This window comes from Silene latifolia, chromosome 6 (assembly GCF_048544455.1).
Source record: "Silene latifolia isolate original U9 population chromosome 6, ASM4854445v1, whole genome shotgun sequence".
Lineage (NCBI taxonomy): Eukaryota > Viridiplantae > Streptophyta > Magnoliopsida > Caryophyllales > Caryophyllaceae > Silene > Silene latifolia.
Genome location: NC_133531.1, coordinates 31,259,345 through 31,331,433, shown reverse-complemented (window position 1 = coordinate 31,331,433; position 72,089 = coordinate 31,259,345). Strand labels below are relative to the sequence as shown.

General features: G+C 41.2%; 3 protein-coding genes and 1 long non-coding RNA gene across 4 annotated transcripts in view; 1 reads left to right on the top strand and 3 right to left on the bottom strand.

The window, feature by feature from the left end:
- The window catches only part of LOC141586658 (DUF21 domain-containing protein At1g47330-like), a 16,924-nt gene extending 15,251 nt beyond the window's left edge, over positions 1–1,673 (bottom strand). The window contains exon 1 of the mRNA XM_074407955.1: positions 1,296–1,673. Coding sequence (XP_074264056.1) covers positions 1,296–1,470 — 175 coding nt within the window. The 5' untranslated portion in view covers positions 1,471–1,673. The remainder of the gene's footprint in view (positions 1–1,295) is intronic.
- A 23,821-nt stretch (positions 1,674–25,494) lies between these two features.
- LOC141658689 (uncharacterized) lies at positions 25,495–28,765 on the bottom strand. The gene is made up of 4 exons (XR_012549351.1): positions 28,542–28,765; positions 27,219–27,306; positions 26,088–26,671; positions 25,495–25,565 (listed from the first exon to the last, which is right to left on the bottom strand). It is a non-coding gene; the product is annotated as an uncharacterized LOC141658689 (long non-coding RNA).
- An 8,133-nt stretch (positions 28,766–36,898) lies between these two features.
- Positions 36,899–42,323, top strand: LOC141586657 (F-box protein At3g12350-like). Its single transcript, XM_074407954.1, has 2 exons — positions 36,899–38,021; positions 41,589–42,323. The coding sequence occupies exons 1-2, from the start codon at positions 37,032–37,034 to the stop codon at positions 42,042–42,044; spliced, it is 1,446 nt and encodes a 481-aa protein (XP_074264055.1). The 5' UTR covers positions 36,899–37,031; the 3' UTR covers positions 42,045–42,323.
- Positions 42,324–43,400: 1,077 nt separating this feature from the next.
- LOC141586656 (LIM domain-containing protein WLIM1-like) lies at positions 43,401–46,504 on the bottom strand. Its single transcript, XM_074407953.1, has 5 exons — positions 46,150–46,504; positions 44,738–44,834; positions 44,596–44,636; positions 44,402–44,488; positions 43,401–43,848 (listed from the first exon to the last, which is right to left on the bottom strand). Exons 1-5 carry the CDS (start codon positions 46,285–46,287, stop codon positions 43,636–43,638), a joined length of 576 nt encoding a protein of 191 aa, XP_074264054.1. The 5' UTR covers positions 46,288–46,504; the 3' UTR covers positions 43,401–43,635.
- Positions 46,505–72,089: the final 25,585 nt, after the last annotated feature.

Below are 72,089 nucleotides of genomic sequence, written 5' to 3'. Positions count from 1 at the left end.
TCGTTTGACTAAAGACAGATTGCTAAAGACGAGAGAAGAAGGTCGGGAACATTTTTTGGAAGGTGTGACTTCTTTTTGTGCCAAGAATAATGTTGAGGTTCCTCAAATGGATGATAGTTATGTTCCTCCGGGAGATCAAGCGTTACTTTGAAAAAGTTACAAATATTCACCGATTTGATGCGATATATTTGTCAGCATCATTGATAAACAACTCCAAGAATTAAATGATCGATTTGATAAGGTAAACATGGAGTTACTTATTTGTATGTCTTCTTTTAACCCCATCAATTCTTTTGCGGCTTTTGATAAGAAAAAGTTACTTAGACTTGCCGAGTTTTATCCGGACAATTTCTCTTCTCCGATAGAAAGAGACTTGGATTTCAACTTGATCATTTTATTGATGATATGCGGAGTGATGCAAGATTTGCAAGTTTACAAGACATTGGTCAACTTTCTATAACGCTTGTTTCAACAAATAAGCATTCTTATTATCAACTAGTTTATCTACTTCTACGACTAGTATTGATTCTTCCGGTGGCTACTGCGAGCGTAGAACGAGTTTTCTCTGCTATGACTTACGTGAAGAACAAGCTCAGAAATAGCATGGGCGATCAACTATTGAATGATAGCTTGGTGACATTCATTGAAAGAGATTTTTTTTCTCGAGTTGATAATGATGACATAATAGATCGTTTTCAAGGCAAGAAAACTCGCAGCGGTTTATTACCTCCCCGCCCCTTAGAGTAAAGGTGTAATTTGAAGTATTTGTATTTTGGATACTTATTTTATAATTATGAAGTAATCATGGAATTTTAATTTTTTGCACCCCCTTTTCCGCAATCCAAGAACCGCCACTGGCTCCATACTATTTTATTATATGCTATTATATCCACACTTCCACAGTAACAAGAATTATCAGCATGCCGAAGTCCCTAACACACTCTAATCTCTCAACAACTACTTATAATAGTTTTATATATTAAAAATCAACTAATCCATACTATTATATGCAAATTATACCCACAACAGCTAGAATTATCAAGTAACACGCTGACATCCCTAGCTGACGCATCAAACTACTCGCTCCGTCCTAACCATTTCTATCTATATTTTAATCAAAAGTAAACAAATGATTGAGTCGGAGGGAGTAATCACTAAACAAATCAAAAAGCAGCAATTCATGTCGCAATCAAACCCTAATTTAATCAAAATCGAACAACACATGAGATAGAATAAACAATACAAAATCAATTAAACAACGAAATTGGAAGCATATATATACAAGATATGATTACCGGCGTAACGACGATCTTGAGGACGACCAGATGTGATGAGAACTTCAAGGTCAACAAGGCCAAGAGACATGAGACCGAGAGTAAGTCCGGCCATTAAACCAGCGAAGGATACTAATCCTATAATTATGACTATGTAAAGTGAGAAAGTTAAGTCGCCTTCTCTCTTTTCCGCCATTGTTGCAGCTTGATTTTCTGCGTAAGCTTTTTAGGTAGAAATTGGGGAATGATTTTAATATTAATTTTGATAATAATTGTAATTCCGGCAGTGGAGTATGTGAGTGTTTTGCTGCTTCGTCTTCATAATTGATTATTTTAGGGGTGTTCAGTGGAACACTTTAGCTACTTCTTCTACTCTAGAAAGTAAAACCTGTGTTTTCCGGACACCTGTTTTTTACTGCTAGATTAACTACCGATATTGGATTTTGTCATCGTACTTTTGGTTAGTGTTTTGTGATTCCTTCATTCATTTTTAGTCTTAGGTTAATTTAATGAAAAATTGTTACTTACCACCAACCTTGGGATTAGTAGATAGACTTACCATCAACTTAAATTACGACCTCGGCAAAAGGAGTAATTAACCCTATAAATTTGCACAATTTTTTGTTTGTGACGGCACATATTCGTCACTCTTGAGTGACGGATATCATTCTACCTCACAAAGTACCTACTTTTTCTCTCTCTGCAGCACTATTCATGTGGTCCCCTTTCTCCACTAACCCATTTTGTTACCATTTTAACTCACAAATATCCGCCACAAATGGTAACCCGTCACAAGGGAGACCAATTGATAAATTTGTTGAATTGTGAAATTATGCCTCCTAGGGTGTTTGGTTCACGCGTGGGTAAGGGTTTGGAATCGGGAATCATACCTGGGTGGTATCGGGTTGGAACTTGATACCTCATACCTTGTGTTTGGTTCAATTTTGGGGGTATGGGGTTAGAAACTAATCAAAGCTAAAAACTCTTCAAAATACAATATTTTTAATAATAATTTTTATACTATTAAATCATGTAGAGAAAATTTAATCAAATAAATATATAAAATGATTTTTTTACAATTGTTTTTATCACTTTTTAATATTTGTAATTTGATACCATGGGTATCAATCTCATACCCACCCCCCTCCCTGGGTATAAGAAACCCATACCTCATGGGTTTGCGGTATGGGTATCAAACCTTCAATTTTGTCAACCAAACACATAGTATGGGTTTGGTTTATTCCAAACCCATACCTTATACCTATATTGGGTGAACCAAACACCCCCTAAATTCTAAACATAGAGATTGATCCCCCTTTTATTACTTTTTCAACATAAATATGATAATTAAATCATTTTATTCATAAATTTATCATATATATAAAATAATTCCTACAATTTTACAATTTATTTTGACAATCCAACAACTTTACGAATTTTTTTTGTTCAATTTACCAATTATAATACTGATGGGGCATATTCTGCACCGCTGACCAAGTCAACATATTGAGCAAGGTCAAAGATATCCACAGCAAGTCAACAACTTAGCTGACCCTAGCCGTCGGCCCATCTACCTGTCACTGGTCTCGGCATGGCAACTTGCCAGGCAGGGGCACATACCGCGCGTACTCACATCCAAGACCCCTCGGCGGTGAGTCAACGAGGGGCCTGACTGCCTGCCATAGAAACCTCGGCCGAGGGTAGATCGGATCTTTCCACTGCTAGCCACTTGGCCACTTGGCACCACGTGACAAAGGTGAAAGCCTATAAATACTCTCTCAACCTTCATTAAGGAAAGGATCCCAACAAATACACAACTAAACCTAAATACACTATTCATCTGGTAATATCTTCCTTATCTCTCTACATCATACATTCAGCCAAGTAACAACTTATCCTTTAAGTTTACTGACTTGAGCGTCGGAGTGAGTACGCTTGGCACAAAGTCAAGCCCTCGGTTCATTCATTGTTGCAGGAGAGGCCGAGAGGAACGATTAAGACCAAAGGAGAATCCAACTCAAGACATCATTCAACCGACCACGGGTGGTAACTATACTTGCTGCGGAATTACACCGAAACAATTGGCGCGTCCGTGGGGAAAGACACTAGAAGCTAGTCACATTCATTCCCAAACAACAAAAAAAAAACAACAAAAACCCACCCAAAAAGCTAAGATGTCAAAACAACAAGACGCGATCGTGTGGACCAAAACCGCGTTCTACCACGACGATACTTTCAACAGTGCGAGTCGTGCGGCCCTCCACCGGCGGAGTAATCCAACCGGAGTTCGGGATGCCAATAATGCCGGACACGTCGCGCCGCGATCAACCAGGTCACCATCATGGGACACGTGGTTGACATAGCAAAACCGAAAATGGTCTGGACCTAATTAGTAATACGCTTTTGCTCACACCGTCACGCCGACAAGAGCGGTGGAAAACGCCAGAGACCGGGGCCCAAAACGTAACTCCGAGAAATTTGAACGGAGCACGGGAGAAGTCGACCCGGCCAAGTCGCCGGGGGAGCCCAAAGTGGGCGTGGTAGACCTAAGTCCTTCCCGCACTCATGGGAGGACAGCGTCCCCGCAACACGAACGAGGCTTACCCCAAAGGAACCGGAGGAGTCCGGCTCGGCGAGTTGGAGAAGGAGTCCGAGTCGAAGAAGAAGTCCTTCCCGCTACGAGAAGAGGAGCCGGATTAGGAATGCAAGGAGCCGATCGCCGCGTGTCGTTCGACACATGGTCGACACCCCTCAACGCCTACGTCCTAGAAGTCCGGTGCCAACTAAGCTCAAGTTGCCACCCCTATCATACAAAGGAGATAGCGATCCGGCCCGATCACGCCTGAGGCTTTCGAGTCTTACATGTCGGTATGGGAGCAGCCCGATGAGGTGCAGTGCCGAGTCTTCCCAACAACTTTGCATGGGATGGCTCAAAGTTGGTACAAAGGGCTTCCCGACGGCTCGATATACTACTACGCCGACCTAAGGGACGCCTTTCTAGCCCAGTACTCTTGCAACAAGAGAAGGGCCGTGGAGACATCGGACCTCCTAACTATCAAACAGGAGGGGGGCGAGTCTCTACGAAGCTATGTGAAGAGGTTCGACGGAAAGGTCCAGCAGATTCGAGAAATTAATCCCGAATTGGCGGCCTTCGCGCTGATGAAAGGCCTCCCAAGGGGAGACTTGAAAAAATGAGCTCATCAAGTGCGGAGGCCTGAACTTGGATGCCGCCAGGAGGATGGCCGACCAGGCCATCAAGGTAGAGGACTACCACAAGACCTGGGTAGGCCCCAACGAGGCCGAGCACTCAGAAAAGAAGAGCCACCGGGAGGACAACCCGGATGAGAGACGCCGTGACAACAACGGGTCACGGTCCGATGAAAGACGCCGTGAGAATAATAGGTCACGGTCGGACAAAACTGCCGCCAGAGACAGGACTCGACGGGCGCGGGTGGAGTTCGGGAACGTACCACCGAGGCGGTATAGTGATAAAACCCCTCTCGTCGTATCGGTAGCCGAGGTCTTTGCCTTGAGCAAAAGCGAGGGCGAAGTGGGAGAGACCCCCAAGCCAAAAAGTGAGCGGTGACACGAGCCGATCTTGTGAGTACCACGGCCACACCGGCCATTTAACAACGACCGCCTAGGCATCTCGAAGAATGCCATTGAAGAGCGATCCGGAAGGGGAGCCTCGGCAAATACGTTGCCAAAGGCCAAAAGACCGACGCCGGCTCGGGTAATAAATCCGTCTTGACGGATAGGAGTGATCCATGTTGTCATCGGGGCAACGAGAACGGAGGGTCCGCTCATGGGCACAAACGGCACCCGAACGAGCTATATCAGGCCATCAACTTTGTGCCCAACACAGCGATCCCCGCTTCCAACATCCCGATATAACCATCGGAAGGAAGGACTACGAAGGAGTCATCGCTCCTCAAACGACCCACTTGTAGTCAATTTGGACATATCCAACCACCTGGTCAAGAGGTGCCGATTGACACGGGCGCGTACACGAACATCATGTTCGGGGAGTGCTTCCTCGGCCTCGGCCGAAAGTCAAGGACTTGAGCCCCGCACCAACCCACTATACTGACTTCTCCGGGGGGCCTACTGGTACCACTGGGATCAATCGGACTCCGGTGACGATCGGCGAAAAGAATGCGGCTAAAAACGTCCTAGCCGAGTTCGTGGTCATCGACGGCTCGTCCGCCTACAACGTTCTCATAGGCCGAGTCACCCTGAGCGAGGCGACGCAAGTGATGTCCATCCAGGGCCCTAACAACGATGTATGTCTCGGACCGGGGAAGCGCATAAACTCGTCTCCAAAGACGAGAATGACGAGGTGGTCAACGTCCAGATAGCCGCCAGAGGATGCAACATGCAATCCCTCAAAGTGGCAAAGAAATCAGAGAAAGGGAAAGGTCTATCCTTACAACAGGAGGGCGACCTCATGGATGTAACTAGCGGCTGACTAGGACGTTGTGCCTTTGACAGGCCATTAGGACGCTGGTAATCTCGGGAATACTCTATGTAGCGGCGGAGGTGTCCAAAACAGCTGTGGGCACCCCGACGCATGTTTTTACCTAAATGAAAAATCATCCAAGTCTTCCATCAAAATGTTCGCTCTTCCCATAGTCACTAGGAAGCAGCAGACGCCGACTCACACTTTGTCATACCGACAAGAGCGGCGTCTTTATCGATAGCGAGATGTCGGCTCACACTTTGTCATACCGACAAGAGCGGCGATCTCCTTGAAGAAGCGGCGCCGTCGCAGTCACCCCAAGTAGTAGACGCCACTAGCCACCCCAAGAGGTTGGACGCCGTCGCAGTCACTCCAAGTGGTAGACGCACGGCGATCTCTCTTGAAGAAGCGAGCGCCGTCGCAGTCACCCCAAGTAGTAGACGCCACGACAGTCACCCCAAGAGGTTGGACGCCGTCGCGATCCTCCAAGTGGTAGACGCCACGCAGCCTCATGAAGAAATAGCGCGCCGTCGCAGTCACCCCAAGTAGTAGACGCCACGGCAGTCACCCCAAGAGGTTGGACGCCGTCGCAGTCACTCCAAGTGGTAGACGCCACGGCAGTCTCATGAAGAAATAGGCGCCGTCGCAGTCACCCCAAGTAGTAGACGCCACGGCAGTCACCCCAAGAGGTTGGACGCCGTCGCAGATCCTCCAAGTGGTAGACGCCACAGCAGACTCATGAAGAAGCGAATCTTTGGCTCACACTGGTGTCACCAACAAGAGCGGCAATCACGACCATCGCGATTGATACTCGCAAAGCAATCAAAATGCCTTAGAAGCGTTAACACGATTGAGATACGCGCTCTAGACCGCCTCGCCAAGCCGAGGCGGAAACAAAAGAGACACTCGATTAATAACGTAAGGAGACAACCCAGAACGAAGACAGAGACGCTAAAAGTACAGTTGAGGCTCAAATACTAGCGCAAGAAAAAGAGGTAAGGTAAAAACCTCGGCGGGCCGAGAGCGAAGAAACGAGCTCTTATTAAAAAATGTTCAACGAATTACAAGAAATTACAAGGACAAACCAAAAGACAAAAGGCTACGGATATCATCTCCCTATGTCTGCCGTTGCTCGCCATCAGCAGCGGTAGCAGCACCTTCTTCAAGGGGCAACCCAGTAGCTCCCTTAGCAGCCTCAGCTTCAGCAGCCCCAGCCTTAGCCTCGGCAGCCTCAACTGCCCTTGCCCAATCGGCTTCCGCCTTGGCCGCTTTAGCCTTCTCAGCGATAGGCGCCGCCTCCTCGGCCGCTTTTGCTCTATCTTCACTCTCGCCGCCTCCTTGACCCTCTCCTCCACGGCTTTCTCCTTAGCTTCGAGCTTATCGTCAAACGACTCGTCATATCATCCCACGGAAAGGAACCTTCAAGAGGAAAAAGCTCCTCAATTACTTCCCTGGGTACTTGCCGGCGGATCCGGGTCGGAACACGAGTCGGGGAGCATTTTGGTTTGGAGCATCTCAATGTCGTCCTCCTTTTGCCTGATGATGGCCTCCTTGCTCCAGGATCACCTTCCCTGGATCCGAAATTTGCCCCTAAATTCATTCCTTTCTTTGGAGATAAAGGTCGGCATGCCTCGAACAAGGTCACACTTCTCCAAAGAACTTTGCAACTTCGGCCGCAGCAGCCTCGGCCTTGGCTCTCTCGGCAAGGACCTCCTTTTCAGCGTCCTCCCTAAGCTTTCTCTCGGCCCAAGAGCGCTTTCTCGACATCTCCCTAAGCCTTTGCTCATTAAGGAGATCCACCTCGCCTTCGCGGCCACCTTCTTAGTGGCATCAAGCTCAAGAGCGGGTGAGCCACGACCTTCTCTTGCTCTATAATGCGAGCACCGGCCAGCTCGTTCCACCTCGCCAGCTCCTCGACCAGCCTCGCATCTCCCGCCACGAGCCGGGAGGGGAAACCTTCGGGATGAGGAGTCGGCGAGTGACGTTTCGATCGCTAGTCTGCGGTCGGAAAGGGAAACCTTCGAGATGAGGAAACAGTGGTGACATTTTGATCACCTACTGTAGTTGGGAGAGGAAGCCTTCGGGACAAAGGGTTCACGGTGACCTCTTGATCACCGGCACTGCTGACAGAATTCCCCACCACTTACGCCCAACAAGAGCGGCGGACGATGCGGGTGATCTACAAAATTTAAAGAAAGCATCGGTATCAACATACATCGACATGCCGAAGAGCTCCTGTCATCGGCAGCGCTGATGAACCAAGCTAAATCGAGCCACCGGATAGATCGTACCGTGCTTGGCCTTCTTGGCCGAAGGGCGCATCTCCTCGTCGGCCAGCGAAGCGGCGGCAGCGGTAAAAGCTGTCTGCTTTCTCTTACGGACAAGGGGAGACCCCTCCTCCTCGTCAGAGTCATCTCCATTAGAGATATAAACGATCTCCACCGTCTACTTCTGAACAGGGGGGATGGATGGTGGAGCCGATGTCGACGCCATCATCGCCGGAGGCTTCGTTTTCAGTATGGCGCGGCATGTTACTAACAACCTTCGCACAGGCCTCCACCGCATTCAAGCTTTTCAGCCGCTGGTCCATAAGATCATTCGGCGACGTCCTACGGTCATGGGCCAGAGCCTTGGGGTGCAGGTTGGCAACGGTTTTGTCTTTGTGCGGCCCATTCTCCGGAGGATATCCTCGGACAAGTCCCGTCCAAAGTGGTCGAGAAAAATAAAAGCAAGAATTAAGTAGAAGAAATAAATCGAAGTTCGAAAAACAGGAACATTAAGAGCGGTGATGGGCCTCACACCGACCCCACTCACCCTGTGCTAGGGCGGTATGAGGCGACATGGCAGAGCGGCTCATCATGAAGAATGATCTGCGTTGGGGGAATCCATTTCTTCGACACCCCACCCTTGTCCGCCTCAAAAAACCTCATCGCCAGCTTCTCATCCTCTGAAAGAAGGACCTTGCTGGCATCCATCTTAAGCTTCTTCCGGCTGACCCACCTGTCATGCTCCGCCTTAGTCTCACACCGCAAATTCACTTGGTCTTTGAAAGGAGAGGGGCAGCGGATAGTCATCCGGCACCTTAACATACACCCACCGGTTTCTCCAGTCTTTGCAAGAAGTAAGTTTGTCAACAGAGACATAACCTTTCTCCGTGTGCACACTGCACCAACCGACGCGGCCAGAGATTGACGGCTGGAGATAATGAAGCCGGCGGAATAAATTTACCGTCGGGGCCTCCCCCTTGAAGAGACAAAGCCACACAAAGCCGACTATCGTCCTCATGGCCAACGGATGCAGTTGGGCCACAGCGACATTCATAGCTTTAATGATGGCAACGACGTACTCATTCAGCGGAAACCGGAGCCCGTACTCCAAATGTCGCATGTATACGCCGGTATGGCCCGGCGGAGGGCAACAGACGGCCTGGCCCTCCTCAGGGATAACAATCTTGCATCCCCTGCCAAAGAAGAAGTGACCCTCGAAAAATTTCTCACCAGAACAACTGGCAAACTTATGTGTCCAAGCTCGGTCAACGCGTAACTTGCAGACCTCGCCGTGATCCATAACGTACCGCCTCACCTCTTTGGGACGAGCCTCTTGACATCATCGCCAAAATCGTCTGCGTCATCATCGACATCGAGTCATCCTCCCATTCCTCCAAAATTCGAGGATCGACTTCGGGAGAAGGAGACACAGGGCCCCAGGCCTTATCGGAGGGCGTCCAACTTCTCCCCCTCATCGAGACGCGACGGGAACCCCCGGCGCAAGCCTACTAGGACCAAGCATCAGAGAAGACATGTTTACCATAAAGACTTACAAAATTAAGAAGTGGGAAAGTTTGTTTGTTTACCTTAAAGAAAACACTCGCCGGAGTAACAACTCTGAGAAAAATCGAAGACAAAGAAAACCCTTGAAAATTTAGAGGAAAATTTTGGAGAATGAAATTGGTGGCCAATTTCACGGGATAACTGCCCTATTTATAGGGAAAAGCCCATGAAGAAGGACCAATCGAGAATGACCCATGAAGCGTCAACCAATCGAGCGTATAGACACGTGTCGGACATGCAACCACGGGATGTCAATCGTTTGCAGCGATTAGACGTCAATCAATGCAACAGTGACCAAGCGTCTTCAACACGCCTATTCACATCTCTCCGCCTATTCACCTTCCTCAACAAATTCCCAAGCATCTGTTCTCCGCCGGCCACATGGTCAACCAAGCTAAGTAGTGCCGGCCGGGGGCAATCAAAAACAACCGGCACACTCAATCCTGGTCTTGGCCAGCGTCACTTTCTTTTCCACATCGGATGCCCTTTAGACATCCATGTGGAGGGGGGATATGGTACGGCCTAAGAAAGACCAGGCCGAGGTAAAAGAAGCCGCCGCAGAAGAAGCCGATGCGAAATTTTCAAAGAAATTACTTACGCGAGAATATACGCTCAAACGTACGCCGGAGCCATACCACGGCATAGACTACGGCTGGGGGCAAATTGATGGGGCATATTCTGCACCGCTGACCAAATCAACATATTGAGCAAGGTCAAAGATATCCACAGCAAGTCAACAACTTAGGCAGCCTAGCCGATGCAGCCCATCGGCCTGTCAGCCTGGGTCTCGGCATGGCAACTTGCGAGCCGGGGCACATACCCGCGTACTCACATCCAAGACCCCTCGGCGGTGAGTCAACAGGGCCCGCCGGCCTGCCATAGAAACCTCGGCCGAGGGGTAGATCAGTCTTTCCACCTGCTAGCCACTTGGCCACTTGGCCACTACGTGACAAAAGGTGAAAGCCTATAAATACTCCTCAACCTTCATTAAGGAAAGAACCCCCAACAAATACACAACTAAACCTAAATACACTATTCATCTGGTAACATCTTCCTTATCTCTCTACATCATACATTCAGCCAAGTAACAACTTATCTTTTAAGTTTACTGACTTGAGCGTCGGAGTGAGTACGCTTGGCACAAAGCCAAGCCCTCAGTTCGCTCATTGTTGCAGAAGAGGCCGAGAGGAACGATTAAGACCAAAGGAGAATCCAACTCAAGACATCATTCAACCAGCCACGGGTGGTAACTATACTTGCTCTGGAATTACACCCGGAACAAATACAACTCCTATACATTTGATTCTTTATTAAGTAAAACTTTGTCGGATTTTGTGTATAATATTTTTTTATAAAAATTAGTGAAGTTATAATTAAAGTTTATTTGGGTGGTTAACAAATTGTATAAATGAATGTTCAACAATGGTGAAATTTTGGTTAAAAACATAAGAAGGGATTAATTTCACTTTTGAGTAAGGTTAATGTAATACCCCGTATTTTTATATAATAAATTAAATGGATATTATTAAATATTATTTATTATACATTTTATGTTACTAATTAAGTCGGGTTAATGGTGAGTCGATAATTACGCTAAACTATCGTAAGTTAATTAAGACGGGTTTATATTGAATTCGAAAGGTGAGCTAAACAATTAAACATCGACCCATTTGTGCTGGCCCAATAACATGTCCAGCCCAATAACCCTAACCCTATTCAACCCTAAACCCTAAACCTAATATACCCTAACCTCCCTCAACCCGCCTCCCTCAACCCGCCTCCCTTTTCTTCAGTTCAAACATCAACCCTCACGGTTAGAGAGAGAGAGAGAGTGGCCATGTGTGTTGTCAGCGCAGCAAGGAAAATCTAGGGGTGGTTGTCGACGTCCGGTGGTAACCCTGGTGGCGGCAGAAATGGTGACGGATTCGTGAAGGATCGATAATCAAACTCATTGCTTTACTTTACGGGATTTAATCGCTTAATTGGAATTGCTTTGGCACTTTGAGGTAAGGAAATACACTTGTGATTATCGTTGTTGTTGAATTGTGTTGACTTGTTTCATGGTTGTTGATTTACGTTATCATTTATATTCGGAAAGGTGATTGAGTGATTTGATCGTATTGAGTATGATATCACAACATCGGGTAAGCGGCATGACTTTATGATTCATCGGTTCGATGATTTATATACATATTGCATTGCATTAATTTTTGTTGAGCATTTCATATGCATTGGAGTTGGAGGATGATGTGGTAGTGACGATGTTGAGATACGATGTGATGTTGTGATAAGGCCCAGGCGGGTTCTGCAGGACTTGCCCTGGTGTCCTGTTGCTTGGTGGCAGATCGGCTTGGTCGATATATAGTCTGGGGATCGGTATGGTGGGCGTTCGGGGTATGAGATGTGTGTGATGAGTTGAGATGGAGATGGAGGTGGCGGAGTATCATGCATATCATATTTTATTGTTTATTGTTTTCCCTACTCAACCTCGTGGTTGACCCTGTGTATTCGTGAACACTGTGATGAACCTTTTAATGGGAGCGGACTTGACGGGGTTAAGAGATAGGACGGGAGCTTGATGGGCGTGAGACACTGGATCAGACGACTTAGTAGCTAGATCATCATGTAGAAGACTTTCACTTTTATTTAAATTAATTCTTGTAATTTGACGTAAAAGAGGTTTTGTAATAATTAAGTTAAAATAATTACATAAATTGCCTTGGAGTTTAATTTGTTATTCACTACCTCGGGAAACCGAGATGGTAACAGTCCGTTTTATTAGGGAATGTCTTGACGAAGACTTCTTTTATAAACCGGGGTGTTACAAAGTGGTATCAGAGAGAACGATCCTCAGGCCTAAACCAATGAGCCCAATGAACATAGGATGTGTCTAAATAAAATGACCCCGGAATAGAACTGTTAGGAGCACACTAAGGTAAGGTATGAGTTAGGGGCCCCTCACACCGAACAGTGGTCCTCTCGATTGACCGGAAACCATGAGTGTATACGAGAGAATGGGTAGAATAGTTGCTTGAGGATGAACAGGAAATTCATATATCGTTGCCTAAGTGTTAATTGATTGATACATTGATTATTGCATAAAAGAGTTGATGTATACTTTGAGACCGATATATTCTAACCATTCTGCAGGACAACGCTACGGTAAGTAATTTGTATGAATGATGTGTTGATAGTACTACTATGACTAAGTAATATGCGGTTATGTGATCCCGAAGCCATGTTAGTATAGTATTGTGATAGTAATTAGAAACACTATCGAATTGCATGTTTATAGTCATAACAATCGTGAGTTAGATATACGGAGTAAGATCGAGATGCGAAGGGATTCTATGGGGTAGATGTTACGAATTGTACAGTGTGAGATTTAAGTTAGGATGAATTAGTATCGATAGTATAATTGTAAGAATTGGGACATAGAAAATGAATGACATAGTCTTTGAAACTCGTTTAGTTGATGTTACTCTTTAATTGACCTTACTGCCATTTCTCTTATGTTCATTGCCTAAGGATAAAAATTTTATGAGAGGTAGCCTCGTGAGTTAGTGTTCATTTGGCGTCGGTTTCATGCTTATATGATATACGGATTAGGAGTAATAAATATTTTAGTAAGATGTGGTTAGGAAGTTTCTGTGCAGTGATGTTTGACCAACGATTTTGTAAAAATCCTCATTTAAATGGTATTAATAATTTTTGCATAATTACAACTCCATCGATCAAAAGAGTCGCATATGTTTTCAAATTAATAAGCCACGAAAATTCTTGATGTCTTTATATTAAACGGTAAATTTTGCAAACTGACCCAAGTTTTGAACCAATTGTTGCCACATGTTTGTTTGGACCAACTGAGTTGTAAAATTCTTTAAAAATGGAATTCTTGTGCTTTAAACCTAATTCTTTTTCCCTGTGTTTTGAACTCACCGTGTTTTATAAAAGTAATATGAATCAAGTTTTAATCAACTAGTTATTTATTCGTGATTTTTGGAAGTTACAACGTAAATCAAAACATTTAAAATGTGCGTTCTATATTGAATTTTCATACAATTGTTTGGTTAATTCATGAGTTTAATAACGTGAATTTGTAATGTTTTATATGACGATAGTAGCACGCATGTTCAGTAGTTATGTATCTAACCAGTGATAAAATTTAAGGTTTAGTTGATAACATTGTTGGCATGATAGTATGAGTAAAATTGAATAGCTTAAATTGATCTTTAAATCAAGGGTGAAATATTTTATACGAGTCCGATTTGTTGCATATTCTATATATGTTTGGCATGTTGTGATATTTCTAGTGTGTTCATCATATTTGCATAGTGGTCGGATATATATAAATATAAAACTATATTGTCATATCTTGGTAAAGTTGATGGCGTTAAAAATTTAATTTGATTGCTCTAAAATACACGCTTGAATAATTATAATAATTATGTTTAAATATTTACACACGGATGGTAGTAATGAGTATGTCTAAATGTTCATACACATAGAATGTCATCTGAGTTCTAATGTCTTTTATGTGAGTCGGTGTGCCTATAGTTATACTTGTAACTTTCATTTCATTAAATTATTTGATTAAACCTAAACCTATAAAACGATAATAAAGTGTTGTTGTTTCTTATTGGATATATTCGTTATTACATTGTCATAAAATGCTAAAATGATTTTTGCTATTGTAGCACGACATTCGACATATCTATATTCTCGAGTCGTTACTATCAATTACATTTTAATAAAGATTGTTATGATAATTATACTGGCAATTATAATGGGATAACCCTTTAATGATTCACATGATATGCATTTGTTCCAATAATAGTCGTTATAGTTACGTTTAATTGAGCCGTGAATATAACTTCAGGTAAGAAAGAAGTGCAATTAAAATCCTCGATGATTGAGGTAATAGTCGTTCATTAGTAAAGATAGATTTGAAATGAGTAAGAGGAACCGTAAATTACGATATATGAGTCGACACCTAAGCTTGTTTTGTTTGAAGGAATTGAATTAAGTTTACACGATTTTGAGTCTCGTAGTAAGTCGTAAATGAATTCTATGGATGACTGTTATAAGATTAGGTTAAGAAAATTATTCACCATCCGTATGAAAGTAAAAGTTTTGAAAAATGAAGTTAAATTTTGTCGTATGAGTATAAATTCGGAATGAGATTTCGGCCGATTAATGTCCGGTGGTATGGTTCCATGATATTTGCTATGCGGAGGAATGAAACTAGAACGAGTCATAAGTAGCGGGATAATTTAGTCATGTTGTTCGTTCATATAGCGAATTGGTGGGTGTGGTTAGTTACGAATGTCGAAACGGGAAATGTGATGTGGTGATTTAAGTGAATTATGTGTTAGCACGGTATGTTGATATTAGCATGATATGTAAGGGATATTGGTAAAATTGGTGTAGTTAAATACATTTAATCTGTTATGTCATGGTGTTAGTGCAGTCAAAATATATTTAAAACCAAGAACGAAAATTTTATGTATGATAGTCTTGTATGTTACCTTTCCAATATCGTTGTTTAATCACTTGTGTGACTCGACCAATAAGTTATAAAATTTGCCAATCAATGTGCATTCGTCATTCATGAATAAATACCAAACCTTTGCTATGAGGATTAAAAATATTTCGGGGACGATAAATCTTTTTGGAAACCGGTTGTCTTCATTCTTATCGGTGATTACGTGTCTTGACCTAAATGCATACAATTAAGAAAAGGAAAGTCGACTGGACCTATTAGGTTATAAATTTTCATAAATCGATTTATTAGGTTTTGAGCCTAATTCCTTTCTTAGGATGATTAATCCCCTATGTTTCTAAGGTATGAGATTACAATGATTGGTAAAATGAATAATTACTAATGATTTTTTTGTAACGGTAGCTTCCTTGAGAGAGTTGGTATATTGGTTGTCTTTGGTAAGGATTAGTTAACTTGAACGTGAGTTGTGAATCTTTTATTCTCTTTGATCGATAGCGATAGTTTGAGAACTTTTGTTATAATAATGAAAGTGCGAGGACGTAACCATGTTTCTAGTCGGGTAGGATTGTAAAATCTTGATGCTTAATTTGCACTTGTTTGTAGGTTATAGTTGACCAAGTTGATGTTTAGTTGTGGGGTACCTATACAAATGAGTCCTATATATTTTATTCCTATACATTAGTTGGTTGAGATGTAAAAGGGAGTATAGTTAAACTACGGTATTGAGTTTTGAGTTGTGGGGCCTTTGTGCCGAGTTACGTTTGCGGTCCGGTGCGACCATGGTTATTGAGTTGATTGAGTTTGAGATCGGAATTTAGATGGAAGATGACGGTGTTCTCAGGTGATTATTTAGTTGTTATACATTTGTGTTCTCGGTAGTTATTAGTTATAGTTAATTGGTTAAGTAATGAGCTAAACTTCGGGACGAAGTTTATTTTTAGGAGGAAGAATGTAACATTTCGTGTTTGTATGTTTAATTGATGTGTCAAGTGTGTGTTAACCGTGTTAGGAATGCGTGACGTCCGTATGTACGATAGGCAATACCCTTTTGAGGTTTGAGTATGGGAGCGAACTTCGGGACGAAGTTCATTTAAGGGGGAAGACATGTAATACCGTATTTTTATATAATAAATTAAATGGATATTATTAAATATTATTTATTATACATTTTATGTTACTAATTAAGTCGGGTTAATGGTGAGTCGATAATTACGCTAAACTATCGTAAGTTAATTAAGACGGGTTTATATTGAATTCGAAAGGTGAGCTAAACAATTAAACATCGACCCATTTGTCTTTGGCCCAATAACATGTCCAGCCCAATAACCCTAACCCTATTCAACCCTAAACCCTAAACCTAATATACCCTAACCTCCCTCAACCCGCCTCCCTCAACCCGCCTCCCTTTTCTTGATTCAAACATCAACCCTCACGGTTAGAGAGAGAGAGAGAGGAGTGTGTGTGTTGTCGGTATGCAGCAAGGAAGATCTAGGGGTGGTTGTCGACGTCCGGTGGTAACCCTGGTGGCGGCTGTGGCGGCAGAAATGGTGACGGATTCGTGAAGGATCGATAATCAAATTCATTGCTTTACTTTACTGGATCGCTAACCGCTAATTGGAATTCTTTGGCCCTTTGAGGTAGGGAAATACACTTGACTGATTATCGTTGTTGTTGAATTGTGTTGACTTGTTTCATGGTTGTTGATTTACGTTATCATTTATATTCGGAAAGGTGATTGACCGATTTGATCGTATTGAGTATGATATCACAACATCGGGTAAGCGGCATGACTTTATGATTCATCGATTGATGATTTATATACATATTGCATTGCATTAATTCTGTTGAGCATTTCATATGCATTGGAGTTGGAGGATGATGTGGTAGTGACGATGTTGAGATACGATGTGATGTTGTGATAAGGCCCAGGCGGGTTCTGCTGGACTTGCCCTGGTGTCCTCAGTGAGTGGTGCGGATCGGCTTCGGTCGATATATAGTCTACCAAGGGGATCGGTATGGTGGGCGTTCGGGGTATGAGATGTGTGTGATGAGTTGAGATGGAGATGGAGGTGGCGGAGTATCATGCATATCATATTTTATTGTTTATTGTTTTCCCTACTCAACCTCGTGGTTGACCCTGTGTATTCGTGAACACCTGTGATGAACCTTTTAATGGGGAGCAGACTTGACAGGTTAAGAGATAGGACGGGAGCTTGATGGGCGTGAGACACTGGATCAGACGACTTAGTAGCTAGATCATCATGTAGAAGACTTTCACTTTTATTTAAATTAATTCTTGTAATTTGACGTAAAAGAGGTTTTGTAATAATTAAGTTAAAATAATTACATAAATTGCCTTGGAGTTTAATTTGTTATTCACTACCTCGGGAAACCGAGATGGTAACAGTCCGTTTTATTAGGGAATGTCTTGACGAAGACTTCTTTTATAAACCGGGGTGTTACAGTTAAGGGGGTCAATCACTACATATCAAACTTAAGGTTCGCAATTGAACAAACTTAAGATGTTTAATTATTACTTTCGCGGATTGTCTAGCAATCCAATTTTCATTTTAATACTGTTTAAATCGATTGTGAATACATCTTAACTTAGAGACCGTCTGAAACAAGTACATGTGAGGTTGGATAGAGTACTAGTTAGAGTTTGAAAATGAAAGTGAAATAGTGGAATGGTGATGCGCTTCCAGCGGGCGGCTTTTAATATTTTTGTTTTATTTTAATAATAATATCGTAGAGGAGGTAAACAATCAACATTATTAGGGATATTTTTATGTAGGAATATTAAAAGTATTTTTATTAGTGGTACCATACTTCTTCTAAATTAGATGATGTACACCTCGAATATATTAATGGCTAGACACTATAATCAAAGATAATGCTCCCTCATTTTAATCTCTTAATAAATGATGATGTCAAATAAGTATCCTTTAATCAACACTTATTAGTCCTAATCTTCCACCTTCATTTTTCAACCTCCGCCATAAAAACACCTCTCCATCTACTATCGTACTTTATTATGCGATATTAGAAAAAAGTAAGAAAATCTTTGTATTATAATTGCTTCAAGACAACATTGTCAAACTACGCATATGATGGTTGACATATTGGCGGACTTGACGTTGCGTGCTCAAAAATAAGGATTACTCCGTATAATTTTTGAGCAAAATCATTGACTAAGCTGAATTTTGTAGGATAAGAGAAGCGGGGGTTGTCTGTTATCTTATCATTTTCCCTTAGATCATCTCCAACAATGAATTTTTCTCTTCCTCATTCGGCTCTCTCTCGTCCTTTCTTACTAATCCACCTCATTATTCCTCAACTTTTCAATTTACAACCAAAACACTCCTTCAACAATAATTTACACTTATTCATCATCTCACTCTCTTTTACTTTTTTTTCCTTCTTTAAAAATTAATCTTAAATATTATCAATCAGTAGGTCTCGTGAGAGACCGTCTTCCACTAAATTAATGAGAGACTACATAACATGGAAAATAGATCTTAAGTAACTCATCTCCTCATCATGTGAGAGGTCTCTCAATAACGCTATTGAGAGACGGTCTCTTTAAGGTTTTTGTGATTATCAATAATGATCATCTCCATTTGTAGAGAAAAATAAAATAAATAAGAATATAAACTTTTTATATTCTTTTATTTATGTTTAGAAGTTAGAAATGTTAAAAAAAGAAACAAATATATCATTTCTCTCTTTCCCCGGTTAACTTTGCTTTACTCTCTTTCTTGTAGCCTATTTCCACTCATATTACTTTTTCACATACGAAATTTACTCATTCACATACATTTTTTCATTAGCTCTCCATATCATAGTCTTTCCTAAACCAAGACAAATTAGTGCCTTTTTCCCTAAAATTATTCTAAAACTTGAATGATTGATTATAACTCTCAAATTAGTGGAGTAATTTTGTTGTTTAGCAACTAGTATAGATCTCGCGCGAATGCGCGGTATTTTAGATAGAAACATTAAAGAAAATAATTATAAAACCTGATATTTAACTCAATTTGAAATTTAATTGTAAATTTATTATAATTAATATTTTGTATTAATCGGTGGAAAAGGGAAAGTTCAATATAACCCAGATGTAAATATGATATAATGAAAGCCCAATAATAGATATGATATAATAAAAGCTCAATTACAGATATGATATAATAAAAGCCCAATTATAACCAAATTCATTTAGGCGGGAAAATTTTGGAGAACTCTTATTCTTTTAGTATAAGGGGGATTATTAATATATTTTGTTCATATTAGGGTTTGTTAATTATTGAAATTAATTGTTTATTTATTTATTTATCAATTGTTACTAATGAAGGCGTGGTGAACGGTGGTTTCGGGAGGTGCGCGGTGGTTAGGAAATGGTGCGTGAGGGTGGTTCACGTGGTTACCGGCAACATATATTTTATATATGAAGCAATGTTGGTGGATCTCCACAAACAAATTAATTGATTCCTAACTTTTGTCAAAAAAATTGGTTACGTGCGCAGTACTTATGAATGTTTAGCATATATCCCTTAATTGATTGACGTAGATGAGAGAAGGGATAATTATCAGTTTTGATAATTACGGCGCACTTTCTCATAATTATCAATCTATGTTTCTCTAATTAAAGAGGTGGTTTCGGTAGTGAAGGGAGATGAGAAAAGGGAGAAAAAAACAATTGGGTAAAGAATTGTAAAAATAACAAGGATAAAATTGTAAAAGACGTATGTAAAAGAGTAAAATTCATATGTAAAAAACCGCCACCTATTTTCACTCACTCACAAAGTCATTATTTTAATTAAATTATGTTGTGCGTTGTGTTCCTCAATTTGTTGTTCAATGTAGCATTCCTCTCAAAAATGTAGATAGTTCCTCATGATTGGAAAACTATGCGCATGCTTTCTCAAAAAAATTGATGAGCCTTATATGCGCCGTTGGAGATGCTCTTTACTATCTCTTAGTTATTTTACCGATCATCAATATGGAAAAAAAATCAAAATCAAGGTGTAGGAGACGTGACAATGACATTGACTTGGTATAATATAATACTACTAGCTCACAAACACGTCTTAAAATGAGCATGTAAGAACTTTTTTACAGCTGCAATTAAAAAAAAAAGGTAAAACATTACTTCGCATTTTAAGCTTTTGAGATATACATTTAGGTGGTGAAAATATTATATTATCCCCGTAAAATGGAAATCAAACATCTATTGTTACAGTAAAGTAGAGATGGAAGTGAGCACGCGTACTGTTGGGCTGGAACACCCTAGGACGACCCATGACCCAACAAGGCGCGCCATGGGTCGTGTCTGGCATGGCACACTTGGACACGACACGCTTTGCCATGCTTGAGCACACTCAAAATATAAACAAATCGGACTAAAGAAGAGGAATTGCTACGACACGCCCATACTCCTTTCGAAATGATCGTTTTGACCCCACATATCAAAAAGACACTGAAATGACCTTTTACCCGATCCACCCTTCACCAACACAATTTGGGATACGGATTTCGGATTGGATGTCCAACTTTTCAGATTGAAAAGCGAATCAAATCGGATTTTTTTTTGGTACAAATGAGGGGCAAGCCCCGAAAGTACGTGCTATTACACGGGGAATAACTACCCCAAATATGTCCTCCCAAAGGATATGGCGCAACTCATTAAAATGAAAATCTAAATGCGTAGGAATGGTGCTAGAATTAACTTCGTGATTTGCCAATAAATCAGCAGCTTTGTTAATGTAATACCACGGTTTTCCTAGGTTGGTACTCGGCCGAGTATGGCCTACTCGGCCGAGTAAAGTGTGTCGTGTATCCTGTTTGGCTACTGCCCAGGAACACTCGGCCGAGTATGTGGAATACTCGACCGAGTAGAGAGTACTCGGCCGAGTATACTTTATACTCGACCGAGTATCCGGTCCGTCGAGTGTTATTTCCGCGGTTTGATTTGGAAATGATTAGAGTTATATAAAAACGTAAATCAGTTTCTAATTACACTTTTACAAAACCTAATCACTCAACGACGCTCTAATCCTCTCCAAATCTATCCCTAGTGTGTGTGATCGTTAGCAAGTGCATTCATCCTTTGTTTCATCGTCGGTAAGTCCTCGTTCCTATAATTCGTTGGTTAATCTTTTAGGGTTTGACTTTAATTATGATTTGGGTAAATGGGGTTTTGCATAAAGTGATTGTTGTTAGGTGAAGACTTCGTAGAGGAGTCGTTCTAGATCGCTTGCTTGTATTTCTTGCAGTTGTGCTAAGGTAGGGTTTCCCTACTCAGTTCCTGTTTAATTGATTTAAGTTTGTGTTGCGATTGTGGTAATTGTTGATGTGATTATCTGTTGATCTCGGAGTTGGAGTTGGGTGTTGGAGTTGTGATGGTTGTTGATGATAACGGTTCGCGAGGTGCGTCCTCGGCTGAGTGGAGTCACTTGCGAGAGTGGCTTCAAGCCCTAGTTTCGCCCTCTGTGGAACCCGCCACGGGAGGGGATGTGCACATTAATGGACAGGGTTATCGCTCGTTGATGAGCGGGGTTTAGGTGGGGATTGGCTGCGGTCCCCCACTGGCGCGAGGATTACATTGCGATGGGTAATGGCGGGGCTACACACCTCGGTGTGTAGTCAGTGACTGTGTGTGATTGGGAGACGGAGGTGGATGTTGATCAGCTGATTACCTTAATGTATTTGTCTTACTTTAATTATTCAGTAACTGACCCCGTTGTTGTTTTGTAAAATCTGTGGTGATCCATTCGGGGATGGTGAGCAGATTGTGACAGGTGATGTAGTCGTTTAGCTTTGGGGCAGTCTTGGGGAGTCACCACACAAGCTTAGCTTCCGCTGTCAAGAGTTTTAGTTGTCTTTGGTAGTTGGCGGATTTATGATAGTACTTTGGTGTCGGATTTTGAGATTATGTAAACTTTACTCCTTCGTACTTTAATAAATGTGCTTTGGATTGTTCTCTGTGATATTCCAACCTCGAGCAACCGAGATGGTAACAGCCCTTCCTGCTAGGGTAGTCCTTGGTAAAGTACCTTGGTATGAGGGGGTGTTACAGTTAGCTTCCCTGTAGGCGTGCTCTAACTTGATCGTCCAGTGAGTTTCTCTTAGTAAATCTTGACACCGTGTGACGATAAATTTCAAGTTCTTGCTAACTAGTTGGTCCTTTAAACTAAGCTTGACGTAAGGAGAGTTATCCATATGAATCAGCAGTTTTGTTAGACGAAGTGTCTTAGCCCTTTCTAAACCAACGAGTAAGGCCAGTAGTTCAGCCTTCATAGACAAAAAATGACACGGGAGAAATAATAAGCAGTAATGATATTACCCGTTTCATCTCGTCACCATCTCCCGCTGGGCTTGGGTTACCCTTCGATGCTCTATCAGTAATTAATTGGATCCACCCATGCGGAAGAGAGAGCCACTGTATACATATCTCAACATTGTCAGGCCTTGGTTGCGGGATAAATATGTCGAACTTGTTGAAGACTTTATTTGTAGCTTCGAATTGTAGGTAGAGAAAAGCTTGTAGTTATGTCGGGTTTTCACTGTCACGCCCAAATATTATGGTTCAAGCCGATCAAATAGGATAATGAGACAAGTTGAATTTATGAAAAGGGAGTCTCTCTCTCACAATTTTAGAGGGAGAAAATTCTCTAAAATAGTACCAAATGTATAGAAATAAGAAATGGGTTTTGATTATCTTCTTGATCTTCTTACTCTCATTTCTTCATCTCTTTCCATAGAACATTTTTTCTTGTATCCTTTTTTTTTTCCAGAAATTTTATACCCCAACTAAGATCCGACTTTATTTACTCTCCATTTTAGCCCAGGAGAGCTATATTTAGTCATTTATCTTAAGATTAAAGGTATAAATCAAGAAGTCATGCAATTTTTTAGAACATTTTTTGAGTTTTAATTTCATGTTTTGATTATTTTAGCCCAAGTGATTAACTGGAAGCGAAACTGCTTCGAAAGGGCTTGAATAGCCTAAGTCATTAACCATCAGTGAATGTGACGAAAGCAATCTATTTGCTTTGCTTGATACTTTCTACTTTAGCTTTCTTGTTCTTTTGAGTATTTTATAGGTATTTTTTTTTTGATAAGGAAAGGAAACTAGGTCAATCGAAATTGACCTATAACATCCTCACGGATGTGAGCGGTAATCGAAAATAAAAAACTTTCAAATTACCCATATCATAAAAATAAGGGAAACAAAGAGTACAAATAAAAACTTTCAAAAAAGTCTCTTGAAACTTTGCAATCCCACAGGAAACATGACATAAAAAAGAAAAAAGAAAAACAAATAATAAAAAACTAAAGATATGCAGTAAATGAAACTGAGGAGAGTGGAGACAAATAAAGGAAAGCATATCTCCTCCTCCGAATGATGCAACTGTAAAAGAAAAAATTCACACCAATACTCCAAACATCAAGAAAGAGTTTTGATGGTGTTCATGCTAATTTGTTTGGCGATTTGGGAGAGAAGAAATGCTGCTATCTTTGATGGGAGCCCTCGGCATTGCGAGGTGGTGGGACGGAGAGTGCAGGAGCTTCTTAGGGAGTTAGATAAGGCGCAAGGGAGGAAAAAGGGTGAGGAGGTTGCTGTGGATAACATGGGGGCTGGGAGGGGTAGGGATGTCAATATCACCCGAAACCGATTTATATCCGACCCACCCGACATAATTAAATGGATGAAAACCCGAAATTAGCGGGTGAAACTCGGGTGACGGATGAGTTGGGTTCGGATTCGGGTCGGGTTCGGGTGGACCTCCATCCACCCGCCACCCGATCCATCACCCGACTAAATTAAAAAAAAAATCATTTATCACACATATATATACTCCTAATTCCCTATTTTTTTCTATCAAACCCTAAACAAATCCCTCATTTCTCCTGCCGCCTCTTCTACTCTCTCTCTCTCTCTCTCTCTCTCTCTCTCTCTCTCTTAATTTTCCAATCACCTTAAAACAACACGATTCACATATGACGTATCTCCTTCGACCTCCGCCAACACCACCTCTCACTCCATCCATAACGACTACCAGCGCCGAGACTGCTCTATTGCCGGCGTCCTACTCACCGCACTCCATAAACACAACCCCATTTTCGTACTCCACACAACCGCAGTACCACACCCCTAAACACACAAAATGAAAATAAATCGACTTTTTGAAATTTCTCTCTGATTAATAATGGTTATGCCCATGATTGAAGATGAAGATCGGTTTGCTTACAGTGCAAAGGTAACACCGGAGTTATATTAATTCAAAAAGAAGATTAAGGAGTATAGCGAAGATCGGGATGGTAGACTGGTATAGTACGGTCGCCGGCGATAGTGTATTGGTGATGTCGCCGACGATGTTGTACTAGTTATGTCGTCGGTGATACACTTGTAGTAAGTGACGGCTACGGGGAGTAATTCATATCGTCGGTGTTGGTGGTAGTAACGGTTTCCTAGTGTATTTATAAAAAACAATTCATTTTAAGAATATGTATTTGTAATGACATTTTAATAGAGGTGAAATGGATTGGTTTGATTGAACTTTATGCATTTTATTAGTTTGTGGAGGTGAAGTGGCAGTTTTTTTAAATATATTTCTCATCCGTTAATCATCCGATCCACCCGATTCACCCGCGGGTGACGGATGGGTCGGGTTCGGGTGGAGAGGTAATCGGGTGATGGGTGGGTCGGGTGGACTAAATGGATTCGGGTGAGGTTCCATCCGATCCGAACCCGACCCGTTGACATCCCTAGCGAGGGGTAGGAGGACAGGGGTGGGTTTGGTCAAAAGGGAGGAACGGTGTGCTGATGGTGGAGGATGGCTGGGGCCCGAGGAGGGGTGGTGAAGATTAATACGGATGCAGGGGTGGTCGAAGGTGTGGGGACGGGGTTGGGAGCGGTGGCTAGAAGTTCTGGTGGTGAGCTGGTGTGGGTAGTGGTGGTCCAGGAGCACGGGGCTCGAGAGGTGAAGAGGGCGGAAGCGGAGGCTATAGTGCTTGGCATGAAGGAGGCTAGGAGCATGGGACATACGAGGATTATTGTGGAGAGTGACTGTTTATCAGTTGTCAACGACCTCCGGGACAAGAAGAAGGGAAGAGCGGACATTTTCCGCATCTATGATGATATTTTCCACTTATGTAATAGTTTTAGTTCGGTTGTTTTCTCTTTTGTTAGACGGGAGTCGAATTGTGTAACACCCCCTCATACCAAGGTGCCTTACCAAGGACTACCCTAGCATGGGAGGTTGTTACCATCTCGGTTGCCCGAGGTTAGTATATCAAAAGCAACAATCCAAACAACTTTATTAAAGTATGAAGAGTTTAACGATTACATAATCTCAGCCCAACTCAAAATAAAAGTGTAAGAAACTCAATACAACTGAAATCAAAGATGACTAAACTCATGTAAATGGAAGCTAGACTCGAAGTGATGACTCCCCATGACTGTCCCAAAGCTACACATCTGCATTACCTGTCATAATCTGCTCACCATCCCCGAATGGATCACCGTAGGTTTTACAAAACAACAACAACGGGTTCAGTACCGTTCAATCAATATAAGACAACAAACAATACAACCAGCTGATCATCCTCCATCCCCGGTCTCCCGATCTCACACGAAGAACCGACTACACACCGAAGTGTGTAGCCCGCCATTACCCATCGCAACAGGTAATTCTCGCCGCCGAGTGGGTGACGCATGACCCATCCCCACCTAGTCCGGCTCATCAACGAGCGACTAACAATCCCTGTCCCTTAATGTGCACATCCCCTCCGTGACGGGTTCCACGGAGGGCGAACTAGGGTGTGAAGCCACTCCCGCAAGTGACTCCACCACAATCACACACACAGCATCACAGCTGTCACAACACCACAACCGTCACAGCATAACCACACCAATACCGTCACCACAACACCCAACCTCCGATGATCAGAAGATAACAACAATTATAAAACATATGCAATCTCAATTAATTAACAGTACTGAGTAGGAGAAACCCTACCTTTTCGCAATCCAAGCACACACAAGCAATCAATTATGATCCTTCACATATCCATCACCTACATAACATAATTATGTATAATTACCACCTACTCAATCAATTAATCATGCACATAACCTAGACTCATCATAACTTAATAGGAATATCAACTTAAAGAACAAACACGACTTTTCCTGATTTTCCAGCACATGGCAGACTCGGTATAAAATACATAACTAATTCCAGAAAATTCGAATTGATGCAAGGCCAATTGAATTGGAACCCCATGAGTCTTAGCTACAAATTATATCTAAACGTGTTTTTGTAACACCCCGGTTTATAAAAGAAGTCCTCGTCAAGACATTCCCTCATAAAACGGACTGTTACCATCTCGGTTTCCCGAGGTAGTGAATAACAAATTAAACTCCAAGGCAATTTATATAAAATTTTAACTTAATTATTACAATTACTCTTTTCAACTCAAATTACAAGAACTGACATAATTAAAAGTGAAAGTCTTCTAGATGATGATCTAGCTACTAAGTCGTCTGATCCAGTGTCTCACGCCCATCAAGCTCCTGTCTTATCTCTTAAACCTGTCAAGTCTGCTCCCCATAAAACGGTTCATCACGGTGTTCACGAATACGGGGTCAACCGCGAGGTTGAGTAGGGAAAACAATAAAACAATAAAATATGATATGCATGATACTCCGCCACCTCCATCTCCATCTCAACTCATCACACACATCTCATAACCCGAAACGCCCAGCCATACCGATCCCCGGTAGACTATAAATATCGTAGAAGTCGATCTGCCGCGACTCAACGGTGAGGACACCGGTCAAGTCTGCAGAACCCGCTTTGGGCCTTATCACAACATCACATCGTATCTCAATATCGTCATCACCACATCATCCTCCAACTCCAATGCATATGAAATGCTCATGATAATTAATGCAATGCAATATGTATATAAATCATCGAATGATAAATCATAAGGTCATGCCGATTTCCGATGTTGTGATATCATACTCAACACGATCAAATCAATCAATCACCTTCCGAATATAAATGATAACGTAATTCAACCGCAATGAAACAAGTCAACACAATTCGATCAATAACGATAATAGGACAAGTGTATTTCCCTACCTCAAAGTGCCAGCAATCCAATTAAGCAGTTAAGCAGTCCATAAATAAAGCAAGGAATTTGATTATCGATCCTTCACGAATTCGTCACCTAAAACAATTATAATATTTATAATTACTAACTACTAAATATAGCAATCTCCCAAAATAGAAGTTTCCCGAAATACAATCCCGACACCAACTTATGCCCAATTGATAGCTAAAATAACCCGATTAGTATTTGACCCAACTTCCCAAAATAGACAGTTATTAAAGTATAATTCCTTTATGGAATTTTCCCGATATAGTAACTTTTCTCTTTTAACAAACCCGACTCAGAATAATTAATTATGATTAATTATTATTTTATTTTAAATAACTCGGAACTTAGATCACAACGATAATTGGAGATTTAAACGAATTATACGATTAAGTACCCGAATCAACCATTTGAACAATTCAACAATCCCGACTCAAACCCGTTTTAATTATTTTAATACACTCGGGAATTAATTAAATAAATTATTTAAATGACTCGGGGATTAAATTAATTAAATTATTTAATCGACTCGGGAATAATTTATTTAAAAGGCTCGGGAATTAAATTAAATAACCAATATGATAATTAAAAGATTAAACGAATCATTTGATTAAGAAAAACCCGAATCAAATATTGAACAATTCACAACTCGTCTTAAATTATTAAATGACTCGAAATTAATTAATTAAGCATGCGATGATTTAAATAATAAAGAAACGAATTAAACCCGGCTAAACACACTCACGCATTCACTCTCGCTCACGCACCACCTCCGGCCACCACAGGGCCGTGACAACCACCAGGCGTGACACCCACTTTGTCCCCACCACCAGCAACCAGGACCCACCTGGTCGACAGCCGCCGGCGGTTCGAACCAGAGCCGTCACCAGGCCTGGTTCACCGACTTGCCTCACCAAACACCCTCTTTTCTCTCCTTACAACCACCGCAGCAATCACTATTCACTACCCATACCACCACCATTCAACTCGTCACTCACCCACGCACGCAGACACCACGGCACCACCTTGTCGACCTCCCCCTAGTCGACGGTGGTGCCACCCAGAACCTACCCCTCCAAAAACCCGCCTGAAACCATCTAAAACCGCTGCTACCCTCCCATGTCGATGCCGCCTTTAACTGCCACCACTACCACTTAAAACCACCCTAACCACCACCCTTACACTCCTCACTTAACACCCAATTCCCTCACCCAATCAACCACCACCTTAAACGTCTCTATCAGACACGCAACCACCCCCAAAAACCCGACATAAACAATGAAAAACAGAGGGGGTTGAACTCTTACCATTCCGCCACCAGCACAGCCACCTAAAGCCACCTACGACCGTCGACAATAGCCTCTAGTTCCTCCCTGCAGCACCGTCAACAACCCAGGCACTCTCTCTCTCTCTCTCGTTTTGCGTGAAGTTGGCGTTTGGTGTAGGTGAAAAGGAAGGGACACTACTTTATTTAAAGAAAGAAAAAGAAAGCAAAAAGGAGGAGTATGGGTGTTTTTGTGCTGGAAAACGGTTAAAGGAAGAAAAGAAGGTAGGTATGGTATATAATAATAATCTAATAATAATATTAGAATAATAATAATATATAATAATAAGGATATTTTACTTTTATAAAGATATTTTATTAAAAGTCGAATGTAGGATAACCCGTCACGATTAACTTATATCGATACAACGCGGGTAATTAAAATAACTTAATGAAATTATCGACTCAATAATTTACCTGACTTAATTAGTAATATAAAATGTATAATAATTAATATATAATAATATCCGTTTAATAATATCCGTTTAATTCAATAATATCCGATTAATTTATTATATAAAAATACGGGGTATTACAGTCTTCCCCCCTTAAAATGAACTTCGTCCCGAAGTTCGCTCCCATACCCAACAACAGAAAGGTATTGTATATTGTACTTTTGGACGTCACGAAATTCTAACACAGTTAACACACATTTTTGACACTTCAATTAAACATAATAAATACGGAATGTTACATTCTGCCCTCCTAAAAATAAACTTCGTCCCGAAGTTTAACTCATCGTTTTCTTAATCCAATTAACTACGACTAATAACTACCTGTGATCACAAATGTATAACACTATATAATCATATGAGAACTCCGTCATCTTCCATCTAAATTCCGATCTCAAACTCAAGTAACTCAATAATCATGGTCGCACTGGACCGCAAACGTAACTCGGTCAACTATAACTTACAAACAAGTGCAAATTAAGCATCAAGATTTTACAATCCTCCCCAACTAAAAACATGGTTACGTCCTCGTAACCTTTATTATTATAACTACAGTTCTCAAACTACTACTAACAACTAAAAAAAAATTACCGTTACTAGTAAAAATCATTAGTAATTATTCATTTGACCAATCATTGTAATTTCATACTTTAGAATATAGGAAATCAATCATCATGAGAAAAGAATTAGGGTCCTAAAACTTACTACGAACTCAAAATCAGATAAACTTAATTTAATTCCTTTAACAAAACCAGCTTAGGTGTCGACTCACATATTGTAATTTACCGGTTCATCTTATTCAATTCAGTCCTATCTTTATTAATGAACGACTATTACTTCAACATCAGGATTTTAGTTGCACTTCTTTACTCAATTATATTCACGGCTCAATTAAACGTAACTATAACGACTATTATTTAAAACAATGCATATCCTGTGAATCCTAAAAAGGGTTATCCCATTATAATTGCCAATATAATTATCATAAACAATCTTTATTAAAATATAATTGATAGTAACGACTCGAGAATATAGATATGTCAAATGTCGTGCTACAATGGCAAAAATCACTTTAGAATTTTATGGCAATATAATAATGAACATATTCAATAAAGAAATACGACACGGTTTATTATCATGTCATAGGTGTAGGTTTAATGGAAATAATTTAATGCGTTGAAGGTAATAAATATAACTTTAGGCACACAACTCACATGAAAGTCGTTAAAACTCAGATGACATCCTACACGTGGGAACATTTAGACAACATTATTATAATTATTCATGCGATTATTTTGGAACTATTAAATTAACTTTTAACACCCTCAACTTTACCAAGATATGACAATGTAGTTTCATGTTTCTATATACCCGACCACTATGCGAATATGTGGAACACACCAGAGATTTTACAATATGCCAATGTATATAAATATGCAACAACTGGACTTGAATAAAGTATTTCACTCTTGATTAAGAATCAATTTAAGTCATTCAATTTTACTCATACTATCATGCCAACAATGTTATCTACTAAACTTTAATTTTATTTCTTGTTAAGATACATAACTACTGACATGCATGCTACTATTGTCGTATAAGGACATTATAATTTTCACATTACTGGGGTTCTTAATTTAATCGAACAATCGTATGAAAATTCAACATAGACGCGCATTTTAAATGTTGTAATTTCCAAAGACCACGAACAAATAACCGTTCGATTAAAACTTGTTTCATATTACTTTTATAAAACACGGTGAGTTCAAATCATAAGGAAATAGAGTTAGGTTTAAAGCACAAGAATTCCATTTTTAAAGAATTTTACAACTTAGTTGGTCCAAACAAACATGTGACAGCAATTGGTCTGAAATTTGGGTCAGTTTGCAAAACTTATTGTTTAATATAGAGACATCATGAATTTTTCGTGGTTTATCAATTTGAAAATATATATATGAATTTTATGATCGGTGGAGTTGGAATTATGAAAACCAAAACGTGTTTTATCACCATGTCATTCTTTTTCTATGTTCCAAACTCTTACAACTATACTATTGATACTAACCCATCCTAATTTAAATCTCCCACTGTACTTACGTAAGCATATATCCCATAGAATCCCTTCGCATCTCGATCTACTCATTATATCTAAATCACGATTGCGATGACTAAAGATATGAAATTCTATCGTGTTTCTTATTATTAACACAATACTATACCAGCATGGCTTTGGGATCACATAACCACATATTACTTAACCTAATAGTACTATCAGCACATCATTCATACCAAATACTTACCGTAGCGTTGTCCTGCATAATGGTTAGAATATATAGGTCTCAAAGTATACATCAACTCGATTATGCAATAATCAATGTATCAATCACTCAATACTTAGGCAATGATAAATGAATTTTCATGTTCAACCTCAGGCACTATTCTACCCTTTCTCTCGTATACACTCATGGTTTCCGGTTCAACTGAGAGGACCACAGGTTCGGTGTGAGGGGGCCCCTAACTCATACCTTACCGTAGTGTGCTCCTAACAGTTCTATCCCGGTGTTCATTTTATTTAGACTCTTCCTATGTTCATTGGGCTCATTGGTTTAGGCCTGAGGATCGTTCGCTCGATACCACTTTGTAACACCCCGGTTTATAAAAGAAGTCCTCGTCAAGACATTCCCTCATAAAACGAATTTGTTACCATCTCGGTTTTCGAGGTAGTGAATAACAAATTAAACTCCAAGGCAATTTATATAAAATTTTAACTTAATTATTACAATTACTCTTTTCAACTCAAATTACAAGAACTGACATAATTAAAAGTGAAAGTCTTCTAGATGATGATCTAGCTACTAAGTCGTCTGATCCAGTGTCTCACGCCCATCAAGCTCTGTCTTATCTCTTAAACTGTCAAGTCTGCTCCCCATAAAACGGTTCATCACGGTGTTCACGAATACACGGGGGTCAACCGCGAGGTTGAGTAGGGAAAACAATAAAACAATAAAATATGATATGCATGATACTCCGCCACCTCCATCTCCATCTCAACTCATCACACACATCTCATAACCACGAAACGCTTGACCATACCGATCCCCGGTAGACTATAAATATCGACCAGAAGTCGATCGCGACTCACATACGGTGAGGACACCGGTCAAGTCTGCGAGAACCCGCTGGGCCTTATCACAACATCACATCGTATCTCAATATCGTCATCACCACATCATCCTCCAACTCCAATGCATATGAAATGCTCAACAGTAATTAATGCAATGCAATATGTATATAAATCACTGAACTGATAAATCATAAGGTCATGCCGATTACCGATGTTGTGATATCATACTCAACACGATCAAATCAATCAATCACCTTAGAATATAAATGATAACGTAATTCAACCGCAATGAAACAAGTCAACACAATTCGATCAATAACGATAATAGGACAAGTGTATTTCCCTACCTCAAAGTGCCAACAAATCCAATTAAGCGATTAAGCGGTCCATAAATAAAGCAAGGAATTTGATTATCGATCCTTCACGAATTCGTCACCTAAAACAATTATAATATTTATAATTACTAACTACTAAATATAGCAATCTCCCAAAATAGAAGTTTCCCGAAATACAATCCCGACACCAACTTATGCCCAATTGATAGCTAAAATAACCCGATTAGTATTTGACCCAACTTCCCAAAATAGACGATTATTAAAGTATAATTCCTTTATGGAATTTTCCGATATAGTAACTTTTCTCTTTTAACAAACCCGACTCGAGAATAATTAATTATGATTAATTATTATTTTATTTTAAATAACTCGGAACTTAGATCACAACGATAATTGGAGATTTAAACGAATTATACGATTAAGTACCCGAATCAACCATTTGAACAATTCAACAATCCCGACTCAAACCCGTTTTAATTATTTTAATACACTCGGGAATTAATTAAATAAATTATTTAAATGACTCGGGGATTAAATTAATTAAATTATTTAATCGACTCGGGAATAATTTATTTAAAAGGCTCGGGAATTAAATTAAATAACCAATATGATAATTAAAAGATTAAACGAATCATTTGATTAAGAAAAACCCGAATCAAATATTGAACAATTCACAACTCGTCTTAAATTATTAAATGACTCGAAATTAATTAATTAAGCATGCGATGATTTAAATAATAAAGAAACGAATTAAACCCGGCTAAACACACTCACGCATTCACTCTCGCTCACGCACCACCTCCGGCCACCACAGGGCCGTGACAACCACCAGGCGTGACACCCACTTTGTCCCCACCACCAGCAACCAGGACCCACCTGGTCGACAGCCGCCGGCGGTTCGAACCAGAGCCGTCACCAGGCCTGGTTCACCGACTTGCCTCACCAAACACCCTCTTTTCTCTCCTTACAACCACCGCAGCAATCACTATTCACTACCCATACCACCACCATTCAACTCGTCACTCACCCACGCACGCAGACACCACGGCACCACCTTGTCGACCTCCCCCTAGTCGACGGTGGTGCCACCCAGAACCTACCCCTCCAAAAACCCGCCTGAAACCATCTAAAACCGCTGCTACCCTCCCATGTCGATGCCGCCTTTAACTGCCACCACTACCACTTAAAACCACCCTAACCACCACCCTTACACTCCTCACTTAACACCCAATTCCCTCACCCAATCAACCACCACCTTAAACGTCTCTATCAGACACGCAACCACCCCCAAAAACCCGACATAAACAATGAAAAACAGAGGGGGTTGAACTCTTACCATTCCGCCACCAGCACAGCCACCTAAAGCCACCTACGACCGTCGACAATAGCCTCTAGTTCCTCCCTGCAGCACCGTCAACAACCCAGGCACTCTCTCTCTCTCTCTCGTTTTGCGTGAAGTTGGCGTTTGGTGTAGGTGAAAAGGAAGGGACACTACTTTATTTAAAGAAAGAAAAAGAAAGCAAAAAGGAGGAGTATGGGTGTTTTTGTGCTGGAAAACGGTTAAAGGAAGAAAAGAAGGTAGGTATGGTATATAATAATAATCTAATAATAATATTAGAATAATAATAATATATAATAATAAGGATATTTTACTTTTATAAAGATATTTTATTAAAAGTCGAATGTAGGATAACCCGTCACGATTAACTTATATCGATACAACGCGGGTAATTAAAATAACTTAATGAAATTATCGACTCAATAATTTACCTGACTTAATTAGTAATATAAAATGTATAATAATTAATATATAATAATATCCGTTTAATAATATCCGTTTAATTCAATAATATCCGATTAATTTATTATATAAAAATACGGGGTATTACAGTTTTTCTCAAATTCCAAACTTATCAAGGGTTTTGAGACTGATTTCCAAAAACTGACAGAAACCGTCGTATAAAAAGTATTGATTCATAAAACGAGTTTAAAACATTATTTTTCAGTAATTCCAAATCCTATTGTCATCTAGACTCTACAAAGATGATGTATGAAAAAGCCCCATAACTGAATCGACATATAAATTAGGGTTTCAAATCATTTTCCACAACCAAATCAGATTCGCGGACTTTTCAGCGACATGTTCATAAATAAATCACCTAGGACAAACCATAAAAAATTTGACTACGAGATTTTATATGCATAAACTAGACATCAAATAAATAGGACTCTCTTTTAAAACTTTTCGAAGATGAAGACTTTAAAACAGTATAAACAATGGAATAAAATCGACTTACAAACAGGGAAATCGAATTAGGTTGAAATCGGTGAGAAATCTTCAATCAAATGAAAGGCTCGACAATTCTTCTTCCTCTCCCTCTCTCTAGGTTTACAAATGGTTTTATAAATGATAAAATGAAATTAGAAATGACTCAACTGTTAAAAAAAAAACCTTGGCCAAAACATAAATTAAACCGTCTAACTCGCTGAACCGGTTTACTCGGTCAAGTGCACTCGGCCGAGTAACACACACTCGGCCGAGTACCAACTAAGTACTCGACCGAGTACTCCCACTACGAGTCCGTGGTTGGTGGGGAGGCGTTTTTGGTCTGAGGATGCCCCTCAACACATTGTTGATGCTATTTTCCATGATTCTAATGATATGATATAACCCCTTCGGGGGTTTTTCCCGCAAAAAAAAAAAAAAAAATGAGTTTTAAAGATTCAGATCTCCATTTCAAATCAAAAAATGAAAATGGAGAAAACAACCAAAAAACCAAAGACAATTTCTAATATAGAATTTTGCTGAAATCTATTCATGAGATTAAGCCTCATAAGGTATTCTGTTTAAATTCCGGCCTATTTTAAACCTTGAAGCTAAAGATGTATGATTGTAAATAACCCTCCGGTGCTAAATATGGAGAGTACAAACCATCAAATTTTAAAAAAGGTAAAAAATAAAACCGGAAAATTAACTGAAAAATCTGCTCTAAGAGAAGAAAGGAAGAGATAGCTAGAAAAGAGAAAAACTTGTGTTTACCATTTTCAAGGAAAAGGCTAGAAAAAAAGAGAGAAATCTCAATTTTATTTTTCATTCTCACTCTCTCTCTAAAAATTTAGAGAGAAGAAGGAGCTTTTTTTTTTTTTTTTTCTAGAGAGAGGAGCTCTATTTTTATAGGTATTCTACTCTTGCTTTTGGGTTTGTTTGGATCTAGATCTAATTTTTCTCTTACGTCTCTGGATTAATTTTTGTTTTTCTTCTTTTATCGGGCTTTTAAAGGTTCCAACTTTCGTTTGAGAATTTTATTTTTGCCCTGGCTATGTTGGTTCTACTATGGTAATTTGAGAGTCTTTGTCTTTCTTTTACCGCTCTCATCCGCGAGGATGTCATAGGTTAATTTCGATTAACCTAATTTCTTTACCTTATCAAAAATAAAATAAAAAATAATAGGATAAAGGATAATGAGATAATTTTGATATGCATGAACAGTACACAATAATTTAGGGCTGAGAATCGGTCCAAGACCGGACCGAACCGGACCAAACCGGACCGGACCGAAGACCGAAAATAAAAATTTAGTGGATCGAAGACCGGACCTAAAACTTTCGGTCTTGGATCGGACCAAACCCGAAATATTTGGTCCGATCCGGTCTTGGACCGAAATGAACCTAAAATTACTTTTTTTTACTATTTCATATATGATAATTATATTTTAATTTCGCTAAATAAAAGTCATTTAAATAATTAGACGACTCGTTTTATGAAAATCTTTGTCAATACTAATTTATAATGTCTTTTGAAGATAAAATATTAATTTAATTCATAATATCTTAATGTTGCGTTATTAAAAACATGAAATTTGGTCCATTCGATCCAGACCTAAATAAACCGGTCTTGGACCGGATCGGACCGAAGACCAAATCTTGCAAAAGATGAGGACTGAGGACCGGACCACAATAATTCGATTCGGGTTTGGTCCGGACCAAATGCTCCGGTCCGGTCCATTTTTCCGGTCCGGACCTAAATTTGCTCACCTTAGTACACATCACTAAAATGACCTTGTTACCCTTCCTCTGTTTTTTTACCCTACTCTGTAAGAGTAGATCTCCTGAGAGACGGTATCTTAATAAGCTTTATTGAGAGACCATTATACAATTTTAAGAAAAAGTGGTACAAAAGGTAATAAAATAGGTACAAATCATGATTAATGATAAAATGGGTACATTTATTATGTAAATAGGTACAAAATTACGATGTCACGATCAACAATAGAAAAAGTACGAAATATAAATAAAAGGGTATGAAAGACTGGTCTCTCAATAACTAAGTGAGAGACCGTCTCCCCCAAGTTTTAGTGACTATGTAAACACCACCATCCACCCATGTCCCATCCACCCATCCACATAACATATTCCGCAGAATCTTCCCAAAGCATCAGCATCTCTCTCCCTCTTAATTACAAAATCCAAATCCAATAAAAACAAAAAAATCCCCAAATCACAAACCCTAATTTCTAAAAATCAAATCACCCCAACTCAAAATCAAAATCAAACAATCAAAAATGTCGGTTGATTCAATTCCAAACATAACATTTTCCGATTTCCCAGAAGACGTACAACTATGCATCCTCTCATTTCTCACACCTTCCGACATCTCCGCCTTCGCATGCACTTCCAAGCGCTACGCCTCCTTGTGCCACGTGGCCAGCCATATATGGTACGCCCTTTGCGACCGTAAATGGGGCCCACACACCCACATCACAAAATGGTGCGATGGACACGTCACCTCCTTTAAGCTCCTCTTCTCCACCCTCTCCGAACTCGATCGCCTCATCGGCTTTTGGCGTCGAAGCGGCTCCGCTACCGCTAACGTTAATGGTAGCGCTAGCGGAATTATAGGAGACGCCCCGCTCGTGTTTTTCGAGTGGGGCGTCTCTTGTGTGACCGGATCGCGGGTTTCTCCTGCGACCGACGGGTCTTATAGCATTATTAAGTCACCGTTTATTTGGTTGAGCTTGTCTGCTGACGGGCACCCCTTGAATTACGTTAAAACCAACCCCACCACCGAGCCGACTTCCACCGAATCAAGTCCGGGTTCGAGCTCAAGCTCGAATCCGGAGTTGGTTCGGGTGAATGTGAATTTCATGGGGAATCGACATTTGGTGTTGGAGGAATCCGGGATTTGGAATGGTAATGGAAATGGAAATGGGGGCTCGCCGATTAGTATAATTAATGGAAATGGAAATGGGTATGGGAGAAATGGGAGTTTCGGGCATTTAAGTGAGAATAATGGGGTGGACTTGGAGAATTTGGTGGGGGTGGGGGTGGGGGTGGGGGTGGAGGTGGGGTCACCACCAGATCGAGTGACGTCGGAAATGTATCAGTATTTTGCTAATAGGACGAGTCCAGGGGCGGGTGGGGAGAGGGCGTGGCGGAGACAGAGGAGGAGGGAGAAGGAGAGACAAGGGAGGAGGAAATGGGATCCTGAACATCTTGTTAAGATTGTTCATTGGTCGCCGACGCCTTGTCGTCCTTTGCAGGGCCTTTGGAAGGTATACCTGCATTGCTATTACTTGTTTAGTTGTGAATTTTATGATTTTTTTTTTTTTTTGGGAATTATGATTGTTTAGTGTGTAATTGCATTGTTTGGTGCTATGTAATTGTCTAACTTGTCTTTTTGTTGATTGCAACATGGAGTTGTTACTCCATCAGTGGCTTTTGTTCGTGTCAAGATTAGTTGATTCGCCAAAATTTAGCTAGAGTTCTTGAGTATTGTCGGTTATCTGCTTTGGTGAAGAACTTATAATCACGTTGTTTAAATTTACATGGTAAAATACTACTAAAGTTTTGAACTTTACTACTTCAGGTAGCCGGATTTTGTAGATATTTAGGGAGTGTGGTTACTTAAAAGGTCAAATATGCTTTCCATTGTAATACTCACCCATTTTATGCTTTCCCTCTTTCTTGCCTATGGGATACTTCCCTTGCCCCGGTAAGATTTCTGGTAATTATCTTTTGCCTGAATGATTCATTAAATAATGTCAATTATTAGATGCCACATGCCAGTGATCTGTCATTAAGGATATTAATTTCTGTATACGATATTTACGTTTTCTGTGATCACATTTACCTTACCAATACACTTGAGGAAGAACCCAAAACTTTCTACGATCACACTCTCACAAGGACATCCATTTTTGACCTGGTTCACAACTCTCGCGTTCTCGCCTATTTGGCTATATAAGAGTATATGACATCCAGTTAGGTGTTTTGGTAAATAATATAATAATTGCAATTATGGTTATTTCTGTTTGGTTCCCAAGCTCATCTTGATGCACATTCCCATAATAGTGCATAACCGAAGAGGCCAAGACTGGGACTAGTTTGTGTGATACTCTGATTTTGATTTGTTCAAATCTAATCATCTGATTTTCAGTAAAATTCCGTATTCCCTTTATGAAAAACTGATATTATTCCGAACTTTTGTACTCCTTACTCTTTTAATTATACTTTAATTTATTACACTCCTTAACAGCTGCTAGGTCTTTAATTCATTAAGAACAGCTGTTAAATTTTAGAATCTTTTGTGTGATGTCTCCATCCCCTAAAATTATTTTCAACTGGCAGCATGACCAGAGCTTTACGTTTACGTATATCATTCTCGGTATGGTTTTGGTTGTGCACCTTATTTTGGCATCAGGTCCTAATCATGCATGAGTATGTTGTTTTTCCTAACTTTCTTTAGCCCTTAGAAATGTGGTGAAGGACTATGTATTCCTGTTTTATTATTGTGAGCTGTACACATAAAAGCCAAAGTAGCATGTGCTGTGATGGATTAAAGACCGCTTTATTAATGTCGATTATTATTTGGGCATCCATACTGTACCTTGAACTCATCAAGTCATGCCCATAGTTCTGCACGTAGTCTCAACTTTTGTGCATGTTGTACTACAATGAATTGAGGCTCACAAATCACGATTGCTGCTTCTGTCTCAGTGGCACGCCTTTTGCACACGAGGCGCACTGATTTTTCAAATGAACATCCATATTTTTTAATCAAATTTTGTGCAAGAATAGTCCCTTTTTTTGTTTTAAAGAGGGCTAACATGTTTTTAAAAGTGAAAATTAAGGATAAGGGGGAGAAAAGAAAAGAAATTTGAAAAAAAAAATGGAATTGCACACTAATGTGCCTCGTGTGCGCCTTGGGTGCGCCTTGTGCGCCTTGGGTGCGCCTTTTGCACTCCATGCGCCTCAGAGTGTCTAATGCGATCCTGCGATCTGGTTGGCGCCTCACTGCGGGCGCGCTTTTTTAAACTAAGGGATGATTCATGCCAGCCGACCCCAAATCATTTTGGGATTAAGGCTCTGATGTTGTTGTTGTTGGACTTGGATGAGATTATGTCAGAATTGCTTCTAGTCAAATCATGTTAGTTTCAGATTTTGTGTGCACGCTTATGAAATGAGGATGGGGGCCGAGCCTTACAAATAACATGGTTTGGCGGTACACTCAAAATGGTAATGCCAAATAGCCAAAATGGTTACTTCTTTTGAACGATCAATCAGTTGTATTCCCTCCGATTTTCTACTTCTTTCCCACGTTCGGTTTTTTTCAAATTCTTTCGTCACAAATTCTCATTTGTGACGGACAAAATCCGTCACTTTGAAGAGACGTGAGACAAAGGGGCAAGTGGGGAGGGGCTGTGAGAGGTCTCTTTGAAGAGACCGTCACAAGTAAGACTATTTGTTCTTCACAAATTCTCATCCCTCTTCTCCTTCTTTCCTTTCTTAGAGAGTTTCTTTTTGATCTTCTAACAAATTGTCCTCATCATCGATTAAAATTTATTACCTAACCCAGCGCATCCTCTTTCCTTTTCTGCCCTTGTTAATCACCTTGCCACCACCAACCAACATCTCCAACCACAACCAACCACCTTTTGTGATCACTGCCAAGTGCCAACCACGCTTTCTGTCCAAGATGCCGAACCACCAACCACTGTCCTCCTTGCATCCTCCCTCTCCATGTCCGACTACCAACAACCACTGTCTTCATCTCTCCACCACTTACGTCACTGTCCGACGGTCCAACCCACGCCACTGGCTACATCTATTCCTCCATTTCAGATCTCTGATTTGGCAGATATACTAGTGGGTGATGATGGGCTCATTGTTGGTAATTGCCTCGTGGGCTGGTGGGATAATGAATGGTGGTTGGTTGGTGGGTGTTGGGCTCATGGCTGGTGGTGAGTTTGTGGGTGGTGAGTTCATAGCTGGTTGAGGGCTAGTGAGTGGTGGCTTTGTGGGGTGATGGGCTCTTTGGTGGTGCTGTTGGTGGCTGGAGGGTGGAGGGTGGACTTGTCAGGTGGTGGGCTTTTGGGTTGGTTTCATAGGCGATGACGGGCTTGTGGTGGTAGTGGTTGGTGTTGAGGTGGTGGTGTCTGGTTTCGGTTTGGTGAGGAAGGAGTGTGAAATAAGCGTATCACTGTCACTTCGACTAAAACACGGGGGTAATGAAATGAGAACATTAAATAAAATTGGAGGCAGAGCAATGTTTGTTCTAGGCTCTGATGTTTCTTTTGGAGTTGCTTGTTATTTGGTGTGATATATTATGGATTCAGTGATTCACCATTCCAGACTGATTTTCCAGAATATTACAAGTGGTTTTTATTTTTTTGTAAAGAGAGTATAACCTTGAAAAGGAGTACATAACTTTCTGATCCAATATGAGATCTCTATTTGATTTATGGCTGCTCAACTTTACTGTGCTGTGGTTCAATTTCGTAAAAAGGGATATTCAAGCTAGTTTACTCTGACCAAGCTTTGACCAAACAGCTATCGAGGGATTGCGGAGTGTCTTAATTCACTTTCATTCTTTCACCGCTTGTCTGGCCTTTAGGGATTGCAGATGCCAGAGAACTACTTGGTTCTCATTGTCCTTGATTCAAGTTTAAGCGATGTCATGGATTCTTGGATGTTTCTGTCATCTGCTGATCAAAAGTTCAAAACCCACATATCAACTAGTCTCTTACTCTCTTTGATGTCGCCGTTGAACGTCTTGCCTAATATTGCCATCTAGATCGCCCAAAAGAGCTGCTTTGTTGACATTTTCCGTGTGACTGCAGGGTATATGCGATGACATGACCCTCGATTTTTTCCTCGTGGCATATGACGACATTGGAGGTGTTTCATGTCGGAGAATTGGGGATTCTTTGAAACCCTTCTCTGGTTTTGCTCCCGTATTTTGGACTTCAAATGCAACTTTCATCAATTCTCCGTTGTCACATGAAGAGGACTATCTGTACAACACTCGCACGCATCTTCGACCTTTATCTGAATCGGAAGAAGATATTTATGAGCACTCCCCGTCACGTTTGATGTACATTAACTCCAGCTATGAGCTAGTACTTCCAAATTTGGCAGGGACCGTTGTTAATCCTCGACATGTGGAGGGAAGAATTTGGCAATATGTCGATGGGACTTTCGGGTTTGGGTTCCTCCGGAACAATGTTATTGTCGACCTTAAGCATATTGCCCAAAATGGCAACCTCTTGGATGCCGCTCAACAATATAATGCCTGATCCAATCTCTGGATCAGCTTATGTACAGAAGTTATAGTTCAGTTCAATTAGGTTTACAGCTTGTACCTTAGGCATGATGAACATGTAATTTAGATCGGACCTAGTCCATTGCGACCGGGTCCACTGTGACCGTTCAATTCGGCCTAGACTAGTTGTTTCTGATTTTCAATTATGGATCACATTGTAAAATGATCCTCATACAAGAATTTGTATTTGTACTTGTACTTGCTCCAATAATGTTTTACTCCGTAATAAGTTAAATAATAAAGCCTCGTTCTTTATAAGGTGACTTGAATGCTAAACGGAGCCCCTAGCTGAACTTATGTGCTCTGGTAGTGTTAATGGCGTAAATAGAGAGAAAAGTATTGTCTTCAGAGACCGCGTAAAGTTAAATGGAAATGTTTCTGTAAAGTAGGATTGAAAAATTTGTATGGGTGACATTGTCGCTCACTTTTTCCTCGTAACATTTATGACCTGGTTTAGCGTACATGTTCTGGTCATCATGCCGGTATTAAATTCCGAACACTACAGCAAATCACGACTAATTTACCAAGGATTTGAAAGCTAGTTAGGCTACTCCGACCATGTTCGCATCACAACTGTTTTATTTTTGCCAGAGATACACGCCGGCAAGGCTATTGAAATCAAGGTTTTACCAGTGATTTTGGGACCGAGTCCTCAACCCAGTATTCTGTAGTATTATTTGCACAGCATAACGTGGAGACATGGACCAAAATGTCAGAAATTTATAAATGTAGTGCTCACTGCTCAGAGAATATTCAAATAAAAACGTTATGGGTTGTCACTTGTCAGTGATTTCAAAAGTTGTCATCACATTCTATTTATTGTATTCAACATTTCAACAGCTTTGCTGGTGACAGACTGACATCGTCTCACATTTTGAATTTAAGGACACTCATACTACTCATCATACAAATCATAGCACCCACTTCAATATTGGAATCCTAAGAAAACACGTATTTTTGTTTAAGACGGACATATTCGTCTTAAATTTAAGACGGGTTAAATAAGATATAAAAGACAAAAGCAAAATGCCTGAATAATATCAAACTACTTTGTATTTGTCTGATCTTTGTAAAATGTGTGTATGATTTTTGTATAAGATGCATGCTAATCAGATTGGTTTAGCTCGCGTCTGAAGGTAGAGATTGAACTTCAGTCTTTGCTGATATCCGAACTATGTAGGCAACATTTTTAGACGGCTTTAAACTTTTGAATATAATAAAACTTCCGATGGAAAAGAAGTAGATTCCGAGTATTGACTTGAGCGTTTTGCCAAGTCTGAAAGCTTAACAGAAGAATGTAGAGTTTTGCTGTTGGGGTAACAAATAACAATTTACATGTAACTCGTTCCGAGAATGGATTGATATTGATCTACTGCATTTGACCATTTGATTACACCCTAGAACATTAGAACATAACCTCAACAAAGCCACAATTAATTTGAGAGCCTAAAAGTACAACAAGAAGGTTTTACTCTTATTATTGGAGCAAAAGCCGATACAACAAGAAGGAGAAACACACTCTAAAAAGTTTCGACTCAGGCACAAACAGTACAGAAAAGAGATTGTTATAACTCTGAGACTACTTCTTTTGCTTTGGATGAGTTGTCATGGTCACCTTCAAGTTGGCTAAGATTTCCTTTTTCCTTGATGAGTTGGGCATGGTGATGTTTGCAGTAAAGACGTCCCTCGTGCCCAATGTAGTTAGACGGGCTAATTGTGCAGCCTCCTTGACTGCATTTGAAGCATGCCTTGTGGTATGCACTTCCATTCACCGACACCTTTAAACACAGCACTACATGCTTTCAGTATTTATTCTATGTTATGATTTCACAGTTCAAACCAAATCTGTTTTATTTGCACATGAGCTGTGTTTATTCAGACATTTCTATATATCCTGCAATTGCTTGGTTTTCGTCATGTATTACATCCATCCCATTTTAAATGCTCGCATTTGACTTTTGTGGTCGAAATTTGAATTTAACAATTAATTTCTCCGTATTTTTTTTTCCTGCAAAGAAAGTTTAAAATGGACAATGCCAATGTCCTCCAAACATGAAAGACAATTACCGGCAGTCCAGCACTGGAGGCGGTACCATGTCCGAAGTTGGGTAAACAGTCTATTTTCATCATCATCATCATATGAAAAAAAATGGTTGAAACTAGCACTTTCGGGTAAGAAATTAATGTCCGAAGTTGACATCGTTTGACCAACATGCTTATGTGAGGGTTATATAATGCATCCCCTCTTGTTTGTGACGGTCACAAGCTTGTGACCTCTCAAATGATAAAACTCTTTGAGCTACCAGAGCATTAGATTGTGAAAGACATTACCTTCTCAGTTGGGTAAACAGTCTTGGAACATCCGACACATTTATCTCTGGTTCCACCAAACATGGACGAGGCTTTACTAGGCAGTTTCTGCGCAAAACAAGTCATAATTCACATGAGAAATTGCATTAAACTAAGCCCGAGAATCCCTTCACATATACATACATACACCTGCATACAACTTTATTTGTGCATACCTGACTGTCAACTGTCCTTTCCGGCTTCGTTTTGGGTGTACCTGAAATCAAGTTTTGTACAGAAATTTAAACCCAAGATGGTGTTATATTATCGCTTCTCAGACTGTATTTTAGGACAGTTATTATAAGAAGTATATATTACCGTCAAAGCTTTTGTCTAAGCTGCCTGTTTGCTTGAAGAGCTGGTCAAAATGTGGCCTGCAATACAAGACCCCTTCAAAAGAGTTGTAATTGCTAAGCTGCAGAAGACAAGTTTCAGAGTTAGTTTCCTTTTAGTGCCGAGAAGAGTATCCTCTACCGATAGCTGGTATAATCTCATTGCAAAAGTTAGAAATCAAACTCTTATCAATGGGTTAAGAGACGAAAGCTCTAACACCACCAACATCTTTGATAGCTTCATGCAATAGTTAGATTTGCCATTACGGCTTCTTATTATAGAAATCGATTCTTAGTTCCATCTTTTGGAATTCGCAAAACAAAAATCTTACTCAAATTTGATCAGATTCTCTAATAGGAATAATTATAATAGTTGGGCCTCAACCAAAACCTTAAGGTGATGGTTGAGGCCCAACTATTATAATTATTCCTATTATTCTCCGTTTCACAATTGAACCAGGAGATCAAATACATATGAGAGACGAATGAGCGAATAATGTATTCTATGAAGTGAGTATCACCAAATGACGTTTTATCATTTTTGTTCGACATAAATACCTCCTATATAAGCTGGTCAGCTGGAGAACATAGAACCAGAAACCATGTAAGCATGACTTGCTCACCAATCTATACCGTTCACTAGCTATCATTGTTATGTTTTTAACGCACATAACATTGCATACATCCGACCCTCTTATCCCACCATAGGCGGGAGCATTTGACACGTTAATATTATTAGTTAATTACCATTATCATATACTCCCTCCGTCTCAATTCTTTGTTGTCCTTTAGTTTTGGCATAAAGACCAAGAAAATAGGAGGTCCAATTATTAAATAACATGTGGACCAAATTGATCGTGAATGACCAACTCGTTCATTAAATGCATTTCTAAAATAGAAAAGGACAATAAATGCACGGGACAGAGGGAGTAGCAGCAAAATCAAGACCATGGAATGATTTTGTGTATCAAATAATTATCCATCCTCATGTAATTATGTAAGGCCTCGTTACACAAACTGTGTAAAATAATAAACGGATCCACTAAATCAATCAAATATAATAACCCATTTAAAAGAAAAGATAATTACTTAATAAATCCGTTCTACAAACTTTTAATGCAAGACTGTCCTGCAGCTATTCTTGCTTATGACGAAAATTGACTTGTAACATCTCCCAAACACCTCCCTTCTTTTAACATTATTTTAGCCCGTCGTCGTGAAACATCACACATCACAAGCTTGTGACGTGTCACAAATCAGAATTTGCTAACATTATAAGCGAACAACAAATATAGCATGAAAACAACAAAAAACATAGGCTTTATCCAAAACAATCCGGTGTCGGCGAACATGAATCATCATATAAAACCGCTTGAAACCGAAAAACAAAAAAAATACCTTAAGAGTACCATTACAATGATGACAACGAAAACAAGCCTTATGGTAGGTCTTATTATCAGCGGTAAGCTTATCAACAAGGTAAACAGTTTTGTCACAGGCCTTACATTTTGGGTTGGTGCTTGTAATTGTAGCCATTTTTATTTGTTTTTTTTTTTTAAAGGGGTGGGGATGTTGAGGTTATTATTATTATTATTATTGTAAGGTTGTGTATGAAGATAAAATGGTAAGGAAGAAAGGATGAGGATGGAAATGAAGGAAATAAAGAAAGAAAGGAAGGGGAGAGTGGGGACGAGAGGGCGTTGCGGAAAGTAGAATTGAAGGAGGAGCTGGAGTAATTTAAAAGGAGTGGCCTCACGATCATCATTTTGTCTCTTTTTTATGCACCCAACCCCAACTCCCTTTGCTGTCATTTCTGCTTTTTTTAAACAATTGGTCTCCCTTGTGACGGGTTACCATTTGTGGCGGATATTTTGTGAGATAAAATGGTAACAAAATGGGTTAGTGGAGAAAGGGGACCACATGAATAGTGTTGCAGAGAGAGAAAAAGTGGAGTGCGTTGTGAGGTAAAGTGGTATAAAATCATGCGAGCGACATGACGGATATGTCATGTCTTCAATGAGAATTTGTGTTTTTTAGATGAGAAGCAAACAAGTACGTCGGCTAAATTATTTTATTGCTAAATATATGAATTTATATGTGTTAGGTTATTAAAAAAATTGAGTATTTAGAGGATGAATAATATTTTTGTAAAAAAAAAATTGATGTTTATAGCACTAAGGAATTATTTAATTTGTTAAAGTCAAACTAGCTATTAAAAGTGGATTCATGTAAAATCGTCATGTTTTTAGGCCTGGATACAAAGCAAAATTATTGGCACTAAAAATAGCTTTACACTTTAGCAATTAAGTCATTCGTTCAGTAAGTGAGTTTAGTGATACTAGAAACCTAATAAAAAAATCATCTTTAACTAAAACTAATATAACTCATTTTCTTTTCTAAAAGTAAATAAATAAAATAAAAATAAGCTTCTAAGTAAAACTTAAATGTTCGTCGATAACTTCATCAACAATCACTTAGACAACCCTAAATGTTCTGCAAATCCAAATAGGGTAATTCGAGATATTATGCACTCTATCTTTCAACCAGAATTCCAAATTAGCGACTTAACTTAAAATTTCAATCCGAACACAATGGACCTACTTTCAAAGCCCAATGGCAAGACCTAATTGGCCTGATCTAAGCATAAGCACAAATTGTTCTACATGAAAGTCTTATAACAGCATATAACCTAAAAGCCCAAATAATTAACTTATAACTTCATTTTTTAATCAAATAATCAAAAACCCCCAAAAATAAGTTAGTAGACTTGTAAATTTTTTATTTTATTTTAATAGCCTAAAATTTCATATTAATAACTTGTATATTTAAATATGTTAGTTTTTATCATAAAATATCGAGTTGTTAAATTAACATTAAAATATAAATTAAATTAAATTTTATTTTTAGACTTCTCTCCTTTTGCGTCCTATACTATAAAATAGTTCTATAAGAGAGTTGCTAGAGCATAACACATTTGATACATAATGCCCTAATTCAATTCTGGGCCCAATAAAATAGTTGTTTCCATCCAACTACATTAGAGTACAAAATAGGATCCACTAGTGGTCAAAGAAAATTAAATTTGTTGATGAGTCACAACACATTAAAAAGAGTTGGTAGAGGTCTCTTTAATGAGATTTAGGTCCTGTTTATGTTGGTTGAATAAAGTTGAATCTTATCTATATAAATTCAAAGACAATACTCATTGTACAACGCGCCACGTCATAAATGCATTTTTTTTTTTGAAAAATCCAGGTTATGGTGGGTCCCATGAGTGTGCAACGTATTTAATTATTAAGATATCCGTCTTTTCAAACATGCGATAAATTCCGTCTCGCAACAAATTATATAAAATCATCTTATGGAATATTTCTTCGAATTAATATTATGATAAAATTTTATACATTCCGTGTAAAGAAAATGCATAACATTTACGCCGAATTAATTACAAATGCGAGTAAATGTGATTAAATTACATAATTTTTAAAACAAAATTACACGATAAAATTACATAATTTCAGGAAGTAATTACAGTTATATACGGAATCAAACATACAACGGAAATGAATTACAAAAATGAATTACATGTATTTTTGTTAATATTATTGAACCACAAAATCATAACATAATTTTTTAAAAGTACAGGGTACAAATTTTTTTTTTCAAAAAACAATAATAATGGCATATGTACTTGGAATATAAAACTCGGCATCTGAACTATCAGCCGCGCACACCGAAATTGGTAGGTGACAATGATAAGTACAATAGAAATGCAAAAACAAATATACATAAAAAACATTAATTTTGGCCCAAATACATACCCGTGCAATTTTGCACGGGTTTAAAACTAGTTAAATTAATTAGCTTTGAACTAAGTTAAATTGAATTGAAGTGAATTGAGATAAATATAGTTGAAATAAGTGAAGCTGAACTGAGTTGTGTTAAATTGAAGTGAGTTAAACTAGGATGAATGAGAGCTAAAATTAAGGCGAAAAAAAACAAAGCTTTAATTTGTTTCTTTTCATATAACCCACACAATTAACCAAACAAGTAAAGAAACTTATTATCATAACAGCTAGTCTTGCTTGTGACGGGCTAATCCCGTCACAAGCTTGTGACTTCTCATAAAAAGGGAGAGGGGATAAGATGGGGCACCCCCATATGCTTTTCACTCACTTCTCAATGGGTATTTTGTGAGAGAAAACGGTACCCGTCACAAGCTTGTGACGGATATCACCATCACAAATGAGAATTTGGGTCATAACTTATCTATCATCGTGTAAACATTAGTATGAGTATATGTAATGATTTGTAAGTAATTATGCATTTTGTGGATGAACTCACGTGATTTTTGTATGTGTTATGATTTTGTATTCTTAAAGTTATTAAGATGTCAAAATTTGGTACGTCAAACAACTCTCATAATAGGTAGATTTATTTATTCATTTTGATATAATGTAAATCTATAAATAGGGTAACTCTAAATTCACGGGTTAAAACAACTAGTACACTGGATTTGTTGTTCAGTGGACAACATTGTCCCTGCATTTCTATTTTACGTTAAAAAAAACAAGAGTATGATGGATTGAGACGCCTGACATTCCTGAATCCTGACTCATTTGCCGGTTGATAATACGGGTTGAGGGTATTTTACAATGCAGTTGATACTTAATAATGCGATTGTTTCTTAACTAGTCCATTAAGAGTAGATTTGGCAAACGGGTCAATCGGATCCGGCTAGTTTGGCTCGAGTTAGTTCGTGTTTTTCATTGATTTCGGGTTAATTCAGATCGGGTCAGTTCATTTTGTTGGGTTAAGCGGGTCGGGTTATTTCGGGTCAGGTTGGTTCCGTGTCAATGAATAAGAGAGAAAAAGTCATTCAAGTTTTTTCGGTTCAGTTATAGTTATGTTTTGTCTGTTTATTTTCGGGTTTGGTGGTTTCGGATCGGGTCATTTTCGGTTCGGGTAAGTTACGGGTCAAGAAAGCTCATGTTCGAGTCGGATCACGTTTGGGTGATGTAGTTTGGGTTAATTTCGAGTTTCGTGTCAGTCTTTTCGGATCGGGTTGGGGTACGATCGGAATACGGGTAAACAAAAACCTTTTGTAGTTCCAATTTAAAAACCGGAATCAGAAATTTTTTAAAGATGAAATTAAATTAAATTAAATATTTAAACAAATAATAAGTTACCGAGTTACCTTATCTACCGTCAAGAGTTTATCTTTAAAAAAATGGGCGAGTCACTTGAATGTAGACTTGTCAAAAGATGACCTGACTCGAAAAATCGACCGAAATCCGCCTGAAAATTACTCGGAAATAACCTGCTCTTTTCAACTCGGAAATATTTGTAAGTATATGTTTATAATTAAAATTAAAGAAAATAAATACTCCGTATTTGTAAAAAGGGGTTAGTTAAACCCGTTTTCGGCCCAAAACCTGTTTAAACCCGGCCTTATAAACCCGTATTTTATAAACTCAAAATAGAACCGACCCGTAATTTACTCGAATTCAAAACCCGCCCGTACGACCCGTTTAACCAATCGACTCAAGTGTATTTCAAGACTACACTGGCAAACGACAAGTGACAAAAACTAAAGAGTGGCAGAGTGCAAGTGGACTAGCAGCGTCATGCGTGATATGTCTCATGGAAAAGTAGGGGTAATATGGTCAGATGTCAACATATCCAGTGGATTAGTTGTTTCATCCCGTGGATTTATGTCCACCCTATAAATATTATTAAAATGTTACCCTAAAATGACTAATTAAGTCCATGTAGACAATGCCATGTAGGATAAAAAAAGCCACGCAGACATTTGAAGCTCACGTCATCCGCATAACCCAAATGTCACACACACATTCATACCCAATTACCCCGTCTCGTATCATCATTATTACTACCGACAACGACAATCCCCCTTTTTTCGCTCATTTCGTCAACCGCTTTAATTTATTATTACATGGCATTAATTTAATTCATTTATCTATAAATTAATTTAATTCACTTATCTATAATATTAAAAGATATTATCTATATTCTTAAATGATTTTTGTATATTAAATATATTGTTTTCCAAAATTTATGTAACCCTTAGAAATTTACATCAAAAATTCATAATTTGTAATTATTATTGACATTTTTATTCCGGGTGTAATTCCGGAGCAGGATTTGTTACCACGTAAGCTTGTAGAATAATGACTTTGCTTGACTCTTCCTTTCGGCCTCTCCTGAAACAATGAACAAACTGAGGGCTCGGCTTGGCACCGAGCGAACTCACTCCGACGCTCAAGTCAGTAAACTTAAAAGGGATTAAGTTGTGTGTTACTTGGCACAAAGTATATTGTAGAGAGATAAAGGAGTTTATACCAGATTAGTGTGTTTAATTGATTATTTTCGGATCCTCTTCTCAATGAGGGTTGAGGAGTATTTATAGACTTTCACCTTTTGTCACGTAGTGGCCAAGTGGCCAAGTGGCTAGCAGGTGGAAAGACGGTTCTACCCTCGGCCGAGGGACCCATGGCAGGCCGGCTGGCCTGGTTGACTCCATGCCGAGGGGACTTGAATGTGAGTACGCGGATATGCCTCCCGGCTGGCTAGTTGCCTAGCCGAGACCAGTGAATGCCGACAGGCTGCGTCGGTTAAATTTGTCTAATACGTTGACTTCTTTGTGGATATCTTTGACCTTGCTCAATATGTTGACTCGGTCAGCGGGTGCAGAATATGCCCCATCAATTTGCCCCCAGCGTAGTCTATGCCGTGGTATGGACCTTCGATGAGTGTTGAGCGTATTCTACGCAAGTTGAAATTTCTTCCCCGGCTTCTTCTTCCTCGGCTTGGTTCTGCTCAGGCCGTACCGTATCCCCCCTCCACATGGATGTGTAAAGGGCATCAAATGTGGAAAAGAAAATGGCGCTGGCCGAGACCGAGGTTGTGAGTGCCGTGTGCTTTTGATTGCCCCCGGTCGGTCGCCAAGCTCGGTTGAAGCAATGGCCGTTTGGCAAGTAGATACCAAGGATCGTGTTGAAGAAGATACGTCGATTGGCATTCTGTCAAGGAGCGTGTTGAAGAAGTTTTGTAACTGTTTGTCGATTGACATTCCATGGCTGCATGCTTGACACGTGGCTCGGCGTTGATTGGTTGACGCTTCATGGGCTTTGCCTCGATTGGTCCTGTTTCATGGGTTTTGCTCTATAAATAGGGCGTTAGCCCCGATTTTGGCCACCAAAAATTCACTTTCTCAAAAAAATTTCTTCTCTCTAGCCTTCTTTGACGAAACTCCTCTCTAGTCTTCAAAGCGTTACTCGGCGTAACACTTTTCCAAGGTAAACAAACAAATTTTTCAACTTTTATTTATTAAGTATTTGTTGTCATGTCTTCTCGGATCTTGGACCTAGTAATCTCTGCCGGGGCTCCCCGTCGCGCCCGATGAAGAGGAGGCACTTTGGTTGTCACCCGTTAACCGTTGGGGGTCCCAGGCCGCTTTCTCCTGAGATTGATCCAAAATATTTGGAGGATTTCGATGATGATGGTGATGATGTTGATGATGATGGTGATGATGAGGAAAGGGCTCATTCTGATGAGGGGAGGCCGCGTCTCTTGGATCACGGCGACGCCTGTTCGATCAACTCTGATCGTGCCTGGACGAATAAGTTCGCTAGTTGTTCCGGTTCTGATCTTTTCGAGGACCATTACTCCTTCGGCAGGGAGTATAAAATTGTTATCCCTGAGGAGGGTCAGGCGGTCTGTTGCCCTCCCAAGGGTCAGATCGGCGTGTACATCAGACACCTGGAGTATGGGCTCCGGTTTCCTCTGAATGCATTGTGGCCATCATTAAAGCCATGAATGTCGCCGTGGCTCAATTGCACCCGTTGGCCATTAGGACTATAATTGGCTTTGTGTGGCTCTGTCTCTTTAAGGGGGAGGTCCCAACCGTTAATTTCTTCCGCCGGCTTCATCATCTTCGGCCGTCAACCCCCGGTGGCACGGGGTGGTACAGCGTACAGACAGAGCCGGGTTACGTTACCGTGTCCAAAATTACATCTTGTAAGGACTGGAAGGGGCGGTGGGTATATGATAACCGGTTTTTGCCGTCACTTTCGGTACCAAAAACTATTTGTAAAATAACCCAATTTAAGTAGTATAAATCGGGGTCGAACCACAAGGATGGTGGGGTTAGGCTACAAGTCTATTGTTTAGTTTTAGTTTAGTCGGATGTGAAACATGTGAATGGATACTATGCTAACAAAATAATCTAAGAACATTAATTAAACAAACAAACAAGCACGAAGACAAAAAGAGTAGATGCTAGGGTTCCGGGTTCATTTAGGTAGGGAGAGGGAGATGCAAAAGTGTACGAGAATTGGGTCACGGTTTCGGTCAAGGAATCGAAGCTAGTTTCCTAGTCACCTTATGCTCATCATAAAACTTTCATATTATGTCAAACTCATCACATACATGCTATCAAACATTCTTATTCACTCTCATGTAAAGAAATGTTAAGCAAAATTCAAAGAAAGGTAAGATCTTTCATTCACCCATTTCATCGAACACCTTCAATGCAAGTATGTAAAGACTCGATTTTTAACCCATATTCAAATGTAAACAACTCATTATCATCCCTCATGTTTACCCAAACTCCCCCTTTAACCCTAGACTAGTTCTACTCAAACATAGTTAACACAAGTAATACACATACACCAATACTAACCATGCCAAACATGGTTAGCAACAAGATTAAACAAACAATATAAGATGAAATCAAAAACATGTAAACAATTGAAATAGAGTGAAATTAAGATAAGAAATATACCAACTTAAATTAAAGGAGTAAACTTGGATTGAAAAATAGAGGATGAATGTCTTCTTGTCTTCCAAAATTACAACCCAAGACTAATTGTAAACTAATGAAAGGTGAGAAATTTGAATACTAAGAACAAAAGAAAGATTACAAATTTAATTATAGGAAAAATAAGAGAGAGTTTTTCTGGATCTAAAACTACTCCTAATAAATATGCTACTGTTTTCTCTTTTCTATTCTCTTGCTGCGTCTGTCTAATGTGTGCGTCTAAATTGTCGGGTCTTTTCTCTTCAGCGTACAAAACTGTGTTTTACAACCCATCAATACAAAATGTTAAAAGACCATACCGCCCTTCACTTAAACTCCACAAATAGAGGAATGAAAAGGGCAGCTTTGTCATTTCCTTAATCAAATGCAAATCACAATTAAACCATGACAAACTCTGAGCATCACCACGATGAAGAAGATTTCGAGCTACTGTTGGATTCGGGCTCGGACACCGGCGCGCGGGGCTCGAAAACTGAGTCGTGGCTGCCACCTTGGTGGTCGGTGGTGGGCATAGGTGGTAGTTTTGTGGAGGTGGAAGTAGAGGGAGGTCATTGGTGGTCGTGGGAGGTTGTTACGGTGGCTGGTGGTGGCTTTAATGGTGGTTGAAAGATGGGTGCATGAGATGGGTGTTGTTTGTATTGTTTATGGACGGGGGTGGAAGGTGGTGTCGTGGCGGCTGGTGTGGTGGCAGACGGTGGTCATAGGTGGGTGGAATGTGATGTTGGAAGTGGATGGTGGTCAGTGGTGGTGAGTGGTGGCTGCCACGGTGGCCGGAGGTGGTAGTAAAAGCTCAGCAAAGACCGTCTGAAATTACCAGCTGCTTCTTTACTTAGTTTATTTTTCCATGATTTGGCCTATTTCACCTCCGCCATTTCTTCTCATATCCCGCCTTGCTCTTCCACCTCACTTTCCCGTCTTGCCTGCACATTAAATTAATATAATAATAATAATACTAATATTATACATAAATACAATTAATTATTAACAATAAATTAATACGACTAATTATTATAAATTAGTAACTAAATGAGCTTATTAGACAATTAAGCACACAAAATGAGTCGGAATAAGATATAAATGCGGGGTAAAAAACGACTAAAATACTACTTATCAGTATACGTTGAGGTTCCGGAGGATTATCCACTGCCCCGGTCCTTCCAGCACCGCGTCAATTTGCGGTGTGAGAGTCGGGGGGAGCGTGAGAAATATGTCTCCCGGAATAAGCTCAAGATGGACGCCAACAGGGTCTATCTTAATGAGGATGAGAAGCGGGCAATGCAGCTGTTTGAGGTTGAGAAGGATGGCACGCCGAAGGGATGGATTCCTCCGACGCAGATCATTCTTCAGGATGAGTTGCTCTGCCACGTCGGCCTCATACCGGCCTTTAGGCAGGGTGAGTGGGGTCGGTGTGAGGCCCATCTTTGCTTTTTATGTTTCTGTATCTTGGCCTTGGTTTATCTTCTTTCGTTTAACTCTTGCTTTGTTTCTTTTACAGACCGTTTTGGCCGGATCGTCTGCGCGGATATCCTCAAGAGGTTGGGACTTGGCGAGGACGGAAAAGTTGTTGATTTGCATCCTAAGGCCTTGCCGCGTGATCGCAGACCGGCTCCTAACGAACTCATGGACCAGCAGTTGAAGGCACTGGATGTGACGGCGGCTCAGGCGAAGGTTGCCGATGCGTGCGCGCCGCAAACCAAAGGCAACGTCTATGGCGGCGACGGCGTCAACTCCGGCTCAGCCCTCAATCCCTGTGGTCCAAAAGCAGCAGGTGGTCATCGATGTTGAGGAGGAGGTCACTGTTGCGGAGGCTCCTCCTCTTTTGAATAAGAGAAAAGAGACCGAGTCTGCCGCCGCTGCTGTTACCGAGGTCGGTAAAGAAAAGGGTCCTCCAACCAAGAAGGCCAAGCCTGGTACGAATCTAACCTGTGGCTCAGATTTAGCTGGTTCATTAGGCGTTCCTGATGACAGGCTCTCTGGCATGTCAATGAATGTTGACATGGATGCTTTGTCCGAATTTTTTGTAGATCAACCGCCACCGGCTGCCGGTCCCACTGAACGGCAATTGGAGAAGCGGCCAGTGCAGACGGGCAATCAAAATGTCACCGTCGACTCCTCGTCCCTGAAGATTTCCTCCGCTCAGATTGTGGCGGAGGGCACAAGATTGTGCAGGAAGCTGGCGAAGTGGAATGAAATAGCCGGTGCTCACATTATGGAGCAAGAAAAGCTCATGGCTGAGGCGGCTCCTGCGCTTGAACGGCTTAGGCTTGAGCTTGATGCTTCTAGCGGGGAGGCCGAGAAGGCGAAGAAGGACTTCCGGGCCGCCGAAAATGATTTCCTCGGCGAGCGAAAGCTCGGGGAGGATCGAGAAGGCGATCTGGCCGAGAGGGCCAAGGTTGAGGTGCGGAGGCCGACGCCGCTAAGGCTGCGGGAGGAGCGGGACAAGCTTGAGTGCTTTCGACTTTCTTTGTTGAGAAGAGGGAAGAATGGAAGTCTCTGTATACGGCTCAGTCGAAGGCGCACAGGAATACAAGGGTTATCCTCGCCCGGAGGAGAAGGACATTGTGACGCTCCAAAGCGACGTCATCCCTAACATGTGCGCCCAATCACGGGACCAGGCGAAGAAGCTACCGGGGAAGTAATCGAGAGCTCTTTCTGAAGGCTCCTTCCGTGGCAAAAATTTGACCAGTTGCTTGATGATAAGGCGAACGCTGCGGAGGCAAAGGCTGCGGAGGAGGCGAGGCGAAGAAGGCCGGCGAGGAGGTGCGGAGAAGGCGGCCCATCTTTGAAAAAAGGTGAAGGCGGCGGGCGGAAGCGAGAGGGCAAAGGCGGTGAAGGCGCAAGTCGGCTCGGGTCGCCCATCGATGGTGATCTTTATTCTGCTGGCGATGGTGAGCGAGAAACGAGGCATAGGGAGACGGGCGGTCGTCACCGGATTCACCGGCCCTTGAGACGATTTCACTGTTCGGGGCCAACTATTGAGCCTTTCCTCCTGCCATCTTTTTGGCGCTTTCAATTCTCATGTCTGTAACCTTTTGCTGTACCTTTCCCTTTTTTTTGTTGAACTTTGGTAGGTAGTGTTTAGGCTATCCTTATGGGGACGGCTGTCGACTTCTTTCTTGTATTATCTAAGAACATTTTTAATAAGAGTTTGTTTATTTTGCCTCTGGCTTGGCCGAGGTCTTTATCTCATTTTCGTCTGAGTTGTCTCCTTGCGTTTTTAACATATTGAGTGCTTTTTGTTTTTACCTTCGGCCTGGCCGAGGCAGTTAGGACGCACATCTCAATTGTACTTAAACGTCTTTAAACATGTTGGCGTGTCGGTCGCTTCCTCCTTCACTCTCGGCCTTAGCCGAGGCGTCAGATTTGCGCTTCCCAACCGCCGTTGTGAACATGTTAGCGTATCGGTCGTTGTGTCCCCGTCACTCTCGGTCCGGCCGAGGCAATCGGGGATTCTGCGCGACAGCGTTCGTATCAGAGACGTGTTGATCGCTTCCTCTTTCACTCTCGGCTTTGACCGAGGCGTCCGATTTGCGTTTCTCAACCGTACTTATACGTTCCTAAGCATGTTGGTCGTTGTGGCGAGTAACAAGCGCATTGGCAAGTCGCGTTTCCCTCGTCACTCCGGCTTTGGCCGAGGCAACCGAGTTTACGTTTTGATCGCTTTCAGTATCTATAGACATATTGATCGCTTCCTCGCCACCCCGGATTGGCGGGCGGTCGTTGCGTCTCAACAAACGGTGCTTATATGCTTTTATACTTTGGTAGTGAGTCCGGCTTTAGCCGCGGCGTCTACTACGGCATGACTATGGAGGGGACAAGTATTTTGATGGAAAACTTGGATCACTTTTTATAAGGTATAATCACACGTTGGGGTATCCACAACGGTCCCGGACACCTCCGCCGCTATATGAAATATTTCCTTAGGTTGTCTGTGTTCCAATGGCTCATTAGAGGCACTCCCTCCATGTCTGTCGGCCCGGTATGTCCCCGGCCTCATTTCTTCAACCACTTTGTAGGGTCCTTCCCGGTTGGCCGTCATTTTACCATGGATGTTTCCTTTGTTGGTCGCGGTGACTTTCTTAGGACTAGATCTCCTACTTTTAAGTCTCTTTTGTGGACCCTACGGTTGTATGCTCTTCTCATTCGGTTTTGATACTGCCAAGTTAAGCCGTGCCGTGTCTCGGCTTTCTTCGACAGTCTAGGAGGCTTTCGAGGCCTTCCTCATTTTCGCCCAGGTTAAAGGTTTGCGTTACGAATGTGCCCGCACCGATGCTTCAATTGGCGGGACGGCTTGCGGACCCATAGACTAGGTGGAATGGACTGTACCCCCGTTGCTTCTTTCTCCGTGGTTCTAAGGGACCACGGGACGCCGGGTAGTTCATCAGCCCACCTTCCCTTTAGATCTTCAACCTTCTTTTTCGCCCGTTTAGGATTGTTTTATTAGCGCTTCCGCCGCCGTTGTTCCGAGGGTGGCGGACGGAGGAGTATGCAAACTTGATACCGAGCTCTTCTAGCCAGTTCATCACCATGTCACTCCAAAACTCTCGGCCGTGGTCAAATACCATGACTTGGGGTAACCCAAAACGAGTTATGATGTTCTCCCAGATTACCTTTCTTACGGCCGCCGTGGTCTTGGCAGTGTACCGCGACGGCCGACCCATTTGGTGAAGTAGTCAACGGCGACGATGAGGTACTTCCTTCCTCCGGAGGCCGTTGGAAATGGCCCTAATAAATCCATCCCCCATTGTGCAAATGGTAGGGGGCTGAGTACCGGTTGCAAGTCTCGGGAAGGTGCGTGTATAACCGGAGCATGCATCTGACAGTTCTTGTACTTCTTGGTCTTAACTCTGGAATCCTAAAGCATGGTAGGCCAGAAGTAGCCGGCTCGGAGAGCTTTGTGGGCTAGCGTTCTTGCCCCCATGTGATGTCCACAGATACCTTCGTGAATTTCTGTCAGTATGAGCCCCGCGTCGGTTGGGCCGACGCATTTTAGAAGTGGTCTTATTACGGACCTTCTATACAATTCTCCTTCAAATACCAAGTACCTTGCGGCGATCCTTTTTATTTTCTGAGAGAGACTGCGGTCCTCCGGTAACTCTTTTGTTAGTTTGTATTTCATTATCGGAGTCATCCACGTCGTCTCGGCTTCTATGTCGCCCACCATGCCGATGGTCTCAGTGATGCTTTTAGCATTCCTGATATCCACCAGCACGGTCCGGCTGACATTCTTGATGGTTGAACTGGCAAGTTTTGAGAGAGCGTCGACTCGGTTGTTCTCAGACCTGGGGATGCATTGGATTTGGAAAGATTTCAATTTTGCAGTGTCAGCTTTTACTCTTTCCAAGTATCTTACCATCCCATCGTCTCGAGCCTCACACTCTCCTCTGATTTGGTTAGTCACCAATAGTGAGTCATCTTCAACACAATGTGTTCGCCCGCGACTCTAGCTAGCTCGACTCCGATTATCACCGCCTCGTATTCGGATTCGTTGTTTGAGGCCGAGAAGGTAAATTTCCAGGCATACTCAAACTCGTCCCCGTTTGGGCTGATGATAAGGATGCCGGCTCTGAGAACATTTGCCGTAGAGGACCCGTCGGTATATACTTCCCATACGGTGGGATTCTTCTTGGTATGTGCACTCGGCCGGGAAGTCTGCAAGTGCCTGCCCCTTTATCGAGGGCCTCGGCTTTGTATTGAATGCCGGCCGGATAGCTCTACGCCCATTTGATGAGCTGCCGGATTGTTCAAATTTTTCCAATGTTTTCTCCAATGGTTGGTCGGTTAAGACCGTCACGGGATGCGCGTCGAAGTAAGGTTTCAGTTTCCTTGCGGCAAACGACGGACAAAGGCTGCTTTTTCAATTAGTGGGTAATTTCTCTCGGCGGGTAGCGAGTGTATGGTGACAAAGTAGATTGGGTGTTCTTTGCTTGTCTTCTTCTCGACGATTACGACCGACCAGTGGCCGAGGTAAGCTGCTATGTATAGATATAGAGTCTCCCCAAACATCGGTGCGGGACGGGGTTGGGAGAGTTTGAAGATGAGCTTTCGGTTCTGAAAAGCGTGCTCTGTTCCTCCCCCCAGTTGAAGTCTTTATTCCCCTTCAACACTTTGAAGAATGGGGTGCTCTTGTCGGCTGACCGAGAGATGAAACGGGCGAGAGCCGCCATCCTCCCGGTCAACATCATAACCTCTTTTCGATTCCTCGGCTCCGGTAGGTCCAGTATTGCTTGGACTTTCTCTGGATTGGCATCAATTCCCCTGGCGCTGACAAGCACGCCGAGGAACTTACCTGCCCGGACACCGAAGTTGCATTTCATTGGGTTAAGTTTCATCTTGTATTTCCTTAGTGAACAAAATGTTTCGCTCAAGTCGGCCAAGTGCTCGCTGTCAGACTTGCTTTTTACAATAGCATCGTCGACGTAAGCCTCGATGTTTCGCCCTTTTTGATCTTGAAACACTTTGTCCACCAGCCTAGTGTAAGTTGCGCCAGCGTTTTTCAAACCGAACGGCATCATTTTATACATGTATGTGCCGTGTATGGTGATGAATGCGCACTTAGGCATGTCTTCTTCGGCCATGAATACCTGATGGTACCCTGAGAAGGCGTCAAGCAGGCGTAGCATAGTGTAGCCTGCCGTTGCGTCAATTAAACTATCTATTCGAGGCAAGGGATATCAATCTTTAGGGCATGCTTTATTAAGATTTGTAAAATCAACACACATCCTCCACCCCCCTGATGACTTCTTCACCATTACAACATTTGCTAGCCACTCAGGGTAAGTACAAGGCATGATAAAGCCCGCCTTTAATAGTTTGTCTACCTCGGCCTTGATGGCCTCATCTTTCTCGGCCGAGGATTTCCTCATCTTCTGCTTGACAGGGCGTGCGTTGGAGAGTACGTTCAGCTTGTGAACGATCACCTCTCGGCTCACGCCTGGCATCTCGGCGGCTGAGTACGCGAAGACGTCTTTGTTCTTTCTCGGCAGTCAGGAGGTCGGCTCGAATTTTGGCTCCGGCCGACACCGCAGCGATTACGGTGCGCCCGGGTCAATTTCTATTTCTTCGGTCTCGGCTCCCTCGACCATGCCGACGGTGTTCATCGGATCACCCTCCTGTTGTAAGGATGGGCTCTTCCCTTTCTCCGACTTCTTCGCCACTTTGAGGGATTGCATGTTACACCCTCTGGCAGATATTTGGACATTGACGATTTCGTCTCTCTCGTCCTTTGAGACGAGCTTTTGTGCCTCCCCCCGGTCCGAAACATACATCAATGTCAGGGCCCGGATGGACATTACAGCATCGGCCTCGCTCAAAGTAACCCGGCCTATCAGAACATTGTAGGCGGACGAACCATCAATGACCACGAACTCAGATAAAACGTTCTTGGCCGCATCCGCCTCGCCGAACATCACCGGCAACCTGATTGACCCCAGGGGCACCATGCCGGCCCCAGAGAAGCTGTACAGTGGGTTGGTGCAGGGGCTCAGGTCCTCAATCTTCAGACCGAGGTTGAGGAAGCATTCCCTGAACATGATGTTCGTGTAGGCGCCTGTATCAATTAGGCACCTCTTAACCAAGTGGTTGGATATGTCCAGGTGGACCACCAGCGGGTCGCTGTGCGGGGCTACGACTCCTTCGTAGTCTTTCTTTCCGATGGTTATATCGGGGACGGTGGAAGCGGGGATCGCTGTGGTGGGCACAAAGTTGATGGCTTGGTAAAGCTCATTTAGGTCTTTGTTTGTGCCCATTAGCCGACCCTCCGTTCTCGTTTCCTCCGATAACCACCTGGATCACTCCCATCCTCCGGAATATCGATTTCTGTTCGCCCCATCGGAGCTCGTTTCGGGGCCCCGCCTACGTACTTGCCGAGGGCCCCCTTTCGGATCGCTCTCTCGATGGCGTTCGATGCCGACGATCGTCGGTCTTATGGCCGGGCCGGGCCGTGGTAATCGCAAAATTGGCTTGCGTCGCCCTCCGCCCTCGTCTTGGGGGTCTTGCCCTCTTCTCGCCCTTCATTCTTGCTCGGGGCAAAGACCTCGGCCGTGTGATTTGACCAGGGGGTAAGACCGTGGTACCGCTTCGGGTGTATGGTCTGAACTCCCCGGCGCCCGCCGAGCTCTCATTTCTGTTAGATCTTTCGGCCGTGACCTATCCATGTCGCGGCGACCTTCATCGCGTTGTCCCGGCGGCTCCTCCTTTCTGGGTGCCCGGCTTCACCGTGGCCTACCGGGTCTTGTGGTAATCCTCCACCTTTACGGCTCGGTCCGCCATCTTTCTGGCGGAGTCCAGGTTGAGGTCCTCGCACTTTATCAGCTCATTTTTGAGCTCGCCTTTCGGGAGGCCTTTCAATAGTGCGAAGGCCGCCAGTTCGGTGTTCAGCTCACGGATCTGCTGAGCTTTCGCGTCGAACCTCTTCACATAGCTTCGTAGAGACTCGTCCTCCCCCTGTCGGATAGTGAGGAGATCCGATGTCTCCACGACCCTTCTCTTGTTGCAGGCGTACTGGGATATGAAGTTATCCCTTAGGTCGGCGTAGCAGTATACCGAACCATTATGCAGCCCCTTGTACCAACTCTGGGCCATCCCATGCAGGGTTGTTGGGAAGACTCGGCACCATACCTCGTCAGGCTGCTCCCATACCGACATGTAAGACTCGAAAGCCTCGGCGTGGTCGGTTGGCTCACTATCCCCTTTGTATGATAGGGACGGCAGCTTTAGTTTGGTTGGCACGGAGACTCCGAGGACGTAGGCACTGAGGGGCTGTCTGACCACGTGTCGAATGACGCGTGGCGATCGGCTCCTCGCAACCCTAGTCCGGCTTCTTTCCTCGTAGAGGGAAGGGCTTCTTGTTGCCCGACTTTGGATAGTCGGACTTCTTTCTTCATTTCTTCGGGGCGGGCCTCGTTGTTGCCGCGGCGACGCTGTCCTCCCGCGAGTGGGGGAAGGACTTTGGTCTGCCACTGGCAGCACGGGCTCCGCCGGCGTCCTAGTATGCATGGCTCCTTGTATCGCCCCGGACAAGTTGTTCGGGGTCACTTTATGGGCCCTGGTCACCTGCGGGTGTGCTGCCGTCACCGTCGTTGCAACGGGGTGATCGGCGATACCCATCGGTCCAGGAATAGCTTCAATTTGGTCGCATCGACCACATGTCCCATGACAGTGACTTGGCCGCAGACAGCGGTGTTTACGGTAGTATTGGCATCCCGTACGCCGGTTGAATTACTCGGCGGTGGGGGACCGCCCAATCTTTAATTATGGGGTGTCATCCTGATAGAATGCAGTTTCGTCGCTCACAATTACTTCTTGTTGCTTTGACATCTTCTTAGCTTGCTGGGTGGGTTTTGTTTTGTTTTTTTTTTTTGTAAGGGATTTGACTAGCTTCTAGTATCACTTTCCCACAGACGGCGCCAATTGTTCCGGGTGTAATTCCGGAGCAGGATTTGTTACCACGTAAGCTTGTAGAATGATGACTTTGCTTGACTCTTCCTTTCGGCCTCTCCTGAAACAATGAACAAACTGAGGGCTCGGCTTGGCACCGGGCGAACTCACTCCGACGCTCAAGTCAGTAAACTTAAAAGGGATTAAGTTGTGTGTTACTTGGCACAAAGTATATTGTAGAGAGATAAGGGAGTTTATACCAGATTAGTGTGTTTAATTGATTATTTTCGGATCCTCTTCTCAATGAGGGTTGGGGAGTATTTATAGACTTTCACCTTTTGTCACGTAGTGGCCAAGTGGCCAAGTGGCTAGCAGGTGGAAAGACTGTTCTACCCTCGGCCGAGAGACCCATGGCAGGCCGGCTGACCTGGTTGACTCCATGCCGAGGGGACTTGGATGTGAGTACGCGGATATGCCTCCATTGGCTAGTTGCCTAGCCGAGACCCAAGTGATGAGCCGACAGTCTGCGTCGTTAAATTGGGGCTGTCTAATACGTTGACTTGCTGTGGATATCTTTGACCTTGCTCAATATGTTGACTCGGTCAGCGGGTGCAGAATATGCCCCATCAATTTTAATTGAAATTTTTGTAATAAAACATGTTAATAAATTAATTAAAACTATTCATATTACTTAACACCCACCATTTTTATTAATATTTTTTCCTATTTAAATCATTTTTTAAATTAAACATGACAATAAATTGATTAAAACTCTTCATAATACTTAACACCCACCAAATTAATTAAAAGTTTTTCCTATTTAACTAATTTTTATAGGGGCGTACTTTTTCATATACGGATTTTACTCTTTCACATACGATTTTTACAATTTTACCCTTATCATTTTTCTTATGCTCATCCATTTGATTTTCTTTTCTCCCTCCCATCATTACCTTCACCACCAACACTACCTCCGTTCAACTACTCCAATCAGTCCAATTATCGGTGACGTCGTTACTCCAACCGTCCTCCGGGGTACTCTAATCAGCCTTTCTCATTCCCTCACTAATTAATATTTTTTTTTAAAAAAAAAAAAAACAATACAGCACAAACGTTCGACAATTGTCTGACTAGTAATCTGAGTTCATTTCTTTGAAATTTAAAGGTTAAAAAGCTTTGTTGCATTTGGCAGCATCATGAGTCGATGTATTGTTCGACTTTAAAGTCACAAATGGTGGATTAAGATCATGGCACAATTGATTAAAAACTAAATTTTAGATAATCAAATTGTTATAATCCTAACATTTACGAACCCTAATTAACAATATCGTTATGCATACACTTAATAATTTTAATAAGACGTATTAATAATTGCTAAAAACAAGATTAGTTCACTAATTGAAGAATTATAATCCATTGTTAAAGTTTATTAGAATCGATTTTAGGTTAGATGTATATATGAGTTAATTTGATTATGTTTTAGGAAAAAGAGGGATTATGTTTGGGGGAAGGGTATGATATGGAAATTTTGTGATAAAGTGTATGTGAAAGAGTAAAATCCGTATGTGAAAAAGTAATTCCGTTTTTATAATATAATATGTTAATAAATTGATTAAAACTCTTTATATTACATAACAGTTAACACCCATAATTTTCATTAACATTTTTTCCTATTTAATTCACCTCTTGAGTTTCTTGGCAATCGATTATATAATTAAATAATACCATAAAATAAATTAAAAATAAAATTAAAGTATTGGAATTTATGATTATATAATGGCTACAAAACCTAATACCTATAATAGTTTCTGTCTATAAAATTTTATTACAAAGCTAACCTAAAAAATGTGACGTGGCAACTTTAATGTGACATGGTAAAAAAAAGTGATATGGATTACCAATTTAGGAAAAGTAAAAAATATTAGGTAAAAAAATTTAAAAATATATATGGTATAAACACAAAAAAGAAAGAAAAAAAATTGTAAACCATTGATCTCCTCTCATAATTTTTGTTATTTATTTACCTTATTTATTTAACAATTATTTCCTTTATTTAATGAAATGATCTTTTAACTTTCCTTTCATCATTACTATATATACTCCGTATATATGTACCATATTTCTTATTTGTCTTTCATTTATAAAATTTTGAGAGAATTTATAATAGAATTTTTCATATATATATATAACTATTATATTCACCCTAATTTCCAGTTTTATTCAAAAAAAATAGCACCTAAAGTATACATAGAAAAGTAAACTAATTGTTTCATTTTTTATTTTTCTTATGTTTTGTATTAATTTGTTATTATTTTTTGTGTTTATATTAATATTGCAGGAGAATGAATTTCCAACTTTATTCAAAAAATTGGTAGGTAAGGTATAGCTAAAGAACTAAATTAATTATTTTGCCTTTTATTTTTATTATGTTGAATTAATTAGAATCTTATTAGTTATTTTTTGTGTTTATTTTAGTATTGCAGGAGAATGAATTTTCAAATTTATTCAAAAATTGGTAGGTTAACTATACATAGATAACTAAATTAATTAATTCACTTTTTATTTTTATTATTTTAATTAATTAGAAATTTATTAGTTATTTTTGTGTGTGTGTTTGTATTAATATTATAGGAGGATGACATACTCACATATCAATAACAATGCGCGAGATTCGAAATAATGGCTATGGATCTTCTTTACAGATTTTTTTCGTGGTTTGAATGACTCTTTCATATTTTTCTTTTTTCTACAATGGTGTATTTGAAATATCGAGTGGTAGCAAAAATCTTTAATAAGTTGTTGACATGTTGTTACATTATTGTCCTTCACTCTTTCCTACATTTTAGTCTCCTTTGTAACACTTATGTTATATTTTTATTTTGTCAAACAGGTTACAACTCAAATTGCTTAGCCAAATTGTTAAAGTTCGATTCACATATGTCAATTTGATCTTATTGTTATGATATGCATAAATAGTAATTAGTTAGAAACCGATTCTTATTCTCCAATTCATTGTTCCAATTCCAATGCTTTCAAGTCTTTAAATCATTTTTTTGTTTTCCATCAAATATACTATTCTGTAACTCACAATATTTTTTGGATAAATATTTTTTTTGAATGATTTGTTTATATTTTATTTTCCCATGAATTAGGAAAGGCTAATATTTCGTATGAAGTATAATAGTATTGTTTGATTATAATTTTTGATGAATGATCGAATATGAAGAAGCTATGTTTAGAATCGTATATGCATAAATCTCTATTTATTGCGTGATTTCGATGAATATGTAATTAGTTTTGCTCATCTTATACTACTAATAATAATTATTAGAGTTCACCTATAAAGTTTTGATTCTTACTTTACTCTCTTACTTTTTGTCTCAAATCTAATCTTATATATACTACGGAGTATATATATATTATTATAACACAAAATGCGATATTTTAAATATATGTAACCTTTCCTTGGAATTATATATTCGGAATAGTTGTTAAAGTTGCTCACATAAAAGTTCACGACCGTTTCTTAGCAAGATAAACATAAGGCCAAGTATTTAAAATGCACCCAAACGACAATAAAAATAATATCTCCATTCAAGCAATAAAGAGGCAAATTGCAATGTTTGTTGGTGAAGAAAACCATTCATATTCTATACTTTTTAAGCCGATCAAAGCAATGGTCAAATAATAAAGAGACTATATTTTTGTAGAGAAAGAAAGGATAATGAATGAAAAGTAGTCACGCTATATATTTCGAAGTTAGGAGGTTTTTAACTGCATATGGAGTAGAAAATAAATTTCAATGCAATTTGTTCATATATGGAAGAGTGACTTCTTTTAATGTTTTGTTTTATTAGTATCAACTTGTACTCATATTTTTAAATCATTTGAAAACAGGGGACGACAATGGAGCGTAAATTCATGTTCCAATACTTCTATGGCGTCAAGATTGTCCATAAGACAAGAAGTACTCGAAAATTCAATTTGACGGATTGTGTCCTCGCTTCAAAACAACCAAGCTATTCATATTTTGGTTTGCGTTTCATCCCGAATAAAAAAATTAGAGTGTATTAAACTTTTGTTTTAAAATACCGCTCCCTCAGTCGTGTTCATTTATTTACCTTTGTTTTTTAATTATTTGTGAGTGGTTTTTTTAATTAAAATTAAATAAATGATTGAGAGAGGGGGACTACTCCAAAAAAAGTTATTCACAAGTTAAACACTTAAACATAGTCAATTGTTAACGATCCTGTGATTTTTCACGGGCTCCAAAACTAGTTTCCATTAAAACAACAAAGTTTTACAATACATTTTCCAACACTGTACAATTTGAGTGCATATGCTAGTTCAATTGCACTTTCGACAACCACATGGAGTCTTTATGAGAGATTCCATGAGGTTTAAACTGAGCAAAACGATTTTTAATGACCATCTGAATTTGTTTCACTACAATATTAGTCCTATTGACACAATTCTTCAATCGAGCTTCATTTCTTTGCATCCAAAAAGCATACCAAAGCCAAGCCAAAAAAGAGCAGTGATAACACTCTTCCCGATTCTGCTCTATCTTCTATATGTTATGGACAACTTCCATATGACTAACATCACTTGATAACCATTTCCTAACCTTCTACAACACATTCGACCGAATGTGCATTCTAAGAACAAATGCTTATAGGTTTGACTTCTTCGCAAACAAATGCAACAAAGATCATCTCCACAAACCTGAAATTGAACCAATCTATCCTTCAACATTAAACAATGATGAGAGATAAGCCACGCAATGAAGGCATGTTTGGGCACTGCCATAGGGCACCAGACAGCCCTATACTAGTCCACCTGATATTTCTTAACTCTGATCCACTCATAACAACCTCTAACTGTATAAACCCCAACACTGATACTCCATTGACCATCCATAAACCCTTCCCTAATCACACTACAAATCTTCCTCCAATACCAAGTGGTATCAGAAGAAGGGGTATGCTTATAGGGTAGAAATTTCACGTTGTTATCGTTATTGTTAATTAAACTTGAGTACGGTATCACTGTATGTTAGACCAACTCAAATATTTAGATTATACGTAATATGATGATTTTTTTTTTTAGTTTTAGACGTTTATTAAGGGTTGTGACTTTCATTGCAGCGAGACACGTTTATTTTTGTATTTTGTATACTATAGATCTATGTTGCTATAACAGTATAGAATGAATCTTGATTGCAAAGATGTAAATTTATGGGTGATTCGTATATCTGACTCATTGAAAATATTTGCTATAACTTTCTTCATAGGACTAATTTTGCAATTTTACTATTCAAGACCTTAAATGATTTTTAAATATAAAACTGTAATAATATGGTACTTTTGAAATCCATCGGTCATCTCGATATTTTTTTAATAATTCTTCTGAAATACTTTAAATTTGAGGCAATCCCCTTTTATTTATACTGTTCCGGGTGTAATTCCGGAGCAGGATTTGTGACCACGTAAGCTTGTTGAATGACGTCTTTGCTTGTCTCTTCCTTTCGGTCTCTCCTGTAAAGATAAACAAACTGAGGGCTCGGCTTGGTACCGAGCGTACTCACTCCGACGCTCAAGTCAGTAAACTTAAAGGGATTAAGTTGTGTGATACTTGGCAAAGTATATTGCAGAGAGATAAGGGAGTTTATACCAGATTAATAGTGAGTTTTAGGATGAATTGTGGATTATGGATCGTTTTCTCAATGAGGATTGAGGAGTATTTATAGACTTTCACCTTTTGTCACGTAGTGGCCAAGTGGTAGAGCAGGTGGAAAGACTGTTCTACCCTCGGTCGAGGGACCCATGGCAGGCCGACTGGCCTGGTTGACTCCATGCCGAGGGGACTTGGATGTGAGTACGCGGATATGCCTCCCGGCTGGCTAGTTGCCTAGCCGAGACCCAAGTGACAGCCGACAGTGTTTGCGTCGATTAGGGTTGTCTAATACATTGACTTGCTGTCTTTTGAATTTGACTTTGCTCAATATGTTGACTCGATCAGCGGGTGCAGAATATGCCCCATCAATTTGCCCCCAGCGTAGTCTATGCCGTGGTATGGACCTTCGATGAGTGTTGAGCGTATTCTGCGCAAGTTGAATTTCTTCCCTGGCTTCTTCTTCCTCGGCTTGGTTCTGTTCAAGCCGTACCATATCCCCCCTCCACATGGATGTGTAATGGACATCCTATGTGGAAAAGAAAGTGGCACTGGCCGAGACCAAGGTTGAGAGTGCCGTTTGTACTTTCGATTGCCCCCGGCCGGTGTTGTCTTTGCTTTGTTGATTAGCTGGCCGTTAGCAAGTAATACCAAGGAGCGTGTTGAAGAAGATTTGTAACTGTATGTCGATTGACATTCCATGGCTGCATGCTTGACATGTGGCTTGGCATTGATTGGTTGACGTTTCATGGGCTTTGCCCTGATTGGTCCGTTTCATAGGCTTTGCTCTATAAATAGAGCAGTGTGCCCCTTAATTTTCCGCACAAATTTCATTTTCTCAAAAAATTTCTTCTCTCTAGCTTTCTTCGAAGAAACTTCTCTCTAGTCTTCAAAGCGTTACTCGGCGTAACACTTTTCCCAGGTAAATAAACAAATTTTTCAACTTTTATTTGTTAAGTAATTGTTGTCATGTCTTCAACGATCTTGGACCTAGTACCTCTGCTCAAGGCCGGGGCGAACCGTCGCATCCTGATGAAGAGGAGGCGCTGGTTGTCACCCCGATAGGGTTTGGGGGCCCTAGGTCTCCTTCTCATGAAATTGATGAGAGATATTTGGAGGGTATTGATGATGACGATGATGAGGCGACCCCTTCTGTCGTAAGGAGGTCGCTTATTTCGTGGCACGGTGATGCCTGCTCGATCAGTCCTGACCGTGCCTGGACGAACAAGTTCGCCAGTTGTTCCGGTTCTGAACTTTTTGAACACCATTACTCCTTCGGCAGGGGGTATAGAATTGTTATCCCTGAGGAGGGTCAGGCCGTCTGTTGCCCTCCCGCTGGTTGTATCGGCGTATACATCAGACACCTGGAGTATGGGCTCCGGTTTCCTCTGAATGAATACGTCGTGGCCATAATTAAGGCCATGAATGTCGCCGTGGCCCAACTGCATCCGCTGGCCATCAGGACGATTGTTGGTTTTGTATGGTTGTGTCTTTTCAAAGGGGAGGCCCCAACGGTGAACCTCTTTCGCCGGCTTCACCACCTTCGATAGACTATCCTAGGTGGCCCGGGGTGGTATAGCATACAGACTGAGCCGGGTTATATCACCGTCTCTAAGCTTACTTCTTGCAAGGACTGGAAGGGGCGGTGGGTATACGTTGAGGTTCCGGAGGACTACTACTCACGCCGGTCCTTTCGAGCGCGTCAATTTGCGGTGTGAGAACCAAGGGGAGCATGACAAATATGTCTCCGGGAGTAAGCTTAAGATGGACGCCAAAGCAGGTCTATCTTAATGAGGACGAAACGCGGGCAATGAGGCTGTTTGAGGTTGAGAAGGATGGCACGCCGAAGGGATGGATGCCCCTGACGCAGATCGTTCTTGAGGATGAGTCGCTCGCACGTCGGCCTCATACCGGCCCTCGAACGGGGGTGAGTGAGGTCGGTGTGAGGCCCATCTTTGCTTTTTATGTTTCTGTTTTTGAATTTTAGTTTATTTCATTTACTTAACTCCCGCTTTGTTTCTTCCGCACCGATTTGGCTCGGAATCGCTGTCACGTCCTCAAGAGGTTGGGACTTGACGAGAACGGGGAGAGTTGTTGAGCCGCATCCTAAGGCCGGACCACGTGATCGCAAACCGGCTCCTCACGAACTTATGGAGCAAAGCGATTGAAGGCACCGGATGTGACGGCGGCTCAGCGCAGATTGCGTGTAGAACGTGCCGCGCCGAAACCAAAGACAACGTCTCACGGCGGCAACGGCATCAACCCCAGCTCAATCTGCAATCCATGTTGTCCAAAAGGAGCAGGTGGTCATCGTTGATGTTGAAGAGGAGGTCACCGTCGCGGAGGGTCGTCCTCCTTCAAACAAGAGAAAAGAGCCAACGCCTTTCGCCATTCGTTATTCATTCGTTGGGAAGGAAAAGGGGTCGCCCGGCCCTCCAACCAAGAAGGCCAAGGTCGGTACGGATCTAACCTACGGCTCGGATTTAGCGGGCTCTTTAGGCATTTACGATGACGGGCTCTCGACATGTCAATGAATGTTGACATGGATGCTTTGTCTGAATTTTTTGTAGATCAACCGCCACCGGCTGCCGGTCCCACTGAACGGCAATTGGAGAAGCGGCCTGTGCAGACGGGCAATCAAAATGTCACCGTCGACTCCTCATCCCTGAAGGTTTCCCCCGCTCAGATTGCGGCGGAGGGTGCAAGGTTGTCCAAGAGGCTGGCGAAGTGGAATGAAATAGCCGGCGCTCACATTATGGAGCAAGAAAAGCTCATGGCTGAGGCTGTCCCTGCGCTTGAACGGCTTAGGCTTGAGCTTGCTGCTTCTAAGGAAGAGGCCGAGAAGACGAAGAAGGACTTCGTCGCGCCAGGGAGAACCTCCTCACTCAGCGAAAGCTTAAGGAGGAAGCTGAGAAGCGGGTCCTAGCCGAGAGAGCCAAGGTTGAGGCTGCGTTGGCCGACGCCGCTAAGCTGCGGGAGGAGAGAGAGAAGCTTCAGGGCGGTTATGATGCTATGGTTGAGCAGAGGGAAAACTGGAAGTCCCTGCATCTGACCAAGGCGAAGGAGCACAGGAACACAAAGGCTATCCTTGCTCAAAGGGAGAAGGACATTGAGACGCTCCAAACTGTCATCATCCCTAACATGTGTGCCCAGTATCGGGACCAGGCCGAAGATGCTACTAGGGAAGTAATCAAAGAGCTCTTTCCTAAAGACCCCTTCCCGTGGCAAGATTTTGACCGGCTTCTTGATGAGAAGGCGGCTGCTGCGGAGGCAAAGATTGTGGAGAAGGCAGAGGCGGCAAAGGCTGCTGAGGAGGCTGAGGCCAAGGCGGCCCATGCTGAAAAGGTGAAGGCGGCCAGGGAGGAAGCTGAGAGGGCAAAGGCAGGTGAAGCTGCCAAGTCTGCTTCTGGGTCGCTGTGGACAGCGGGCCGCCCACGGGGGCGCT

What these genes read in the sequence shown, in the direction of transcription:
- LOC141586657 (XM_074407954.1), top strand. Translation starts at nt 37,032, where the DNA reads ATGTCGGTTGATTCAATTCCAAACATAACATTTTCCGATTTCCCAGAA. An exon ending in CTTTGCAGGGCCTTTGGAAG is followed by an intron (nt 38,022 to 41,588) that starts GTATACCTGCAT and finishes GTGTGACTGCAG; the next exon opens with GGTATATGCGATGACATGAC.
- LOC141586656 (XM_074407953.1), bottom strand. Translation starts at nt 46,287, where the DNA reads ATGGCTACAATTACAAGCACCAACCCAAAATGTAAGGCCTGTGACAAA. An exon ending in CTTAGACAAAAGCTTTGACG is followed by an intron (nt 44,637 to 44,737) that starts GTAATATATACT and finishes ACTTGATTTCAG; the next exon opens with GTACACCCAAAACGAAGCCG. An exon ending in CTGTTTACCCAACTGAGAAG is followed by an intron (nt 43,849 to 44,401) that starts GTAATGTCTTTC and finishes CTGTGTTTAAAG; the next exon opens with GTGTCGGTGAATGGAAGTGC.